General features: G+C 42.5%; 2 protein-coding genes across 3 annotated transcripts; one reads left to right on the plus strand and one right to left on the minus strand.

The window, feature by feature from the left end:
* Window positions 1-1755: 1755 nt before the first annotated feature.
* Window positions 1756-18714, minus strand: UTP15 (UTP15, small subunit processome component). 2 transcript variants are annotated; one of them, XM_018558227.1, is made up of 12 exons: window positions 18582-18714; window positions 16914-17006; window positions 15440-15624; window positions 13307-13485; window positions 10628-10753; window positions 9027-9162; window positions 7395-7479; window positions 6665-6817; window positions 5762-5863; window positions 3817-3950; window positions 2181-2239; window positions 1756-2087 (listed from the first exon to the last, which is right to left on the minus strand). In XM_018558227.1, exons 1-12 carry the CDS (start codon window positions 18669-18671, stop codon window positions 1858-1860), a joined length of 1572 nt encoding a protein of 523 aa, XP_018413729.1. In that variant the 5' UTR covers window positions 18672-18714; the 3' UTR covers window positions 1756-1857. The 2 variants fall into 2 exon arrangements, with proteins under 2 accessions (XP_018413729.1, XP_018413730.1); XM_018558228.1 differs by having other exon boundaries at window positions 16914-16948; window positions 18581-18714.
* A 2256-nt stretch (window positions 18715-20970) lies between these two features.
* ANKRA2 (ankyrin repeat family A member 2) lies at window positions 20971-35339 on the plus strand. The gene is made up of 9 exons (XM_018558234.1): window positions 20971-21017; window positions 23396-23749; window positions 24786-24944; window positions 26708-26773; window positions 27103-27200; window positions 29081-29206; window positions 31745-31811; window positions 33326-33406; window positions 35187-35339. The coding sequence occupies exons 2-9, from the start codon at window positions 23464-23466 to the stop codon at window positions 35240-35242; spliced, it is 939 nt and encodes a 312-aa protein (XP_018413736.1). The 5' UTR covers window positions 20971-21017; window positions 23396-23463; the 3' UTR covers window positions 35243-35339.
* The last annotated feature ends 15949 nt before the right edge of the window (window positions 35340-51288 follow it).

A 51288-nucleotide genomic window follows, 5' to 3' on the forward strand; every position in this document is an offset into this window, starting at 1 on the left:
TCTAAAGCACACACTGGTCCACAGGCATGTCCAAGTGCCTGCTTATGTATTTTTCACTGTTCCCATGGATCACCAAATCCTGGAGCACAAGCAGCAAATTTAGTTGTCATATTATGGCCTGCCTTACACACCTTTCAATGGGCCAATACTTTCAATGTATGGCCTCAGTAACAGAAAAATGGCAGAACACATAGTAAACGTTCTCCTCTGACCCAAAACAGAACACCAAAAAAGGTTTGGCCATGGTTCTCCTATAAAAGTAAGTGCAGACTATCGTTAGCAGTGTAAAACGTACTAGGAAGGATGCACCAATACCTGTTTTTCGGTATCGAGTACCGATAGTTCATCTGCCAGTACTCGTCGATACTGAACACCGATACCGGTACATCTGGGAGCATGGAGCTGGCTTTCCAGCCAATCAGGAAGCCGGGTCATTACTCGCTACCTGACTTACTGATTGGTCAGGAAACCAACTCCATGCTGCTTGGCCGGCTCAATGTTGACATCAGGAAGCCGGGTCATTACCCCACCACCCGGCTTCCCGATTTGTCGGCAAGCCAGCTCCATGCTGCTAGGCTGTGAAGCCATGTTCCCGCGTGGCATTGCCGATCAGAGGAAATCTCCCTCTGACCGAAGTTCCAGTATCGGAGCAATACTTGGTATTGGCACCACTACTAGTACCGGTATCGGTGCATTCCTACTTACTAGAATGTGACTTTCACCTTCTTATTCACTGTTCCATACTACCTTGATGGTAAATCATTTATAGTGTAGTCTAGAAATCTGTATAAGAGTACAGTCAGCTGAACCATTGTAATCAAACCAGCTGGATGATACCAGATGGACAACCTATAGTGGTATGTAGCAAGGGCTTGAAAAATGTTTAGTAAAAAATTCTGGTGATTTTTTTCTTTTTTTAAATTTCCCGCTGGTTCCGCCCCCCTGCGACGCGGCCGCTCGCAAGGGACGGAACCCGGAAGACGGTTCCTGGCACTGGCCAGAGAACACAGCGTGGTTCATAGGGAGAAAGTAATTGAAGCGCTGTGTAATCCCGAGTGTGGCTTGGGGTTACCGCTTTTGGTACTGAAAATTAACCCCGAGCCACACTCAGGAATACCGCCAAGAAGGTTAAACGTAATCTGTGAGCAGTGGTGACTATTTTTAGACATTTACATGCGTTTCTATTGGCTGCAGAAAGCTCTACTGTAATTGCTTGGGGCACTCGAGTGTGACACAAGATCACCAGTCTTCTGGCACTACTAAAGAAAACCAATCACAAAGCAAAAAGGGCTCTAATGAAAGCTGCCATTTTCTGCCTGTGCTACATATTGCTCTTAGGGAAACCTGACCATATCATTGGAAATATTCAGGTTCATTCGGTGAGCAGAAAACAATCAGTGCATGGCAGCAGCCATTTGGCTGTGTTTCCCACACAGGTATTTTGTATTATAGGTCAACAAAAATTATTTTGTATCTTTTAATGAAGGAAACTCCACCAGGAAGTTAAATAAAACAGCCAAACATCCAATCTGCTGCTGTAAGAGGTTTACATGGACGTTCAATGGGCTCGCCTCCATCAGCTCTGTCGCAGTGACCCGGCCAGGATCGGTTTGGTACAACTGCCATCACAGATAAGATTTACCTGCCACCAATCGCAATAAATCATCTGACACAAAGTAAGATTTTACAGAAGTTTCACACTTTCTTTAAAATGTTATGAACAGCGTTCCAGTCCTGTTCAACCAGACACACGAATTGGATTGGACAGCATTTTTACAAATGGTATGGATTCACATTTCCCCCATATAAAATGTTTTAAAAAGTGGTATAAAAAAGGTCCAACTGCAGCTGTCAAGATCAGGAGGAAGATTTTATGCCTATTGATGTCTTCTGTTCGGGGATGAAAGATTTGCTCTCCCCAGAACTGGTTTCCTTTTTACTTGTCATAGTTGCAAAGAGAGTGTCCATCATCCCAAGCACCTCCAGAAGTTCTTCTTGGTAAAGGATTTCCTTTTCTAGGAGGTCTTGGAGTCTCAGGAATAGTTTATCGATTACAGATGACTGGTTGACAACAGATGAATAAATATCTAAAAAGGAAAAATAAAATCACAATAACCTCATTAGAATCCAGACATCAGTGACCAGCAAAGCCGGCGGTATGAGAGACAAATCATGCTTACCAATCACTTGTTCTGTTACATTTATCAGTATTGGCGCGAAGCGGGGCTCTACCACATGTCTGTGGAAGAAAATGACCGTTATTATTATTGTTACTTTAAATGTATTCCGCCATATTCCCACACTGCATTAAGCCCTGCCTGCCTGAATTCTGTATGTTATGGTTCTTCAGCATGATGTCTGGTGCCCGGGATATGTTAACCAGTTGACATCCGCGGTGTTAAACCCCCTTCCCATCCAGGCCATTTTTCAGTATTCAGCGCTGCGGTACTTTGACTGACATTTATTCCGTCATGCAACGCTGTAGTGAAATGAATTTTATACCCTTTTTTGGGGACAGATAGAGCTTTCTTTTGGTGGTATTTATTCACCACTGGGGGTTTTATTTTTTTACTATATTAAGGAAAAATTACCGAAATTTAAAAAAAAAAACAGTTTCCCCTATATTAAATGATAAAACATTTATTATTACCCAATTTTTTGGTAAAATATAAAAGATGGGGTCACGTCGGGTAAAAAGACACTAAACATGTCAAGCCTTAAAATTGCGTGCGCGCGCGAAACCTCAAAAAACGATAATACCCAAAATTGGCCATAGGCGACGCTTTAAAAGCTGTTACCGCTCATCAGTTTAGTGTTATCAGTGATTGATGGCCCTAAAATGATTGCTCTCACTGCGACGTTCGCGGCGATATGTAACATGTGTAGCGCAATTGTAATTTTTGCACGCTGGGGCACTGGACGCGTATTTACGTTTATAGGCACGTAAACGTGGGGGAGTTAAACATTTTGGGGGTTTTTCGCCCCCTTTTTTTATATGTGACTTTTATTTTATTTTACTTTTTACGGATCCCAGGATTCAAGATGGGGCAGCGGATCCCGGGATTCAAGATGAGGGGTCGGGGGGGTTTTAACCGGCTGCGGCGGACGCGAACGAGCACATAGACGATCGGCTGGCTATGGAGCCGCTGATCGCCTATATGTGAAAACACCCGGTAACAGGTGTGTGCAATGGTCGGGTCTTTTCTGCCCGTGCGTGCCCGCCAGGGGGCGCGCGCGAGCAGAAAAAAAATGCCGTCTGGCGACGGCAACCCGCCAATGCAGCAGTGCCGTACATCCGTTTTTTTACTACGGGCGCACTGCAAGAGGTTAATAAAGGTCTCCCCCATTAAGAGTCCCAGCCAACATCGTCTGCTACTCGTAGCTTTCAATCCCAGCTTTGACTGACAGCTCGGGCATCCATTGATGGATACCAAGGCAAACTCAGGTATTTAGAATACAGATACATTAAAGAACTCCAGGCAAAAGTGTTCTTAACCCTCGCAGTTGGCCTACCCCCGCACTGCAAGGGTTAAGTGCACATTTTGTCTATGTGCTAAAAATAATTTATATATTCATCCCACTCTCCTGCTTTTTCAGATGGTGCTGTATAAAGTTTGTCAGAACAAGCACGAAGGCAAACAGCTTCTACTGTGCTCTTAGCATAAAACACTCATAATGCTCTGTAAATCTCATTTGTGCACGCTGAAGACCTATGGTTAGGATGTTGTCATTTTACCAGCATATACTGTATATTGTTGCTATGACACTAGTGGCCAAGTTACATTAATCTGATACAAGATGCAGCTAGATACTTACTTTATGAGGAAGGTCAGTATGCAGCTCAGCTGTTTCTCATCTCTCCCTGCCAGAGCATTTCTAAGGGTTCCTCTTCGGTTAATTTCATTCATTACCGCTACGGTCACCTCTGGGCTTCCATTTCGAACCTTAGTCTATAACAAGAGAGAGATTAACATAATATAAGGGCCTAAACACATATCAGTTGAAATGCATTGTGGTAACAATGCAATACCACAACGCATTACACACACGTGCCATTCATTTTCAAAGGCACCCCAAGGCAATGCACTTCGGATGCTCAAACATTGCAATGCATTACTATCAATGGTAACGAACTATGTGTTGTGGTGTTGCTTGTTGCATACACCTATTTGCTGCACGAATAGCCTATTATAACATGCCTTCGCTAATGCACTGCAAGGGACAGCTTTGGTGTGAACGAGCCCTCAGAAAAAAAGCACAGAGGACATCGCCGTATTAAACTTAAAATATAATTTCTGCAAAGATTAAAAATATTTTTCCACTCGCACTACTCACCCTTATTTTGTCAGGACCCACTTGCTGTCTGCTCTGAAATCACAGCCATGGAAGAGAATGGCAATGGCATATTGGCTACTTCATACAGACATAATTGTGCTCTATAAGCACTGCTGTTTGAGGTTGTTGCCTTACAAAACTTGGTTGTGAGGTCTGTCATCACATTAGTGTGTTTTACAAATGTGCTTTCTATTTTCCTTACCGAGGGACCCTAAAGCAAGCAAAGCCTCATTTGCTTTAATGCCAATAGGCGGAAATACAGGTCACATCATGTGACAAGGCTTTCCTGCTATCATACGTGCTCTCTGCAGTGTTACACACTCCAAAGGACATGAAAGGCGCAACGCCACACTCGGCATTTTATGAATGAAGCATAAAATGCTGGGCCAGTGGTAAGCAATTATTGCAGTGTCCTGAGTAGGAAACCATCTACTCAAGTTTTAAACTGGCCCCAAGTTCTCCAGTAGCAGAAGCACAGGAGTTTATTCAATTAAAGCAGGTACCTAGTGGTTGTCCTGCACCAATATGCCATGCAGTGATCATTTTATGGCCAACAAAAAGTACAAGAAAACTTTCAGTTGTACAAATATTAAACCCTTGCTTCTCAACTGGTGGGTCGTGACCCAAAAGTGGGTTGCGACCCGGTGTTCAGTGGGTCGCCGCATGGCTTCCACTTGTCTAGGTGAGAGGCTCCTCAGCCTTCCACTAGCGTAGCACTGTCAGTTCTCACACCGAGCAGCCATTCAAAATATACTGCCCGGTGCCGAGTGTCGGCTTGAGGTGGGGTGGACTGCGGTTATGGCCGTGAGGGAGCTCCATCCATGAGTGCATTGCTTAAGGCTCCCATGTGTATCCTGTAGAGGCGCCTGGACCAGAATGATGTCGCAATCTGGCTCCTGGCACCTCTACAGGCTGTGTAAGGGAGCTGTACAAGTGGATGCACATATGGATGGAGCTCAATTACAGCACGGCAGCCCACACTGGACCCCATGCTGATGATCTACTCCAGTTCTTGTAAAGTAGGGAGACTGGGTGGATTAAAAAAAATTAATGAAATAAAAAATTGTTTTGGAGTGTGTATGTGTGTGCGAGAATGTCCGAGGGTGTGATATTGTGTCTGTGGCTGTGTGTCTGTCAGTGTTTTTGAGGGCCCATTCACACTAGTACAGTGCGTTAATCACACAGTCCAGTGCATTGCCATACGTTTGAATGGCACCCCAAATGCATCTCCCACCTACAGTTCTATCGCCCACATTCGGAACACGCGGTGCCGCAATGCCATGTGTTCCATAAGTGCAACTTGGGTCGCGACTTAATGACCAAGGACAAATGTGGGTCCTGAGGTTACACCAGTTGGGTACCACTGTATTAAACCATTCATATTTTCTCAATGCTTCCTAATAAAAACTACAACTTTGCCTCTTACCTCTAAAACTGCATCGAGTGCTGCAGACGCCTGGAATCCTCTGAGTAGCCGGTCATATTTCTTTATGCGCTGCCTTACTGGCTTACTGACAACAACATCATCCTGCAGAGACCAACATTTTAGAGTCACCATACATCATGGGCTTAGTCAGAGATTGTGCCCAGAGGCTATTTTATTCATTGCTGGCTCTCTCAAGTCACAGTTCTCTAGCAATCCCTACAAAGCGGCTGTGAAAAGTGCCCTATTGGCTGATCTCGGTTAAGAGAAAAAACAAAAGGAGATGCATTTATCAATTTGGTCGTATCAGCAGCGTGCTTTTAAACTCTCACATCGTTGATTTCTAGTGCGTATGGTGACAGATTTTTATCCTGGTTTATGTTTCATTCCTAAATACCTAAATATGGCAAAACATGTGCAGCGAGTCGCAAACGTTGAATATGTCACAAGAACACTTAAAATCTCATAACATAGATACAACTTTGAGGTTCGTTAGCATGACATTTTGGTCTTTGCAAGTAAAACTTTGGCAAAAAACATGTTCATAAATTCCCCCCAAAATATTTCCAGCCAATTTGGGAATGATGGTATTGTATTATCCAGGCAGACTAAACACACAGATTTCTGAAGGTGCAGAGTTCTCACAGCTGCTAGTTACAAACTGTCAATAGCAATCAGTCTTTTCTTGTGCAGGTACATTTTTGTGTTGTTCCTGTTTTGCAAATATCTCAACCACATCAACCCCTTCCCCTGCTAGTTATAAGCAGCTGCAAATTTGTTTTTCTAGTATACAAGTAATTCTCTTTACAGCTTTGGCATGCACACATAGGCCAGACTTAACCGTTCAAGCAGCCTAAATAAACAGATCCCCAAGCATGTGAACCCTAGTAGGGTGTTTCTTTGTACCTGTTTGGGCATATAGTCCTTCCCCCTCACAAACACTCTGTATCTCGGATGTTTCCTGGCTGGAGGCTCATTTGCTTTCTTCTCTTCTGGTTTCCGATGTTTGATATTAAGCACTCCGTTGGTCATTCCAACCACAACCATCTCATCGTCAGGCTACAAGCCAAAAACATGAAAACATTCATTTTCTATTCAATCTACTGTCTGATCATTATGTGCTCGGATCTCAGAACATTCTCAGTAGTATTCTTAGACAGCTGGAAAAGTTTATTATTAGACCATACACGTTCATCACAGTAAGGATTTGAAACGGAAGTTATGATGATTTTTCCTACCCCTTTACCCCCTTACACATTAAAGACATATCAGGATGTATCAAAGTCCCAAATTCAGGACAGTACAAGGCAGCGACCTGTAGAAGGTGATGGAAGAGGATTTGTTGCATCTGTAGCTACAAAAGGGGCAGATTGTGCATCTATTCGTCTGCTACTATATTTTGTCTCAGGTAACAGAGGCACTACAGAATTGTACCTCATTCATGCTTGCTCAGTAAGGCAGAAAAATGAAATAGTAATAATGCCGAGAAAGGTACGCTCATGCAAAGCAGACAATTTTTGAGCCATCACTTCAATAGATTTGGTTGCTACGAGTTACTGCCCACTGATTGAACCTATAGTGATTTATCTAACAAACAAGCTACTGAAAACGAGTTTCCAGGTTTCAAAGTACTCACCGCCAATGCCAGAGTCAAGATTGAGGCGTCGTAGTCAAAGCTGTGAACCACTTTATAATTCATTGTGCTGTAAATCTTGACATGTCTGTTTAAAAGATACTTTATACATTAATATACACAAGAAAAAAAAAAAAATTGTTAACCTTCAAACACTGAGAACACAGAGAACTATGGGGTTAAGGCTTTTCCCCATAGTTCTCCTTAGGGTAACGGGAGGACACAAACTAGCGTCCTAACGTCACCCTAGGCTCAGCTGCTGCTCGCGACAATTGTGCCGGGATCCGCCCAGCTGCGTGACTGACAGCTGGCTCTGCCTATCTAGAGGCAGAGCCAGCTGTACCCGCCCCCTCCGCCAGTCATCGATGGCGGATCGGAGAGGGGGGAATCCAGCCCCTCCCCTGTCATGGCAGAGAGCCGTGACAGGATCGAGAGGTGAGCAAACGCCGGTATGTGTTCGCTCACCTCCTGATCTACTGAGCCGACCTGCGACAGTCTCATTGTCACAGGTCGGCTAGAACTATGAGGTGAGTGAAAAGCACTCACCTCATAGTTCTCCTTTAAGGCCTCATTCATACTGGGTGTACAGGTCCGTGTGACGTGCACGCCCGTAAACAGCTGATCCCAGGAGGGACAGATGCTGCGTGTGATTGTGCACAGCAGCCTGTTCTTCCTTATGGGAGGACGAGGCTGTACGCAGTCATCCTTTCAGGTACAGATGTGCAGTTCGGGTGTCCGTATGACACCGTACAGTCGCGTTCTCCCATAGGGAAGAACAGGCTGCTGTGCACATTCACACAACAGCACCTGTCCGTCCCAGGTTCCGCTGTTTACAGGCGTGCACGCCTCATGGACATGTATGCCCAGTGTGAATGAGACCTTTAAGAAGCCCTGGCACTGAAAACCCAGCCGCCACTAGTACAGAGTCTGTTGTACAACACTGTCTGGGCATCACATATCAAAGTGCTAGCACCATGAACGGTTTATTATGCCATGAATCAAGCAAAGCTTCCAATCCACTCAGTTGCTGTTTGTTTTTTTATCAGAATGAAAAAGGGATACTAAAGTGACCAACATTTCTGTCTGTAAGGTATATGGGCACTATTAATTTAAATATCAATGAGTAGACCAATGACCTGTCTGGAATGTACAGAGCAGTCCACTGCAGCTTTGGAAGAGAAGCCATGCCTACCCACATAAGACCAAAATTAGACCAAACGTGTAGTAAAAAGTCAGAGCTGATAACATTTTAAATGATATCAAATTACATTTTACCTACATTTATTGATAAGAAGAGCATCTATTACAAATGGAAGTGCAATGTTTTAATGTATATATTAGGCAAGATCAGCATCAGCTGATGGATATGCCAAGCAAGTGTTATAACATAGTATAAAACCTGAGTGATCCAATCAGAAGCCAGGAATTTGAATGCATATACAGTTCTTTTTGGCCACGTTAACATGCCATAAAGTTGAAAAAAGTGTGGCATTATCTACTTGGGCAATTCATGACCACTGTCTGGTGAGAGTAACTCAAGACAAACTATTCAAAATCGCTACTTAAAAAAAGAACTTTACACACAAAAAAAAAAAAAGAAAATTCCCACTAAATATGGATTTCCCAAAGACACACCTGTCTAATGATGCAGACAGCAGCCTCTGCCCGGAACTGCTAAGACACAGAGAGGTGACTGTTTTGTGATGGTTTCTCAAGGACACCAATAACTGTCCGCCCTTTAGCATGTCCCACACTTTCACATAACGACCACCTAAAAGAGGACAGGACAGAATTAAGAAAACTGAAAGATGCTGTGCTAGGATTTCCAGCAATTTTTGTACAGGCAAACAACATAATCTACAAATTTTTCTGTTCCATACAAAAGATGACACTTTAAAAACCTTTAAAGCCACAGAAATATATTCTATCATTTAAAAATAAAAACAAAATACCAATATTAGAATTTATTTTATTGATCCCCTGTTTTCCTTACACTGCTGGTCAGGATTTGACTGATCTGAACCCCAAAGTGTTTCCAGGGTTCATGTTCTGCAGAGGACATTGGGTAATGGATATTTCCTGATCTCTTCCTTCTCGCCACTTCTGCACCCTGTAAAAGTGACCAGGCAGCTTTGCAGATGCCTAAATTACTTAATAAAAAGCCCCAAGCCAGCAGAGTGACATAGAAACAAGTTCACGGCAGGTATTGCAGCCATGAAGAGGTTTACAACCCGTCTCTTCCATGCACCAGTAAAGTGTTAAAGCATAACACCACTAAATGTTTTTCTTTACATTTTTAATAAAGGCCCAGGGGTGGCAGCGCCCATTTTTTTTAAATATTTATGTGTGGTAACACTAAAAGAAGTAAATAACAGCTCCAAATGGGTTCAAAAACAGAAAAAATAAAAAAGTATCTAAGTATCCCTTTAAGTACCAAAAATGCATTTAATTATCGTGTCCCAAGTGGAGAAGTCTCATCTCAATTTCTGTTTCAGAATCACACAGAAAATAAGGAGGCTTCCTCCATCCTGTGACCCAAACACCAGTTTTGGCTGGCATAGGACTTTTAAGTGGACTCATACACAGGTATAGGTATTTGGTATATCTAAAGCCAATTTAAAAAATTTGGATTAGCGGTGATATTTCGGGAGTGAATCGCCCTAATGTGGTTACAGACATAAAAATTTGACAGGGGTTCTAACCCAATACCAAAAGTCCTGTAGCACTACCTTACCGGAATTCCCATAGGCAAAAGTGGGTGCTCGCAGTGACTGCGGATGGCGACACATCAAGCAAAGTTTGTAAAGAAATGTCACCAGCACTCCAGCATGACAAAACACGTCAATTTCAGTGAATCTTCATTTTTTATTTTTCAGAAGTCACTCAAAGTACATTTCTTTACAAACTAACCCAATACCAGTCTATCCTAATCTAAAAGAAAAAAAGGGAAAAATAAAAAAAGCGAGGAAGGAGGAGGCTAAACGCCAACATGCTTTTTATGTTTTGGATATTGTGTGGGTGGGCTAATAACCATCAACGGTAAAAATATACACTGTGTGCATGACCCTGTTTAAGCAAAACTCCTCAAAATGGGTTGAACAAGCAGTTATGATGGCTAGAATAATGAGTGCACATCCGCATGCTTTAAAAGGCAGAGGCATACACTTTGCTAACAATCTTGTGTTAGTTTTATTTGTGAGTCTATTTCATAAGCTGTAGCGATTCCTGCACCATACCTGCAGAGACAAGAAGCCCCTCAGATGGGAAGAGGAGAACACTCTCCACTGGATGCTCATGTTCCATGGTCATCGTGCTCCTTTTTGTGCGAGCATCAAATAATTTCACTACATGATCGTAGGAACCTGTAATCATAACATGCTGCATCACAAACACATCCTCTAGCCATGAAATAAGATAGGAAACACACAGAAAACACATACATGGGTTGCACATTTAATGGACACATAAAAATAGCTGCATTAGCCTGAGCGGATCCCCATGCAGAATGCAGGTGTAACTATATATCAAAAGAGAATAGAAAAAAGGTGATAACCCGGGGGACCATCAGTATATCATGTGTCCATGCCCCCCCCCTCCAGAGAACACACACATTGATACACAATGATAAAAAAGTCTGTAACCAGTGCATAGGTCCCATAGAAAAGGCACCAATAAAAAAGTGCCAACCACAAAGAGGTTACCTCTTTGTGGTTGGCACTTTTTTCTTGCTGCGGAGCGCCTTTTCTATGGTATATATCAAACGGGTCATGCTGTACTTTTTAAAGGGAATCTATCACGTACCTAAATTGCTGTCTCGAATGCTTCTGAATGAAGCCTCTCTCATGAGCAGCATGCCAGTTATAGTATAGTCACTCACAATGAAGATGCAGAACTAAAATGTAGCCTGTGAGTCAGACAGCAGCCTACCCAAGAGGATTCTGGGACAGGTATTCAGCTTCAGGGCAGTCTGTTAAGAATACATTCTAAGGCTGGGCACACACCTTACAACCATCGCAAGACTTTTGTCTTGCGATGGTTGTAAGGTACTTAAAAAAACGTACGATCTGCCTATGTTGCATAGGCAGATCGTACTTGCGATGATCGCAAGCCACGCCCCCTGAGGGGCGGGCTTCCGATGACCGCAATGCCGAACGGGCAGTGTGCGCTTGCGCACACAGGCCCATACGGCTGTTATCATACGATGCTCGGCGGGTTTTCAAACATGTCCGTAAGTTTAAAGTCGTGCGACCTTACAGTAGTAGAGGTCGCACAGCTTCCACACACCTTACGATAATCGTACGATCGGGTCCCCACACACCTTACGATAATCGTACGATAATCGCGGGAAATCCCGCGATCGTACGATGATCGTAAGGTGATCGTAAGGTGTGTGGAAGCCGTGCGACCTCTACTACTGTAGACCCTAAGGGTCCCCACACACCTTACGATCGTACGATAATCGCGGGAAATCCCGCGATCGTACGGTGTGTGGAAGCCGTGCGACCTCTACTACTGTAGACCCTAAGGGTCCCCACACACCTTACGATCGTACGATAATCGCGGGAAATCCCGCGATCGTAAGGTGTGTGGAAGCCGTGCGACCTCTACTACTGTAGACCCTAAGGGTCCCCACACACCTTACGATCGTACGATAATCGCGGGAAATCCCGCGATCGTACGGTGTGTGGAAGCCGTGCGACCTCTACTACTGTAAGGTCGCACGACTTTAAACTTACGGACATGTTCGAAAACCCGCCGAGCATCGTACGATGTTCGGCAGGTTTGTGGCATGTCCGTACGATAACAGCCGCACGGGCCGGTGTGCGCAAGCGCACACTGCCCGTTCGGCATTGCGGTCATCGGAAGCCCGCCCTCAGGGGGCGTGGCTTGCGATCATCGCAAGCACAATCTGCCAATGCAACATAGGCAGATCGTACGTTTTTTAAGTACCTTACAACCATCGCAAGACAGAAGTCTTGCGATGGTTGTAAGGTGTGTGCCCAGCCTTAGAGAGACCTTTCCAAAAAGCATCAGTTGGTACCTCACATGTGAACATGAGCAGGTTTGTTTGTGCATAGACTTAGAGAAGGTAAAAACACCATTTATGTGGACATCCTAGCCTGCTGACAACTGCCCCCTGACAGGAAGAGTAAATCTCCACACACAAACAAAATTATGATAGGTTCTTTGTTTAGCTTATTCTCCATATATTTTAAGAAGGTCACAAAGCACAGTGGTCATTCCCTTTAGTTACTTATAGGGGTTTATCTAGCTATCGGACATGAAGCTATTGCCTATATAGTCTGAAGGCCTATAGGCTCTCTCTAACAATACACTTAAGATGGGTATACGGGGTAAGAACTTCGTAAAAAAAAAAAATTGTTTTCTAATCCTTATTGGGGTCAAAGCAATGACAGTTTGACTGTAGTGATGCAAAAAGTAAATAAATAAATGGAGCAGGAGGGATTTAACTGTGTATGTGGTTTTTGTTCAGAAAACTCCATTCGTTCTCAAATTAAATATTAAAATCAAACCAAATTTGTCAAGCCAATGAAGCAGTCAATGTGAAATCCTTCACATCACTTTTGTGGGCCCTTTAAGTTCCAGTGAAACCAGCAACCAGTTTACTAAAAAATAATATTTCAATTTTAGTAAAGATTGGGCAGTTATAAATGGAGTACAGGGCGTTAAAGCTTACAATTTAAGACAAGCTATACCTGATAATGATGATCTCTGCCTTTGCAGGGAATGTCCCACTTACAACACAGACAGATGGGAAGTATGCAGTGCTTGAATCCCAAATAGGGAGGCATGCAGGACTTGTATACCAAATAGTCAAGCACACTCCGTTAAATATGTATCATCCAGAGATAAGTGAACCTCTTATTTGCTAGAAAGAGAGGAAAGATACTTACCTGTGACAAACAAATCACCACTGAGTTTGCTAGCACAGCCGCAGCGCACGTAGTCTTTGTGCTCTTTGTAGGAAGAGATTTCAGTGCCATTTGGGATGTCCCAGATCTTGGCTGAATAGTCATCAGAGCCAGATACAATCCGATACTTATCCGACATGAAATCCACAACATGCACCGCTCTATACAAGAAAAACATGTATTCTTATAGTGAAAGAATATAGATAAACACACTACATTCTGGGGGGAAAAAATCCCACAGTTCTGCCAAATCAAAAAAGCTTTTTCTGTAGCCACTCATGACAAATAACCAAGAGAAGGATTTCAATTGTGGTTTCACCCTTTCCCATCCGCAAGTCCTAAATTAAAGTGACATTAAACTCAGGAGTTAAATCTTTAAAAAAAAAAAAAAAAAAAATCTATTCAAGTACCTTAATTAATACACAAAAGATACATTTTTATCACTCAGCTGTACAACACACACAGGGACCATGGGGAACAAAAGAAGCCATCCTCCAGAAGGAAGGACAGTGTCGGCACCAATTCAGAGATGATTTGATTTGAGGATCTACAGCCAAGTGATACACAAATAAAAAATAAAAAAAAAAAAAAAATCAATGTTTGTTTATAGTTATAGTATTCAAGTCTTATTTTTTTATTTTTTACATATATCTACTACTAGCAAGCTGTAGATGTATGCAAAAACCTAAAAAAAAAAAGGAAAGCTACCGAATAGGTAAAAACTTATCTGCCGCTTGCTCCCTGCTGCAGAATCATTCCAGTTTCTCCGAACAGCCATGCGGGCGCATGTGCGATGGAAATCACTGGCGAGGAGAGGTGGAGAGCTACAGTTAAAGTGAACGTGCGCAGCCGTGACTGGACAAAAAGATACAGCAGTTTGTGCTGGATCAGAGACCGGCACCAGTGCTGGAGGGATTGTTGAAAACTACTGGACGGAAGGAGATAAATGGGATCAAGAGGCATCATTAAGTCGTTACAGCAGCATGGGGGGGGGGGGGGGTATTGCAAGTTTAATGTCACTTTAAAAAAGGTACTTAAATGCATTTTTAAGATTCAACCCCTGAGTTTAGTGTCACTTTAACATCCTCCACTTTGTGCAGCTGCTAGCTGTCAAACCCATACAAGGTCGGGTACCCACTAACGATTGGGAACCAATCAGAATAGTCCCCGATCACGTGGACTCATAGGAAAGACATGAAGGCTGGAGGTTTTACTGACAAAATAAGCCTTCAGTCTGAAGATGGCACTGCAGCCTTAAAGTGGTAGTGTGCATCTGTGCAATAGTAGAATTGGTCCTAGGCATCTCTTCATCAATGCCCTCTTGTCATGAAGGGGTTAAAGAAACCTCAAACTCAAGCTAATGGTGCCTGTATGTTCCAATGCGCCTAATAGTTCCATAAGGTCATGTGTTGCTTGTTGATACATCCCTTGTATATATTGTCCATTATCTGAGGATTTAAATACAATCGCATAAGAAAATGAACAGTATTCTTGCTTGCACGTCGTTGTCAGCAGAGCTTCGCCCGATTCATAAGCCAAGGGAAAATTCCCATGCAAAATGAACAGCCTATTTGCCGATAGTAAATTAACCCCATCTGTCAAATTTGTCCCCCGACCGTCTACCCCCACTTAAAAAAACATGTCAGCAATGTACACCGAGTGAACATGAAGCAGGCATATGCAGCTGATGTATATGAACACAAACTTTTACATTTTCTGTCAGCTTTCCTCCTCATAGCTGCATGAAAATGTCTGCCTCTGTGCTGTGCAATGTTACAAAGCAGCCGATTACAATCTGACCCGTGTCAGGTCTGAAGAATAAAAATTCAAAATGTTCTCCGCAGGAACATCAGGTGTGAAGAAGTGAAGAAAGCCTGCAATGTGAGTCATGAAAACGTGCACATGTATTCATCATCACTGCACCTCTTCATTACCACAATGAATGCTAATCACCTACAAAAATGGAAATTGGACTGTAAGCTGTCTCCACAAACATGACAATACACATGTTAGAATGCATGATAAGTGTGGTCTAAACTTACAACTATTACATTTTACGTAACATAATAGCATAGGCTGCAAGGTTGTGAATAAGAACACCAAGTGAACTCTTACTTGCTGTGTCCGGCAAACTGTCTGAGTGCAGCCTTTCCACTGATATCGAAAAGCTGGACAACACTGTCTTCACAGCCTGCGGCAAATAATTTGCCATCCCCTCTGTAGGTCCCGCAATAAGCTGTGTCTTTGAAGCGGGAGAAGGTTTTTATAGGCTCTTGAGAGTACTGGCCATAAATGTGGATCTGGAGGAGAAAAAGTGTTTCTGAATTGTTAATATCTTAAGTTGGACTGTTTTAACTATACAATACCACAGCTACTCCATCATATATACCAATACATACAGCAGAATTATTCCTTTAAGAGTATAGGGAATAACTATGACCACACATTACTGTTATAAACTACAATATGTGATCATCAGCCATGTTATCTGTGCACATATTTTTATGTTTTTATTAGGGATGCACCGATATATCAGCTGCCAAAACATATCGGCCGAAAATGGCACTTTTGGCATAATGCCAAAAGTAACATTTTCTGGCCGATGCAGTGGTGCATCCGTGCTTTCTCTCCTCCCCACTGGGCGCTGCTCGTTATCCCAACAGGGAGGAAAAACTGTCACAGGTGGCCGAGCACTGGGGAGTAGAGCGCTGTGAGCGGCCGGCGTCTCTCCTCTCTGCACCGCCTCCTGTCACAGATCAGAGGAGAGCAGTGTGGGCGGAGAGAGCCATCGCTGTCACAGGAGGCCGGCGGGGGAGGAGTCAGCTGTCAGATCTTGCTCTCCTCCCCGTACCTCCCCACCCAACCTCCTGTGACAGCTGTCAGGATGGAGAGCGAGTACAAACACTCAGCGATCAGTGAGTGTTTGTAAATACTTGAGGACATAGCATGATAACTATATCCTCAATTATGAATGAATGGGAAGTGATCTACATCACTTCCTGTTCATTCATGATTGTGGATATAGTAAAACACACAATGTCCTCATGTTATGAATGAACCGGAACACTCAGTATAGAGGATTCCTGTTCATTTATGACAGGGGATGCAGAAACAGATCTCAATCTCTTTCTATTTTAAAAGGGAAAATGTCAGGGACCTGTTTAGACCCCTAATATTCTCCGAAGCCCCTAAAAGTAAATGTAAAAAAGTAAATGTAAAAAAAATACATTAAGAGAAAAATTAAAAAAAAGGTTTATAAAAAATAAAATAAAAAGTTGAAAAAAAAGTTAAAAAACAAAAAAACTTTTCTTTTTCGGCCTTTTTTTTATTTTGGTTTCATTATTGAAGTTTTCATTTCGGTGCACCTCTAGTTTTTATAAAACCTATAGTGAGAGAACATGGAGGCTGCCATAGCTGCCCTCTCCTAGTTGTTTGGCTGTCAAGCTGCTCCAATGGATTCATAAACTTCATTATTACTGACCTATCACCACGTTAGAAATTGTCACTTGAAAAGAAGATGGAGGTGAAATAATGCTAAGCTATACGTGTGATCTGGGCTATATCCATTCATCAATGGTCATTAACGTACCCTTGTAGATGCTGTGACAGCATATTGTATAGGATGGACTGGTGAGAAGTCGACTTTTGTTACTGCACCAAATTCTTTGATCTGTATAGGAGTCTAAAAAGGAGGAAATAATAAACAAAAGAAAAAAATTGAGCACAATTGTTAATCATCCAAGAAAATTAGTTTTAATACAAGTTAAAGAAGAACTCCTGGCAGAAACAAAATACCAGATGTTTTTTTCAGCCATGGTAGTGCATCCTCTTGCAAAGAAACAAAGTAAAAGGCCAAGTTTACTTTTTGGACTATGTTTCATATCTCATCCATAATTAGGTATTTGTTTTAAAAAGGGAGCTGAAAAATTGATTTGTCCATATAGAAAAAACAAAAATAAAATGTCAATGTTTTTCAAGCAGGAATACATAAAGATTGTGAATGACTTGTAAGTAAATTTACAGCCAGTAGGTGGAGCTCCAGGCTCTGGTTCACAGGCCATATGAAATGTCAATCACAGTGTGCGCCTGTTTGTATATGTTTTTTTATATATGCATAAATATGGACAAATTTGTACCCTTCCATAATGGTCATCCATCAATCATTGTTAAATACATATTTAATACAAATCAGACCTTACTTTTAATGTTTGATTCAACAGAACATTGAAATTAAAGCAAATGAAAAATGGCATGGACACAAATGATGGGACCCATGACCTAATATTTTGTTGTACAGCCATTAGACCTCATTCCCACTGTAACGCGTATATGAGTGTATTATACCATAAGCAGCCTATGCAAATAAATGGCTCCATACACATAGCTGCATAAGGAGCCGTATATTTGCATAGCGTGAATATGCGCAAAAACAGAATGGAACCGAGATGCGTCCGGGCAGCGTATTTCACGTGCGTACAGTTCATTAACATTTTTTATTATGAATGATGCATTCTGGGATTGCAAATAGTACGTGTATATACGCAATATACAATTTTGCTCTTGGATTGTGTGTGAATGAGGCCTAAGAGTCAATCCTTGCAAACAAGCATTTTCTGCAGCTCTCAATAAGTGCTCTGCACCCACCAACGGGTATTTTGGCTCACTCTTCTTAAACAAATTGCTACAGTTTCAGCTCTTTCCATATATGTTCAATAGGATTTTAGATCAGGGCTCATGCAAGTCCTCTTCAGAATAGTGCAATGTTATGTTCTTAGTCATTCTTTGGTGCTTTTAGCTGTGCATTTTTGGTGATTATCCTGTTGGAGGATCTAGGACTGACAGTGTTACATTTTGTTCCAGAATTCCTTGTTACTTCTGAGATTTCATTGTGCCCGGCACAGATTTAGGGCACCCCATGGCAGATGCCCCCAAAACATCCATATTTCACAGTAGGTACAGTGCTCTTTTCTTTAAAAACATAATATTTTCATCAGAACATAGAGCTGATGTGCCTTGCCAAAAGCTCCAGTTTTGCCTGATCTGTCCTAAGGGCATTCTGACTAGTCCATATTCATTTTAGCAAATTCCAGTCCGTCTCTTTTCAGAAAGCGAAGGAAGGTACGATCAGACACTGTTGTACCCTGACCCTGTGCTCTCTGCCCAGTTCGAATCTGTTTGGAAGTTTTCCTTGGCTCTTTGGACTATCATTCTGTTTAATCTGGAGTACATTTTCCTATGCATTTACAATATGAATTACCTTATAGCGCCTCCAGTACAGTGTGTCATGTGTTATCTTTTCCCCAAGCTTAGGGTATGCTGGGATGACAACAGGCTTGTAATTCGACATCTCCTCGTCTCCACGGTATTAGCATATAAGGAATGCGGGTACTTCAGGATAGAAGCCTGGCTGAAACAAAGATAACAGAAAAAATATGAATACATTGAATGTTAAGACATAGATGTGAGAGTACATAACCATATATCACCCATAGACTGGAAAGTGGACCATGCATTAAAAAAAAATGTCAAATTAAATTTTTCTATACAAGTGGCAAGAGTATTGAATGCAAAACACAGAGACTAACGAGAAGAGGAAAGAACAGGCTAAGGACCTCATCAGTAGACTGCTGCAGAATGCCAATGGCAGGCTGTAGCAGGCTCTAGATCAGGCTGCAAGGGTGGCAATACACTGCTCCATTTTTCTCATTCAACCCATGGGCTGAACAAAACAAGGAATGCTCGCTGTTTGCAGTGTATCCTGACAGCGGCCGCCAGCACCTGTCACAATACCCGGTCGTGCGAAGATTATGCGACCAGTTCCTTTGATCAGCTGATCAAGGGATGCCGGCCCAAAGGGTTCCAACAGCAGCACACACTGTCTAATTTCGGCCGGAAACGATGGAAATTTGCACAGTGTATGGGCACCTTAAGAGCCTGTGTCAGTAGGTTTCCGTCCTGTGTCGATTGCATTAGTTTGAGGTGCTTTTGAGATCATTTAGAATTCATTGACAAATGCATTTAACCTAAACAGATGAGCTCTCTCTGACTTGCTTGAAGCAGGTTTTGCATTCCCATAGACTTGTATAAGAAAGCAAACAAAAGTCTGCTGAAACAGTCCCTAATGCTTACCTGTGTAGCCTGCAATGAGGAAAAAATACTTGGATGTGCTATTTGGCAGTGGTGACTGAATCACAAGACTGGCTGAACCAAAGTTTTAGAAGTCTTCTGGCAGGTAAGACGAATAGGTATTTGAACTCTGCATTTAGACATTTTCCCCTAGAGTTCATCCTAGAGATACGGGTCCTGTACGGGACAAAGAGCAACTGATTTTTGTGTGGGATCAGTCACAGATTTTCCTGTATACTAAAAAAACCTTCAGGTCATTAGCACTTTCCATGAGAAAAAAAAAGGAAACAATCCCACAAGCACAGTGCCCTAGTGTCCTGACCAGGATTTGAACCAGGGACCCCAGTGCTGCAAGGCAGAAGTGCTGCCCACACAGTGGCTAAGTGGTAGTAGGGTTGGTACTCTCAGAAAGACATCAGGTACCACCCATACTCAAATCCTGTGTAATACAAGATTCATAGATTTCTTACATTTTTAAGCCATTTCAAATGCTGAGTAAATCCCTTACAATGAATGCTGCTCCTCAATGTTTATAAGTTTTAGCTTCCTGTAGAATCAGCTGGTCCTCTAAGCACTGGACCTGATATCCTATTTTAGGGTGGCTCCTTTTCCTTGCAATGGTCCTATGGAGTCACTTTTGCTAGTAAGCTGTGTGTGTCTCTCCACAAACACAGCAAGCCAAGACATGTCCCCTCCTCCAGGCTAGTAGATGGCCGGCCACTGAAGAGTGCTCTTTCCCTTGTGATCTTATACTGCACAGGAAGTCCAGGGAAGAGGAGCAGAGAGGATTGGAATCAGGTGTTTGGAAACATAAGAGCTTGGGTATAAATGTAAATAAATACTTTGCTGGGCAATGTATATTTCTGTGATTTGGATTCATGAATTGAAAAAAGTTTGAGAGTTTAATACTACTTGAAATGCGGCACAGTGTGTGAGGGCACGCTATGCAGTAGTAGCAAAAATTGAAGTTTATAGCTCCCAAACCGTAACATCGATGACGTATTGTCCAAGTTTAAGGTACATTGTTATGCGATATTTACTTTAATCCCTTTAAATAAAGTAGACGCTTTTATGAATTGATGACACTGTGTAAGTGTGTGGTTCGTCAGTGTTTCTTCTGTGGATGTGATCTGTCAGGACTGGGCAGATGTGACAAGAAGAACTTATCACCAGGCAGCGATCGAGATCATCATCCTCATCCCTTCCCACCGTTCCGTCCACTGTCTGTCCAGCACAGCCTCCCCACATACCGCACTCACCGGACTCCACGTTCGCCTCTTTCTCTCACCGCCGGGCAGTCACGCCGCCGGAATGAGCACTGCGAGCCGCCATCTTGCCTCCTGACGCATTTCCGGTAAACGTCGCGTCCATTTCACGTCATGAAAGAGCCAGCATCGATTGGACCAAGTCTCTCGGCTGAAGTCTCGTCACAACTCCTGCTGGCCTAGTGGGCGACCTGTGTGCCAGGAATTCCTCGTATAGAAATAAAGACAAAGCTTCTCTCCCGGTGAATGACGTCACGGCGGAAGTGACGTCAGACAATAATATAACAAAAGGAACCTCTGAGGTGAGTGACAGGAGAGAACCGAACAGGCAGACGGTGTCTGGGAATATAGAATGACTAGCGATAGGCTGGTCCATGGCGGGGATATCTATAATATCGGCTGTATGTGAATGAATATCGTATGTGTTTTCGCAAGTTACAAGGTTCGTGTGTAGTGAAGGGGGGTGTTAAGGGTTAAACTATGATGCCATGTTGTAAAAATAAAAGGTGGAGTGCCCTCTCCTTCCGCTACATATGTCCCAACACAGACCTGAGACTCTCTGGGAACAAAAGTGTTTATTTAGATATATTCCCTAATAGCCACAAGTATATAAGTCTGCTTCAAGTAGACTAAATGCCTTTGCAAAAAGAGCAGTGACATAATCAGCAAGCTCCAACCACTACAGGCTGCCTGCAGAAAACTACAGGAGGGGGGCGGAGACAAGACCAGTCACTCTGCACAAGGAGAGAGAACAGCAGTAACTGGTCTTTATTACAGGAAGGGGTGAAGACGAGACTAGTCACTCTGCACAAGGAGAGAGAACAGCAGTGACCGGTCTTTATTACAAGAGGGGGTGGAGACAAGACCAGTCACCCTGCACAAGGAGAGAGCACAGCAGTGACCGGTCTATATTACAGGAAGCTCCTGCACAGAGCTGAAGTGTCACACTGGATTACTGCACAGATCTGGAAGAAATACACAAAGCTCACCAAGATTCAGGGAAGAATACACAGGACTCTTGTATGTAGACAATATCTGCCTATCCCAGCCTCGGCCTCCTCCTGGCTGACTTCTCTTCTGTGAGTCACCTTATACTGTGCCTGTGTGACTCCACCATGGAGGTACGGTCTTGGTACGGCTACCTACTTTTTGGCTTGCAAGTAGACAACCTGAACTCAGGTCAGCATTGGTGTCTATGTAGTGGATGAGGGGGGGCTTTTTACACTAAAAGTATAGTGCAATATTTGTATAAAAGAATAAATAAAATACGCTTCCCCAGGTCCCCTCTGTCCATTCTGTAATACAAAAGCATCTGCACCCTGCACTAAGCAAGCAGAGATTGTGTTTCCATAGAAACCTTAGTGCAGAGGTGTCCTCCTTAATCTGCAGCCCATACACTGTCATTGATTTTCCCTGTAACTGTCCTCATAACATAGGAACATAGTGTGTTTACTATATCCACAATCATGAATGAACAGGAGGGGGTGTAGATCACTTCCCATTCATTCATAATTAAGGATATAGTTACCACGCTATGTCCTCAAGTATTTACAAACACTCAGCGATCACTGATTGCTTGTACCCGCTCTCCATCCTGACACGCTGTCATAGGAGGCTGAGCGAGCAGTACAGGGAGAAGAGCTCCGCCTCCTGTGACAACGCTGGCTGTCTCCGCCCACACCGCTCTCCTCTGATCTGTGACAGGAGGCTGAGCGGTGCAGGGAGGAGAGACGCCGGCCGCTCACAGTGCTCTCCTCCCGCAGCGCTCGGCCACCTGTGACATTTTCTCTCCTCCCCGCTGGGACACAAAGCAGCGCTCAGCGGGGATGAGGGAAAGCAGGGATGCGCCGATGTATCGGCAGAAAAATGTCACATTCGGCATTTAGCCAAAAGTTCCATATTCGGTCGATATGTTAGTTTCGGTGGCCGATATATCGGTGCATCCCTAGAAATAACACTGAGAGCATTTCTTTTTGCCCCATTCTCAAACACTTACCATATTTGATGCGTCTTTGCTGCGATCATCTTCTTCCTTCCACTCGTTTCTGACAGTCCCTCCAGCGCTGGTGCCGGTCTCTGATCCACCGCAGGCTCCTCGTGTCTATCTGACGTGTGGGCACCCGGCTGCATCCATTGAGCTTCAGTGTCTGTTTTCTCCCCTTCCCTCTACTGCGCATTCGCCCGCACACTTCTTCGCAGCCGTGCATGAGCCGGGAGTGATTCAGCCGGGAGCGAGCGGCGCTGGAACAGGTAAGTAATTAGGTATTTGCCTAATTTCTTATTTTTTGTTTTTATCATGGGGCATGTATCTACTGCTTGCTAGCAGTAGATATATGCCACAAAATAAGAGACTTTAATTGTACTTGTAAATATGTAAAGCTTTGTGTGTATATCCATAACCAGGAAAGAGGAAGATTGCTGATGTCACATGACCAGTAAATAGGTATCTTTGTCCTGCCTTATCAGTTTATTATTGAGCTATGAGGGCCGGGTCAGTTTTACACCAGGACAAAGCTCCAGCAGAGTTTCCACATGTTACATTGACTTCACTAAGCTGAGCTCACAATTTAGAATAGACTTTTAGAAGTAATGTGTCATGCAAGGTCTGTTTTGAAGTATTAATAATATACCAAAAAACACTTTATAAATATCACTTGTACATTTGTCAAATCTTTTACAGAATTGGAACTTTACAGTCCTATGATGCAGATTTAAGAGTTTTAGTAGCGCAAGTACCACAGATCCACCATGTCTACAATAAACAGTCTGGAGGGCCCCTCAGAGCTGCCAGGAGAGGACTGTGTTAGCTTTTGTCTTTCTGGCATGCCTGACATTAAAGTAGAACATGTAATGGACTCCAACACAGAAGAAGGCCAGACTCAGAATGTGGCAATGGGAATGAAGTTCATTCTGCCAAACAGATTTGACATGAACGTCTGCTCTCGCTTTGTGAAGTCTTTAAATGAAGAAGACAGTAAAAACATTCAGGATCAAGTCAATTCAGATTTGGAAGTAGCTTCTGTCTTATTTAAAGGTTGGATTTGTATACTTTGTTTATATGATATGTCTGTCTATGTATCTGTCTGTCTGTCTACCTGTCTGTCATCCTCCTCTTTCAAATATCTAACAAGTATGGGGCATTGGCTGGCAGGATTGTAAACAGTGTGTATGTGTCCCCCCAGATATCCCATATACACATGGTGAGGGCTTCAAGGTTTGTGCCTGTTTTGGAGTAAACAAACTTTGTTTTCCAAGATTTTAATAAGTTCTGTCCTGGGGGCCAGAGGATTTGTAGATCTTTGGGTGGTATAATACCTCCATCCTTAGGTCCACATCTTACCTGGTGGCCAGACCTCATTAATTACCCTCAGCTGTCCACAGGTCTTTTTATATGTGAGGTAACTGATGCTCAGGGCTCTCCCTATCTCTCTCTCACTCTTTCTGCTGTGACAGCCTGCTGCTGGGTGAAAAGGCTGACTGCTGACAGAACACTAAAAAAGGTACCAGAGCTGTTGGTTTGTTTTGGGGAACCCATTAGGGTGGGACCCTGTTAGTCAAGAACTGACTTGAGCTCTTGGCTCAGATGAGCAGATATTTTATGCGATGGATATGCTGTACAAAGCCCTCCTGCAGTTAAACTTATTCGCTGAATAAAACTACAGGACCAACCTGCTTGGACTGTTCCTGGGTGTCCCTGTCTCATGCATTGTTTACCACTGCCAATAGCAGTTGAGCCTTTCCTCCTTAGACAATATGGCTGTTAGAGTCATAAGAAATATGTACATTTTCTTTTCTGAGTGGAAATCTGCTTTTGAGTGCTGCCCCTATAGTGTTCACAATCCATTCATAGAGCCTATTGATACAAACAACTCTGATGCAATAATGGCGCAGCCCATGCAATAGATTGCAGCAGCGGCTGTCTAAATGTCTGATCCCTGATTGACCATTTACAGACTGGAAACATTCTCAGTTCCCTTTTAACGTATTTTGTTTGATTGTCCCCTAAATAAGTTTGTGAAGTGTGTCTGCAATTAATGTATTTAATGTGTGAAATCTATTTTTCTTTCCAGCTGAATGTAATATACACACCTCACCGTCTCCGGGTATACAAGTCAGACATGTGTACACCCCATCAACAACCAAGCACTTTTCTCCCATTAAGCAGTCTACTACATTGACAAACAAACACAGAGGCAATGAGGTATCGACTACCCCGCTGCTGATCAATTGTAAGCTGTTTTTTCAAGGTTCTTCTCATTTAAATGTATGTTTTACTGTTTAGGCATGGAGATTTGATTAGGAGTTATTCCTAGCTGAATGTTTTGTAAATGTGACTCAAATATCAATATGTCTAGTCTTCTACATACAGTTCTTATGTCATTATGTAAATCATCTGGTACTCAACTGAGCAATCCTGGATTGGTGTGGGAGTAAACTGCACTGATGGACCTGATGCTCCCGCACAATACCAGTTTAGCTGACTTCTGGGATCTGCAGATGGTCTGTGTACCTTCCTGAAGCTGGTTATATGTGTCAGAGGTCAGTTCTATATGGATGCAGGTACTGACTGCTGGAAGATGTAGATTCATATTGATATTAGGGATGCACTGATACCGATACTAGTATCCGTATCGATGCCAAGTATTTGCCCAAATGTTCCGATGCCTAGCCGGATACTTCCGGTATCAGGAAGCATGGAGTCGGCTTCCCGGCCAATCGGGAAGCCGGGCAGCGTGTAATGATCGGAAGCTGGCCAATCAGGAAGCCAGGTGCCCTGTAATGACGCGACGCCCGGCTTTCTGATTGGTCGGGAAGCCGGCTTCATGCTCCCTCGTCACCTCATGACAAGGGAGCATGGAGCCGGCTTCCCGGCCAATCAGAAAGCCGGGCGTCGCGTCATTACACAGCGCCCGGCTTCCTGATTGGCCAGAAAGCCGCCTCCATGCTTTCTGGTCACCTAGTGACGGCTTCCCTGCTAATCGGGAAGCCGGGTGGCAAGTCTTTACACGTTGCCTGGCTTCCCGGCTAATCGGGAAGACAGGTGGCGAGTCATTACACACCGCTTGGTTTCCTGAATGGGACTTCCGGTACTCGGTTTTCGGTATCAGCGAGTACCGGAAAAAAAAATATCGGTACTCGAAACCGAAATACCGGTATCGGTGCATCCCTACCTGGAAGTGTTACTGACCATGAAAAAAAGCCTTGTCCTTTAGGAATGGTCAGCCAGTCTTGTGTTCTTTGCTGGTAGCCATAGCTGGTAGCTGAAGTTGGCTATCGTTTCCTTTTAATGAGTCCTTTTAATGCCAGGGATTCCCATAATCTTCTGTTAGAGGATAGCTAATAGAAGAAGCAAGAAGAAAGCTCAATTCCTTAACGACTAAACTAGAAATGTTCAGACGCTGAGGGAGATGCAGCTGAAAGCATATGATCCACCCCACTTACTTTGTAGAATTGTAATACCAGTAATGAAAAGCAATTTGTAGCTTGCGATTTATTAGCTAGAGTCCTCTGGCAATTAGTTGCTAAAACAAGCTGAGCTAGTGCTACAGCATTGGGTGGGTTTTAGTAGCTCTTATTCAGTGATTTGCAGCTAAGACGATGAAGAATCCCCAGTGGTTGACAGAAACCGGGATACAACAAAGACTTAAAATGCTCAATGCAAACAAATGTCATTGGTGATATTGTCTTTGAAAATGCTGCTAAAAGTCATTTGCTGAGTAAAAACTCAAGTCTCTGAAACATTGAGCAGATATCAATGGAAAATAACTGATTTTCGTAGCCAGCAATAAAAGGGGTTGGGGTGGGGGAAGATCATCTGCCATCAACCTATATGTGCTGTAAGATACATCAACCCTTGCTGGGATTCGTTTACAAATACTCTGGCATTTACTCCTCCTTTTGTTGTTAGTAAATGGATTTGCAGTATTTTGGTTTATGTAATAATGAGTGTGATACATACATGAGTATGTTTGTGTTCATGTTCATTTTATAGCCCTGTCTGTCCATCAGCTGGCTGCTCAAGGGGAGATGGTGTATTTGGCAAGCCGACTTGAACAAGGTAATGCATCAACTTGTAGAGAGTTTAGAATTATTTCTTTATTCAGGGTTCCCTGCTGCTGTATGAAGTTAGACAACTCTGCAGTGTGGCAACATATTGAGCTCTAATCATCCAGATATTTGGAGCTTTGCTGTTGGGAACTCTTGTTTTATGTACTTTAGGGAAATACAATAGACTTGATGATACGATGCAATATGTAGCTCAGCTGGAGCTGAATCAAGGCCCTGTTACAATGCAGAAGTTAGAGCAAAGTGATGTATGCGTGCTGACAGGATGTGTGTGTTTCCTTGTCATAAGGTTCATTTAAATTATAATACTTTTCCCAACAGAAAATGTGATTAATGTGACAGATGAAGAAGGCTTTACTCCACTGATGTGGGCTGCAGCACACGGGCAAATTGCAGTAGTGGAGTTCCTCCTACAAAATGTAAGCTATAAATTCAATGTAGTTATTGTGTGTATTGTCCCATAATGTACCTTCTTCTCAAAAATCATTTTCAGGCAAGCCCATAGCCAACCAGCTGTTTTGACCTTGCTGCCAAATAGTCCTTAGGATATTGCCTCTTATACATGAGCTTTGTTTTTGGTAGCTTTTGAGGCCCATTGATCCCCAGTGGATTCCCTGAGCAAGGCTGTGACTGCACTTAAAAGAGAACTAAGGGGTAACCTTTTTATCCCATAGTTCTCTTTAGGGTTATGGGAGGATATACACTAACCTCCTCCCATGACCCAAAGGTAAGTATATAGTGGGCTATTGCTCGCTATAAACTGAGGCAGCCGGGATGGATCATGAAAATACTGTTGAGATCCACCCAGCTGGCTGATAGGCAGAGCCCGCTGTCAATCTAGAGGCAGAGCCAGTTGCGCCCGCCCTCTCCCCAGTCTGTTCCTCCAGTCCAGTGGATGATCGGAGAGGGGAGGAGGGGGCAATCCCTGCAGGGAGCGGTGACTAACAGTCATTGCTCTCTGCAGGGAAATGATCAGGAAATGAGAGAGTGACGATATGTGTTCGCTCACTTCCCGATCTATAGAGTCGGCGTGTATCAGTTTCAGTGTCACAGGTCAGCTCTAACTATGAGGATGAGTGGAAATCACTCGCCTCATAGTTCTCCTTTAAGTGTTGGCTTGATAAAGGCTTGCTGTGGTGGGCTGAATAAAGCTGAGCAGTTTCCCACCATTAGCGCAAATCATTAGCAAAATAGATTTATACTCTGTACGTCAATTAATGGCGATCCTGTGCCCTTTATAGCCTCATTTTTTTGTTCTTAGCTTATGGGGGGTAAAACCTGGTTTGGCCCTCGGGTGTTGTAGACCTTCACTAATGTTCAAAGTACTTTTATGTACTTGAAGAGGCCATTTTGCACACTATTGTGGTTGTTTGAGCAGTTATGGATTTCTTGTCAGTTGGAACAAGTCTGGACATTCTCCTCTGACCCCTCTTAATATCAGGGTGTTTTATTTAAAAAAAAAAAAAGTGCCTCTCTGGATTTTTTTCATCATTCCCTGAGGGACTGCAGTGTGTGAATATCCCATGAGGTCAGCGGTGTCTGATATACTGCAACCACCACTTCTAGCATCAACAGAGTCACTTAGATCACACATCTTCCCCACTCATAATATTTTGCTAAGCATTCAATTAACCTCTTGACCATATCTATATGCTTTATGTATTGAGTTGAAACTAGGGATGCACCGATACCAATACTAGTATCGGTATTGGTGCCGTTGACGAGTATTTGGGCAAGTACACGTACTCGCCCAAATGTTCCGATGCCTAGCCTGATACTTGCTGTATCAGGAACCTGGGCAGCGTGTCATTACACGCTGCCCGGCTTCCTGATTGCATGTTTTCTCGTCGCATAGTGACAAGAAGCATGGGGACGGCTTCCCTGCTAATCGAGAAGCCGGGTGGCGAGTCTTTACACGCTGCCCGGCTTACCGGCTAATCAGGAAGCTAGGTAACAAGTCATTACATGCCGCCTGGCTTCCTTAATGAGACTTCCGGTATCAGTATTCGGTATTGGCAAGTACCCCAAAAAATATTGGTATTTGTACTCGATACCGAAATACCGGTATCGATGCATCCCTATTTGAAACCATATGATTTGCTGCCTGGCTGTTTGCATTACAAGCAGTCTTACCTAGTAATATAGCTACGTAGTGTACTGTATCCCCAGCACTTTTGAGACCCATGGGAGATATAGTAATTGTATATAAGTGTCTTGTTGTTGTTATTTGCTATTGTTCTAAGCTAAACAACTGTGAGCCTATGAAAATATATTTCTTTATGGTTCTTGTTTACATTAGGGGTCCGATCCTCAAATTCTTGGAAAAGGACGTGAAAGTGCCTTGTCACTTGCTTGTAGCAAAGGTTACACGGATATAGTAAAAATGCTGGTGGAGTGCGGAGTAGATGTCAATGAGTATGACTGGGTAAGATGCAATGCTCTTGTGTGTTCTCTGTTATTATCCTTTATCACTGCAGGTTGTCACATACTAAAGGAAATTTGTTTTTCTATCGATGATGTATATGATCATTCCCCAGAATTCTATATTTCCCTCCTTCACTTCTTACCAGTAGTTTTCCACCCATGTATGAAACACATGAAGGGCTTTAGAATTATTTAATTTTCAAATCAATTAAAGTACGTGTATTAATGTATCCAGTAGGGGCAGCCAATTGTACGTTCTGGTTGTATGAAGTATACCTCATCATTGACAACTGGCATTCCCATCATTATGTTCACCTCTGTTTTATCTCCTCCCAGTTCACTTCTTTTTTTTTTATATATAATGCTCTGGGAGTTCTTAAGGTTTCTAATGTCAGTGTCCAATGTGTGAGCCTCAGGCATTGATAGTGATAAGATGAAGTAAACCTTGATGTGTTTTATTAGAAATAGATGTAACCCAGACGTAAGCTCCATCTCGCAGTTTGTGGCCATATAAATATCACAGTCCAGCTCCTCCGCCCCTCCCTTTCCGCTCCTTACATAACCTTTTAGGTAGCTTCGGGGGAGGAGCAAAGGGGAATACTTTACAGTGTCACTTGAGTGACAGCTCTGAGTTTTCTGGGGCTGCTGATATTGCATCTAAGATGGCGGGGCCCAGCAGCATCTCTGAGCTTTTAGATGTCTACATAAGGGATACTTTTGCAAGTGAGTAACATGCAAAAGATACATTAAATGCACACATCTTAAGGAAAGATTGTTGTTGAAATGAATGGACCTGGGACAGGGTCTCTTTACATTCTCCCAACAAGTTCCCCATGTCAGGAGGGGGTTTATTTAAGTACTGTCAGTTTCTACTGTAGCAGAATTCAACTTTGATCTCCTTAGAACACTGCGCAGTCCAGCTGCAGGCCCTGCCTGATCTGTATCCATTCTGGTGACAGATCATGTGATCACCTTGATTATCGCGATATTCATGGTGATCAGAAAAACACCCAGCGTGTCCAGCAACAAACTTTCGAGCAGCCTGTAACATCATAGCAGCTTCTCTGTGCTCACAGCGGCTTCAGTTATGAAGAGAGAAGTAGATGACAGGCAGAGCTGTGTGTAGGATTTACCCCCTGATTACTATGATCCCACAATGCATCAAGTTCTGTGAATAGAAGAGAGACCTATTAAATGACAGAATCTCCTCCAGTCACAGAACTCGATTTATTATAGTAAGAGAAGCTCTGTGAATAGGGGAGAGGGCAGAGGGGGGCAGCCTCTCACAGCGCAGCAGAGCGTTATATCCGGCTGCTGTGAGGGGGCCAATGAGAGGGCGATTGTTGCCAGAAGCAGCTGCTGCAATTAAGGGGATACACACCGATACATATCTTATGTGTTTGGTGCTGTATCCCCAAAAATATTTTTCATAAACTTTAGCTTGTAACCTTCGACCTGCAATTTACCTTAACCCCTTCGTGACTGACGACGTACAGTGTACGTCGCCAGCATCGGGGCTGTTTAAACAGACTCCCGGCGACTTTTGCCGCCGGGACTCTGTTTAAACTTGTAGAGCCGACTGTCGGCTTTACAACAGAAGCGATCCTGGCGACTTACCTGTCGCCAGATCGCTTCTGCGTCCCGAAGAAGGGGCCGCCCAAAAAGGGCCTCAGTCATGAAGGGGTTAATGATCTCTTTGCCCCTTCTGCTCTTTAATTTCCTCCTTTTTCCCCTATCTCCTTATTCTTCTTCACCATTTCTCTTCCATCTCCATTTTCTATTTCCCTTACCCCATATACCACCTCAGCTACCTCAACCATCTCACATTATGGCCACATTGCTTCCCTCCATCAATGCCATTCAACCACCAAATTGGTGTGAAAATCATCATCATATACAAATATATTTTATATTTGTATATTTTATATATATATTTGTATATATATATATAAAAGGTATTGTTGAGTAACAGGAAATACATTTAGACTGTTTGTTTGTTTTTGTTTTTTCCCTCCATTGCCCAAATTGCCTCGAGAAGAGATTTAATCCTTAAATCCAGAAGGAGGACACTTGCAATGCATATTTAAGACAGCAGCACCTAAGCAGTATTTAAGCAAACAGTGAATTGCAAGGATCTGCAGCAGCCAATCAGATTTCCATATTTGTCAGTTTTGAGCCGTCTGTTTGCTGATTGGTTGAGATCATTAACAGATTTTTTTTCCAGTCTTCTTGTCCTTTTGTAAATACAAGCTGTAGAGATGATTTGCACAGAATAAGACATATTTTCTACAGCCATGCTGCTCTTAGTTAGAAACCTATTTAAGTATTCTCAGTATAAACATAACAGCTAGTAGGTTGGTCTGGGATTGGTGTTTTTTCAGGCCCAAAATAAACAAATGGGCATTTAGAATCCCATGTTGCACACATCATTATTCATGTTGTCTTTGTAAATGAAATAGGCAACTCCTATAGTCCCAGTCAGCTTACTTGAAGCCCCTGCTTAAATCTAACCATATTTTTTGTGCTGTTGTATCTCTAGAATGGAGGCACACCACTGCTGTATGCGGTGCATGGGAATCACGTGAAATGTGTCAAGATCTTGTTAGGTGAGTTGAGGAACCAAATCTTACAGCTATTGAACTACTTAAGCTCTACTTAAATCCTGTGCTGGTTTAACCCCCATTCACACCTGAGCGTAGCAGGAACACGCGTCACAGTGATTGCGAGCATTTGTTTCCTGCATATCACACAGGTCCCTATTGCTTACAGTGGGTTCCTAGACGTGCTCTAAATGTGGGAAAGTAGTACATGTCTCAAATTCTGCAACACGCGTTCCATTATTTCTTCCTGCGAGAATGCTTGGAAAAAAATGTGTTTGCTCGGCCGCGTTTGGGTGCTATTAACTAGTATGGCAATGCAAACATATTCCACGTTTGTGCGTGTTTTGTGAACACACGTCAAAGCGCACACTTTTGTGCACGTCTGACACTTGTTCAGGAAACACCTAGGTATGGCCCAGGGCCATTTCCACCAAAAATGATGTGTTAACTGTGTGTGATTTCTGGAAATTGGAATCACTTCAGTTGACAATCACCAAGCTAAATAATGGTTACGTGTCCCCTCGATAAAGCCCTCTATTCTATGTCACAGAATGACACCTATGTGGTGGCCCTGTGAGTGGTGGTAGAGACCCAAACTACTGAGGGTAGGGCCCATCTCTGGAGTCCCAGGTAAAAAAATTTAGAGGATGAGACAATTCACTTATTGCCTACTTAAAATCAAAGTACTAGTTTTGGCCTTTATTAATAGCTATCCTTTATGGGGGACACAGTGTTTACATCCTTGAGATTAATGCATTCCCCTAAAAGACCCTGCTGACCACCAGGGATTAAGGATGGGCTTTGGCGTGTTCGCAGCTCCATGTGCCGAGCCTGCCAGGAAGCTGACACCGCACAGCGCCAATCACAAGTACCGCAACATTTTCCCGGTCCGCAGCTGCAGAGATCGGGAAATGTCTCAGTGCCTGTGATTGCTTCCTGGCGGGCTCGGCACGTGGAGCTCCAAACACACCCGAGCCCATCCTTACAAGGGATATCCCTCACTTTGGAGGAATTTCCTCTTACTTTTGTGCCTATTGGACAGGAAGTGGAAGGGAATCTCCCTCCCCAGTGGCACACAGATGGGGAAAAAAGCTGTGAGGTTATAGCCTTCCCTTACTCTATCCAAAACTGGGGAAAAAAGCCTTCAGTTGGCTTTAGTTCTACTTTTAAAGATGAATCATCTCTGTAAACCAATGTACCACAAATACCACCATTCACAAATGACTGCAAGCTTTCATGCAATGTGTTTAGATAAAAATAAATGTTTATATTTGCCAGGGTAAGAGCCAGCATTTCACACCAATTTCTAGGTGAAGGCATCTTACAAAGAGGGTCTATGGTTACCTGAAGTTTTGTGCACATTAATGCGAATGTCCCGTTTCTGGTATCTGGAATGTTGTGTAATAATGAATGATTCAGATTGTACAAACACACAAAATAAATACCTTGCTAGAAAAGCATGTTTGACTAAGAGCGGTTCTTTGTAATGGGGTAATGTATCGATGACTTTTGTTTGGCAGAAAATGGAGCGGATCCAACCATCGAGACAGACTCTGGATACAACTCCATGGACCTGTCTGTAGCTCTTGGCCACAGGAGTGGTAAGTTGTGTACTTACAGCAAACAACGCCCCAGGTTTATGCCCAACTCCATTCAAAATGTGTACTTAATAGTGATTGTATTTCCTACCACATGCGGCAAGGCATCAGGCAATATGTTGACAATATCTAAACATGTAAATATTGCGAAAATATAATGGTGTCACATTCTGAGTCAATAAAAACCATGTTATAAATATCCCAAGAGGGCATGCCTATAAAAATGTAGTAAATTTGAAAACATTTGTTAACATTATTTTGTACTGGGCTACGATTCTTCTGAATCTTGTTTTCCTACGAAGCATTCGCGTCATCTATGCACTAAAAAGGTAGCCACGTCATTGACTAAAAGAGACAAGGTACGGCTGAAATCAGCTGTGCCAGCGACCAGGGGTATGGTGACGAATCTCCTCCTGTCATGTGACCCGTGTCTCCTCCCTAGTGATTGACTTGATAGGCTTGGTCACTGTCACAGGGGAGCAGGTCACATGGTCCCCCATACTTGGAAGTGCTGGGTATTCTCGATGGCTGGAGAGGAGCAAGTAGCTGTACGGAAGTGGAGGTAAAATAGGTATAAGATGATCGGGGGATGCCCTTTGCAGGGACTCACTAACTTAGACAAAGTGACAGACAATATTGCTTAAGGAGGCACTATCTATTCACAAGGAACTGCTGTCATAAACTGTCACAAATCACTGCTACAATATCGCCTGGGAGAGAGCTTCTATCAGATTTGTAGTGCTCTCTATAGGCCTGGGGGGGAGAGGGGGAATTTTCCCTTACTTTCCCACAGACTAGTGCCTCCCAGACAGCAAATTGGGGAAATATCCCCAACAAGAATAAGAATCTCATAGGAGAAGCACTGTACGGAACTGTACCCAGAAGTGGCATTGTAGTTTTAGTGTGTCCGACATCCTGGTGGCTACTTATAAACCTTGGATATCTGGTAGCAAGATTACCGTACACATTTTTGTTTATTCTGCATTATTTCAAATGCTTTGGTGGAGGATGACATAATCATTGAACAAACCACTTGCATTTGGTGGGGATGAGTAGGAACTGGAGTCCCTGCGAGATGTAAAGCTCATTTCTCTAAGCTTTAACAGACTAGTCATTTGCAGCTCTCCGTTGCTGGCATTTTGGCAAATGACTATCATTATTTTATTCAAGTTTGTCATCTAAAGTGTATTTCTGCTTTTGCAGCCTAATTGTGATAACACCTACTTTATATTTGTTACATGTTCCCATTCACATAGTATAACTTAACATATAAATAAATAAAAATTCTGCTTCTATTTTACGTGATTTTTACTTGCTTAAAAAGCCTACATAGCTTCACCCCATGTAATATAAAGGTGGGGGCTGTGGCAAGTTATGTTTACTTTAATTGACCGTGTCTGTACTGTACTGGCAGATTTCATTATTAGTTGTTCACCAAATTTGGTGAACATGGTGAAAAAAGGATTGTAGAACACAACCATCTGGCTGGGAATTTTAAAGCAGAACTGCAGCCAAAAATGTTTTTTGTTTTGTGTGGGGAAGGCGTATAACCGTTGCAAGGTCCTAATTGCTGATTCTCCCTTCTTCTGTGTGTAGTCATCAAGACAGGAAGTGAGCAAAATCTATCCCCAGCATGGGACGCAGACAATACCTTTTGCTATTTTTTTCTTTGGCCCCATTAAGGAGATCCCCTCCCTTCCTGTTTGATAACAGCAATAAAAACTTGACAGAGGTTGTATAAAACAATACCTAATTCATCCTTCTGTCTTTTTTATTCTTTCAGTTCAGCAGGTTATTGAGAATCACCTCCTGCAGCTTCTCCAAAGTATTAAGGAATAATGGACTGTTGTATCTAAAGGCGTTCAGCGTTTGTATCCCTTAGTACTGTTTTATTTGTTTAACTTTATTTAAATGTGACATTTCATGAAGTATTGTTTATAGTGTTTCCTCTTATCAGTTGTAATAATGACGTCACATATCAACAGGCAATAAGGGTCATTTACGAGGCTGTTAATATGCTGTTACTCTGTGCATTTCATGTTTTCCATTCTAATTCCTTCAGCATATTGGTATTTCAGCCAACACAAGTGTAATCCTACAGTTAATGAGAGCTCGGGTATTGATTGGATGGCTGGGCCTGAAAGTGTTAAACTGTATATCTAACCCTTAAAAAGCACTGTAGGAGCAGTGCTGATGGGCTAGCTTTCCATACTCAATCGGCGAGAGTGGGCATCCACATGGAGCTAAGAATAAGGCAGTGGGGTCTGCACTATGCAGGCTGATTGAATAATAGCCAGACACAGACCCCCACTTCTATTTGCAAGCACTGCGTGGTCCTTACATTAGTATGAGACATGCTAGAGGATATAAACACTGCACCAGTACTGTATGTTGATACGCAAACAAGGTACTGAATTCCATTTTACATTTTTGAATTGTCGGGCTGAAGTGCTAATTTACAGTGCAGTTATCTTTTAAAGCAGTATTAGTCCTCCAAACTAAAATGTACATTTTGTCCCCCCAGGTGGTGTATATGCCATAATATGCTGGTATGCACAACATAATAGCAGACTTACCTTGCATGCGATCCATTCCAGCACTCATTGTCCAAGCTCCCCTCCGTCGCTAGCACTGTCATCTTCACTCTCATTCTTTTTTTCTGGGTTCAGCATCTTCGGCCTGTTGATTGACCAGGATGATGTAACTTCCAAGCAGGAGTTACAGGATCTTGCTAAGATTGTGCACTGAGCTGCATATGTGCGGCTTAGTGCACGCAAACGCTGACAGACAGGGAGACCGCAATTATGACAGAAGAGACATGGAGAGTTTATTCTGTCATAAAGACCCTAACCTGTCAGTGTTTTGGGGGTCTTTTCCACCTTTTACCTACCCTTTAAATTTGTAGTAGCTACCAACTGAAGCTTTGACCTTTTGACCTTTCATTGACCTTTGTATATTATGATAAAACAAAAAAGCAGAAAAATGATCATTAGACCCAGGCTCCTAACTAGAAATCACAGGGCCCCATAGCAAAATTTTGTATGAGGCCCTGTGATTTCTAGTGATACCCCTTGCAGAGCCCACCTGAGGGTGAACTTGCAGAGCCCACCATAGACTCTCTATGGTGGGCTCTGCAGGGTCACCCTCAGGTGGGCTGGTTGCACTCCTTACCTGTCCGCCTCCTCTTTCTCCACGGTCGCTGATGGGCCCACCTCTGGTGCCGGGCCCGCCTCATTCTTTGTCACCGAGCCTCCTCCCCTGCTGCCGACCACGGGCCCCGCCTCCTCCATTGCCGCTGCTGGCTCTCATTGACTCTGTGGAGAGGAACGCGCTGCTGCACAGATTACTATCAGTGATCTAAACAGCGGCGTGTTCGTTTTCAGCCACCAGTGAAAGCCACCAGCAGAGGATTCCATAGCCACCCGCACGGCATTTGGCCCTTGCCCCACTGTGCCCCGGGCCCCATAGTGGCCGCCTGGGTCGCTATGGTGATTGTTACGCCACTGATTAGACCCAAAGATATAGATAGTTAATGTTATATACAAAGCTTGGCTTTTCCTGAGTTAGGATTGACCTTGCGCCCTCACCTAGAGGATTTCGCTATTGGTTAGTAAGTCATTCATCAAATATCACCCACAGATGAAAAGTGGAGGGTTCCACACTAGCTGTCTATTAAACCACTTGATAAACATCCAATAGCCCATAAAAACAGCTAAGTCTCGGGGTTTACACTGTACGCAAAATATTGTATAGTTCCGGGGCAGCCACTGCACTCTATTTGTAAGGTAAATGCCCGGGTGCTCATCCACAAAATTATCTATACAAATCCATAGTAGGTATAGAGGCACTCACAGATTTTGCAGCAGAGATAAGTCAAAGCATCAGCATTTTATTGTCAATGTTTCAACGGAGCTCATGTTTATGAAGGTGGACTGAGCTCTGTGGAAGCGCCGACAATAAAATGCTGATGCTTTGACTTATCTCCGCTGCAACATCTGTGAAAGTCTCTATACCTACTGTGGATTTGTATAGATAATTCATGTACAAATATGTTAATAATGTACAAAGGTATGTGTGGAACCGATACGTTGCTGAAATAAAAAATAAAAAAACACTCTGGGACTGAAGAGGATTTAAGGAGAAAAAGGCCCAAGGACTCAAAAGTGATGAAGTATTTTTAATGGACAGCTAATGCAGTTTTATCTGTTAGTGATATGATGCTTTTCTGTAGTTCAACCTTAATGGAGTGACAGGAGAATTTTTTGAATTACCCATGTGCATTGTCCAATATCCATGGTTCTGTTGAAGAGCTCTCCTTTATGGGTGACCTTTCTTTTCCCCTTCATGTGGAGAGGTTACTTATCACCAATAAGAGGTCCTAAGCGGGGGGGTTGGGAGTTGAAATTTTCAACTAACTTCCACTGCCTATATTTTTCGATGTACTCATCGTTTGATGTTATTTTTTACTGAAAGTAACCTCAAATTGTGATTTTTTTTGTATCTGGTTTGAAATCGCATTGTTTTACCTTGAATTTCATTTTCAGAAACTTTTTTGGGGAGAATCCTAGTTGTTTAGGTAAACAACAGTGCAGTTTCCTATGCTAAAAGACACAAATACAGATAGGTTGGTAATGAGGCATTCCACCTAATGGAAGTTGACATTGCCAGATTAAGGCTCTGTTCACACCTAGGCGTATCGAATATGCGCGTTTGTCGCGCGTTTCGTGCCGTGAGTTTTTACACAAACGCGCGTTTCTGAGGGCTACTTGGCTGTATCCCAATGGAAACGCGCGACAAAAACGCCGCAAAGAAGCTTATGTACCTTTTTCAGGCGTGGGCCGTTTTGTAGTGCGTTCAGACGGTCTGAAATACGCCAAGGTGTAAACCGTACCCATGGAAAACAATGGGATTTTCATGTTTGAGCGTTTTGTAGAGCGTTTGTAGAGCGTTGAATGCGCTACACAACGTACAGGTGTGAACCAGGCCTAAGTCACCAAATGGCTTCTCCCACAAGTATTACACACTCATCTCATTGTCCCACATCTTTCACTTTTATTTTATTATATTAAAAGAATGCAGCATGACAACTGAGACTGGTCTTGCTACATCATGGGAAGTAAGGGAAGTGGTAGAACCAAGAAACTCTGTCTGGTGTCTCCAAGACTCATAGGGAACTACTCTTTGTGATATAGGTTGTAAACATCTGATGTATTTGTTTTGCGTGGATTGACCCTTCATCTCCATAAAGTGTAAGGATATGCTTTGCAGCCTAATGTCCACCAGTTGGGAGCAGTTCTACATAATGGGAACCTTGCACATGTATCGTTATACACACATTGAAGGGAAGTAATCAAAACTGGAGCAGCAACTAATCAGCTTTTCTCTTTCATTTTCAAATCCTAACTGAACAAACTGAAGAGAGAAGCTGACTGGTTGCCATGCACAGCTACTCCAGATTGTGTCTGCTCCAGTTTTAATAAATCCCCTCCATTTTGAATCTGTAAACTATAGGGGGAATTTATCAGAACTGTAGCAGACACAATCTGGCGTAGCTGTGCATGGCAACCAGTCAGCTTCTCTCTTCAGTTTGTTCAGTTAGAATTTGAAAATGAGAGAGAGAGAGAAGCTGATTGGTTGTCATGCGCAGCTGCTCCAGATTTTGTCTGCTTCAGTTTTGATAAATTCCCTTCAGTGCATTTAAATAAGGTGAGGCCAGAGTGTGCAGCAGATGAGTGCTGGCAGTTCTATGAAGAACAGTCCTTGGAAATTACTTATTCTTGTCTGCAAAGCTTAAAAAAATAATAATGCTCGTTTTATTGTAAACATGTTTTTCTCACAAAAATGTTACTTGTTCACACACATGGGGGTGTATTTATGAACAATATGCAGAGTCATTTGTGCTGCCAAACTCTATGACCGTTCGTTCTGAGCGAACAGAGGCAAAAAACAAATGTTCTTGGCATATTTTCTTTTCTAGGTCTAATGTAATAGAACAATACCACATTATGACCACTAGATGGAGCTTTCTAAATATGTATTTCCTTTGCTTCTCAGATCCATCTTGTGACCAGAATGTTTATTTTTTTACCTGATATCACATTGGACCAGAAGAGAAGATATGCTAAGAATGTTCGGTTTGCCCCCATTTGCACAGTATGAACGTTCACGCAGTTTCGCAGGACGAATGGCTCTGTGAATTGTTTATAAATACATCCCATGAAGTTGACTTATTTTCCCTCTGGATTTTTACCAGCAATTAATTTAGCCCTTGTGTCATGCCCTTAAAAAATGTTGAAGGTTCTTTTATACGTCTTAAAGCTTAAACTCCATGCAAACAGTCAAACACACAAACTAAATACATACACAAGAGTTGTTTTACCAGCTAAAGGATTTGTATTTCTACCCATCCAATCCTGAGATTTACAGAGCTCTGCTGCAGTTCAGTAACATTTACAGGTCTTCTCCTTCCCCCAGCCTGTGACTGGACAGTGAAAGAAGAAGCAGCAGAGTAATGAGCTGTCATTCTGCTTTCCCCTCCTGTCAGCACTGCAGCACAATTGAATGGCTCCTTGTGCTGCTTCTCCCACTCTAAGCTCTGCTGTACAAAGGGTGGCAAGAGGCTGATTACAAGCCCAGTTCAGGTACTTGCCCTGTTTGCATTTTAAATTATTACATTTAAAGATGTATTAATCAATACAGAGCTGCATTCATGTTTGTCTTTTGGAACTGACTGTAGCCCAGCTTTAAGTTTCCCCTGAACTCCTAATTTAAGCTTTGTATGAACAGTGAAGGGTTAATTGCCCAAGGTGAGGTGCCACTTTAGAGATACCAACTTATTAACCCCAATTTTATCTACAGTGGTCAAGCTTATCCTTAAATAAGTTTCCACCTTTCTCTCTCTCTCTCTCAGCCTCGCCCCCTTCACACAAAGCAAAAAATGGTAATGGTGACCGCTGATCAGACCCAGGAGTATTGCTTGCCACTGGGGCCTAATAGAAATATGGGAGCTACCACTGCTTACACTCCTTGAAGGTGCAGGCTCCAGAGCCGTCATCCTTGTTTTCTCTTGTCTCACCTTCAGCCAGTGAAGCATTGGGACAATTGCTTCTTCTGGGTCTGTGAATCGCCTAGTAGTGACCACGAATAAGGACACCTCCAGAATTTCAATAACAATTCAGCAATGGCAGCTCCAGTATTTCTGTTCTGATAAGTTCCCTCTAAGCAGAGAAAACATTTCTGGGTGAACTTTCCTTGGGGTATTCTTCTTTTATGTCACTTGTTGCATTTGGTGTAAATATTTCATTTATTATATTATTTATTTGGATTTTGCACAAGGGTTACTTGAATATGTTAGAATTCTAGAAATGCACTTTTTTGAAGCCTGGATGTGTTACTATAGTAAGTGAATAGTTCATATTTAGTAAGCCATTTCAGTATGGGAAATATTTCTGTGCAATGTATATCTTTTGTAATCTCCCATGGTTTTTCTTTGGGCTTTATTCACATGAGCATCAGCTTGTATTGGAGCAGTGTGTACAGCAGGATTTTGTGAAGCCCACTATATGCTGACAGTGCAGAGCCGTGCTGCAGCCGGGAAGGATCCCCACAATAGTGTCCAGATCCACCGTGCTGCCTGATTGACAGCTGGCTTTGCCTCTCTAGAGCCGGAAGCAGCTGTGTCGCCCCCTCCGTGGTCTGTCCCCTGCGCGGAGTGGTGACTGACGGTAACTACTCTGCAGGGAGAAGATCATGCTATGTGATCGCTCACTTCTCGATCTATAGAGCCGACATGTGACAGCTTCAGGGCCACACATCGGATCTAACTGTAGAGATGAATGCATTTCAATCTCCCCGTAGTTCTCTGTAAAATAAAACTTCAGTACTAATTTGGGAATGTTAAACAGATCTTAAAAAGAGTGCTGAATGTCACTTTAATGAGGACCTTGCAGTAAAATGAAAGGCCCGGCCACGTGGTGGCCCCCTCACCACCTTCTGCCAAAATGCTGTTTTACAGAAATTTTAAAAAATCCAGACTTCCTGTGGGCTTACCTAGACGAGGTCTTCTTGCAGATCCTGGGAAAGCTGAGGATCCCAAATCCTTCCAGTACAGTAGTAGTTATGAGAATTGGGATCCTGATCTTTCCCAAGATCCCTCTGTGAAGCCCAGTGACATAATCGACATGAAGTGGCCACAGCTTCAGAGAAAGGCGCGTATTTTTAATGCATTTTCTTTCAATGTATTTTTTTTTAAGTTCCGCAATGCAGTGTTTTGTTAATGGGGAAGGAGGATGCAACAGCCATATGGATCTACAGGGGGTAACTGTGGGGCGTAGCGTTCTGTTTAGGCTTTTCTTCTCTTTTTTTTTCGCCCTATCTCTGTAAGTTGAACTCGATGGACATGTGTCTTTTTTTCAACCTAACTATGTAACCATATGTGTGGAGCTTTAATTTTAGTGCCTGGTCTGCTTTAAACAAGCTGCTAGCAGCCTTCAACAGGCTTTTAACAAGCTTCAAGTTGTGCTGAAGCTTTCAGAAGCCTGCTAGCAGTTTTTTTGATAGTGACACTTAGCAATCACATTAAGATCTGTGTGTAACATTCTCCAACTAGACCTTCAATATTTGCACCAAGGCATAGAAATAAAAGCACGGCTCCTCCACGGCTTTAGCAGGGAAAGGCCGCTGGGTGCTCACTGGCAGGAGTGTGTCCTCACTTCAACCAAACAGGTATACAGTAAAGATATAATCCGGCCGCACTCCATTCCACGCTGAATCAGTTTATTGAGAGTTTGTCACTGAGTCCTGCCCAGGGTCCGCCCTGAGGGTGTCACTGATGAACTTTCAATAAACTGATTTAGCATGGAATGGAGTGCGGCCAGATTTTTACTTTAAATATTTGCACTTTTAGACAAAGATTCCACCCTGCCCCTCCACAGATGCATCTTTACTGAGTTTCAGGGCCCCATGACCTCATGTGTTTGTTTACATCACGTGGAGGGTGACGGTGGAATCTGCTGAGTCAGGGAAGGGGAGCAAAAAGAATAAGTGCACTTATTGCTTATTGTTACTTTTAAAGGCTTCAACAAAGCTCAGCAAATGCCTTGTAAAAGCTTTCTGTACACACTCCTCTGATACAAGCTGAAGCCAGGGCCTAACCGTTCATTTTCATTGTTGGTTGAAGTGTATATATAAGGTGTATGTGTATAGATATATATATATATATATATATTACAACAAAATGGGTATTTTATTGTGATTCTTTCTGCCTCCGCTCTGGCTGGTGGACTGTCCCTCAGCATCCTCACATTTAATGCAGGTCTATGGGCCCTGCATTAGATAAAATGACATCAGTGGGACTCCAACTAGGGCTGCAACAACTAATCGACATAATCGATTATAATCGATTATTGAAAAAGTTGTCAACTGGTAGAAGAAGTAAGGAGGAGCAGGTGTTGGGGGATGACAGCCGCCGATAGACAGGCCCGATCTCGGAAACAAATTGCTGGAAGACTGCTCAGATAAGCCTGCACTTTCCCACACATGGTGCTCTATAATGTATTGCTGGGATAGTGGGATTTGTAGTCTTCTATAGCTGATGGAACATTGCGCTGTACTGTATATTATACAGAGCAGTATACCATCAGCTATAGAGGAATACAAATCCCAGCAATACATCATACACCCTATGTATAATGTATTGCTGGGATTTGTTGCATTCCTCTATAGTTGGTGGTATTCTGCATTGCGCTGTATAGAGGACTACAAAACCCAGCAATAGTACATTATACAGCGCAATGCAGAATAATGTACTATTGCTGGGATTTGTATTCCTCTATAGCTGGTGGTATTCTGCATTGTGCTGTATAATGTACTATTGCTGGGATTTGTAGTCATCTATAGTCGATGCCATTCTTCATCATTGCTGTATAATTTTACACTTTCCATTTCACTATATTGCACACCACTCTTTTGTTTCTTTTCTTTTTTACCTCCACCGCTCCAAGCTTGCTCCTGTGATGGACTGCAATCTCAATACAAACAACAAACTAGTAGTCCCATCACTGGAGCCATTTTTAAAAATGAATTTTATTTTTTATCCGATTAACCGATTAATCGAACTTAATAATCGGCTAACTAATCGATTTTGAAAATAATCGTTAGCTGCAGCTCTACCTCCAACCATCGGAAAAGAGGGGGAAGAGGTTCGTCATGGAGCCAGTGGGAACGGGGAAGTCTTTTACAAAGGTCCCCTAGGTATAAACGAGCAGTTTACCCTTGCAGTGCAGGGTGAGCCCCACTGCAGTGGTGGTGTTTCTTGTTTGCCCAGATGCTTTACATGTTCACTTATAGAAATTAATTGTGCATGTACCAAAAAGCTGCCTTCTAAAATCAGATCACATGGTCTGCCATTTTTGATTCCTTTTTCAAAAGATGTAATTTAGTAGGAGGAAGTTGCAGGGGCTCTAAATTATGTAACAATGTGCCATTTTTATAGGTGGGCAAAACAAACGGGACTTAAAGAGGAACTTTACCCATGTCTTTTAAAATAACAACAAACACACCTTTTAGAAATGTTTAGTAATGACAATCTACAAACACATACTTCTAGATAATTGCTGGCTTTTCTTTCCCAGTCTTCTGACAGTGGCCATGTTAACTAAGGGCAGATTACTAGGTCTCCATTTACTTCCTAGAACTCTGGCACATGTGACTAGGACATTTGACCATGTACATCATCTCAGGGAAGGAAAATGCCGATCTCATGAGATTACAGATGAGATTTCCCAGCAATGCTCTGCTGATGTAACCTTCCCAGGATGCAATGCTTTGGCACTTACATAATTTGTGGCCACAACTGGACCAGGAAGTGGATGAACTTGATATGTAAGTAAATGAAAAACAAGCTTTTTTTAACTAATGAATGTAAGATCATTTTAAATCAGCATCCAGAGCTGCATGCTGATATGATTTTTAGTAAAAGGGGGGTAAGGAAAAAATGTGCAATAAATATTGAGATGAAAAAGAAACTGCATCGCAATGATAATTCTCTTAGCTCAACAATTGACTGGATGGAGAAGGTTTAGATGGAGTTACCCAACATAGAACTTCTACAAAGACACTTTATCATAAGTACTTATAACTCAAGGGTTATGATTTTGCTTTACAGCTGCCTGATCACTTCCACGGGCCCTGAAAAATATTGACACCCCCCGCCCCCTTCCCAGCCATTTATCTCTGATCCTTCCTGTGAAGTATGAAGGTTTTTGTCACTTCCAGTTGCAGAGCTCTCATTCCCCACCCACAGTAAAATCTGTGCTTGTTTCGCTTTATTTGAGTGCAAAATAGACCCCTAACATCTCCTTGAAGAGAACCTGTTATCTCTAATGTGCTATCACATTGGGGGGCTTGTCAGCACCTGTCACTGCTTTTTGGAAGTTATAAATGTCACACTGGAGTTATTGTTTAATATGCAGCGGCTTTCACTGCCCATTTTATATATATTTATTTTTACTTGTTAAAGAGACGCTGTGATGATTTAAGGGAGGGGCAGCAGAGAAGTGTTTATTCCCTTGAAGCTTAACAGAGAGGATCATTGAGGCAGAAAAGAGCAGAATGGCCATATGTGAAAAAGTGGTAAGAGAGTCTCTTAAAGTGACACCAAATTTAGGAGTTAAATCTTACAAATGCATTCAAGCACCTGAACTATTAACAAAAATGTATATTATTTGTGTATCACTCGGCTGTAGATCCTCCAATCATCTCTGAATTGGTGCTGACACTGTCCTTCCTTGTAAAGTGGCCACTGCTCCAAGCTCGCTCCTATGATGGACTACAATCTCATGTTTTGTTTTGTAATCTGTACTGAGATTGTAGTCTATCACAGGAGCGAGCTTGAAGGAAGGACAGTGTCAGAACCAATTCAGAGATGATTTGAGGTTCTACAGCCGAGTGATACACAAATGAGATACATTTTTATTAATACAGACAATCCTCATTTTCCGACTTACCTGCTTTGCAACCACTCGCACTTACGACGGACCACCGATCGACCTCCGACCTTGCGCGTCATTGCGACGTGTCGCCGGCGGAAGGGATGTCCTCCGTTCTTCACTGCGGGTCCCGGTAAGTATTTTATTGCCCGATGTACAGTATACTGTTCGGTACTGTACATCTGCAACACTATACAGTACTGTACTAATGCAGTACAGTACTGTATATAGATCCTCACTTAACGACCAATTGTTTAACGACCTGGTCGTAGGAACGGAACTCGGTCGTTAAGTGAGGAATACCCGTAGTTAAGGTACTTGGACACATTTTTATGATTTAACTCCTGAGTTAGTGTCACTTTAAATCATACATTTTCATCATCTATAATTCTGCATCTATTATGTTCTAATGGGCAATCACTTGGCAATCTGGAAGACAAAAGATACATTGCAAGTGTTTACAAAGTAAATTCAGAAGGGTGACTGATGCATTGGACAAAATACACCCTCATCGGGTATGTTGGTAGCACTCGTAAGAACACTTGATTTTATTCCTTCTGTCTGTCGTCAGTCAGTGAAGCATTGATAAGTACTTACAACAACAGCAACACAACAAAGGCAAAGCAAACCGCAGTGAAGTCAGACTCTTACACACAGGGTATTTTACAGGTGTATTGATATTACTTTGGAGGTGCAACAAACCTTAACTGAAATCCCATTCACACGCTTCTAAACCATTTTAATTCTCAAGTATAATGAATTGTTTATCCTGATCAGTGCTAATCATTTCCTGATGATTTTGTTGCTAATAAACTTAACGGATTGAATAACGTCTGTTAGTTTTTAGTATTATATTCTCATGCATATAAGAAGTATAATCCTAGCTCCAGTGTCATAATACCTTTGTGATGTGTATCATCAATAGTTCATTTTCTGTACTGATATGAATCAGTGGGGTTTTAGGAGACCAGCAAATTGAGGGAACTTGATGGCTTAAATGGGATATTTTATTCATGATACAAAATATTTAGAATCACCACAGAAACAGGGACACCACACCCCTATATTTCAACTATACACCAAACAAAATTAGATGGGGCGTTTAAGATGTCATCTAAAGATTTCAGTGATCCAGGCCTCCTTATCCGCTAATTTCTCAGTTGGAAAACCTTTATACCAATCTAGATGGGAAGAGAACATCGGCACGGCTCTCTCTGATGAACACTGGTCTGCACTATGGCGAAACATTGCATCAAGCTCTAGGAACGTTCTAGCAGTGGAGAATTCCTACAAGCTCCTGTTCCGATGGTACAATACCCCTGCTTCTCTCTGTAAAATGATTCCTTCTTATTCTCCTCTTTGCTTTAGGGGTTGTTCTGCTATAGGTACCATGAATCATATCTGGTGGGAGTGCCCTAAGGTAAAGAGACTTTGCATCCGGTTGTATGCATTGGTGCACAATTTCTTAGGGTGTAACCTGATCAAGAATAGTGGTGGGCCAAACACCACCTTGTTCGGGTCGAATTCGAACTTTCGAACATGGAAAAAGTGTGAATTCAAATTCGAACTCAATGCAAGTTTATAGGGACTAGAACTTTGAAAATTGATTGACCCCATTTTGAAACCTTATATGCAAGTTAATGGCCAAAAAAAAGTGTATGGGTATCCGTGAACTGCCCTCGGGGACATGTATCAATGGAAAAAAACACTTTTAAAAAATACCGTTTTTAAAGGAGCAGTGATTTTAACATCACTTAAAGTGAAACAATAAAAATGAAAAATTCCTTTGAATATCATGCCTGTGGGGGGTCCCCTTAAACTGCCTGTAAAGTGGTGCACAATGTATAGAACCTGCTGCAGCTAAAATGACATTTCTAAAGAAAAAAAAAAAGACATTTAAAAAAGAAAAAAAAAAGCACACGCTTCCCCCTCCCAATGTTAGGAGGGACCATAGTTTTTTTTTAAAAAACAAAAGCGTGGGGTTCCCCCCAAAAGTCATACCAGACCCTTAAGGTCTGGTAGGAATTTTAGGAGGGACCCCATGTAAAAAAAAACTGTGTGGGGTTCCCCCTTAAAGTCATACCAGCGCCCCCGCCCCCTCCCTGCGATACATGGGCCACATGTCCTTGGCCCTGGGAGGGTGCTTTTCCAATGCATTGCATTGTATACCTTCTTCACTGGCCTTATCCCACTGGAGCAACTGCATGGTTTGGGTGACAATTCTTCCTATGGCTAGTATAAAGATAACCAAGAGAAACAAATAAGCTTGCATATCAGACCTTCTTCTAAAAATGTGAGGTTCCTGGCTGTCATTTTAGTCAGGAGGAGTTCTTAGTCATTAAGCATGAATAGAGCAAGAGAAGTAAGAACACCCAATCTGCATACTTGTTCTGGGTTAGTGATTAGGAAAGTATTGAAGACTCTGGATCAACATTTTCTGGGAAAGTGTACTTTATATACGTCATGTGCATTGACTGTTTTGTTTTTGGATTACATAATAAAAGGCCAGTCATTGCTTACATAGTCAGGAAGGAAAGCACCTTTGTGTGGGAGCAAAGAGAGTTTGGGAGGTTTAGCAAAAGACTTCAATTGGCTTATTGCTACATCCTTTACCTTCTTATTGACTCTCTATCGCCTTGTACAAAGGCTGATACATTGTTAACTCTTAAAGTGACACTAAACTCAGGAGTTAAGGCCTTGTTCACACCAAGCGCGGAGCAGATCCGGACCAGAGCAGGTGCAGACCGGATCAAAACTGCGTCCAATGTATTCCTATGATATTTTGATCTCCAGTTCACATTGCAGCGTGCGGATCCAGATCGGATGAAAAAAATGCGGCAAGCCCTATTTTACCTGCTCTGGATCTGGTCTGGAACCATCAAAAACGCATCTAAAATGCAAAAATGCATCAAAAACGCATGCAAGTGCCTGAAATGTTAAACTTAAAAAAAACGTCCCTAAACGCATCCAAAACGCATCTAAAATGTGGCACAACCCACTACACTGCATGTGCAGAAACCTGACCGGATCTGGTCTGCATTTGGTGTGAACAAGGCCTTAATCTCAAAAATGCGTTCAATTATCTAAACCATTAACATAAATGAACCTTATTTGTGTATCACTCAGCTGTAGATCCTCAAATCATCTGGAGGGTGGCTACTTTTGTTCCCCATAGTCCCTGTGTGTGTTGTAAAGTAGCCACAGCTCCAAGCTCGCTCCCGTGATGGATTACAATATTACGTTCAGTTTTCAAATTTGTTTGGAGATTGTAGTCATCACGGGAGTGCCCCCCCCCCCCTCACATGAATAAGTAAGGGTTAATTGTTACCCCTATTCATTCACTAAGTTAACACAAATAGTAAATAAAAACGCTAGGCAGTGTTTGAAAATCCTTTATTAAAAACAAAAATGTCACGATGTCAATCCAGCATCAATTATGTCGTCCAGCAATGTAAATCATCCCAATCCTGGAAACCCGATGCCTGCTAACCCAATGGAAAAAAAATACAAAGCCTGCTCTTGGCTATTTTATATTGAAATAGCCAATAGCAGGCTGGCTATTGCACAGCCTACTGCCTTCTGTCAATCAGCAGAGGAACGGCCCTGAGAGAGAACTTTGTCTCGGAGGTCCACACCTCTGCGGAATGACAGTAGAAAGTGTGCGGCAGCAATAGCCAGCCTGCTATTGGCTATTTAAAATTTCAATAGCAGGCTGGCTTGGCTCCGCCCACTGATGTTCATTCCTTTAATCCAGAAGAACTTGACACTATTCCTTTTCCTAAAGCATACTAGTGGTACCGCCATGGTGTGCTCAGTGGCTCCCTCGTTTGCCAAACGTTTTTTGCTTTCTCATAGAAAAACTAATTTATCCATCATCTCTGTATTGTGACTTTTTTTTTATTCATAGTTGCGTTACATTGGTGATATTTTTGAGATGTGGAAGGGCATTTTTTTTTTTTTTGAAGATTTTCACCTTCCCTGGTTTCAGAGAAAACACGTGAGAGAGACACTTGGTTGTTTGTGTTATCCCAGCATGTCTCCAGGAGTTTGCAGACCGATATAAAGAGGAAGCTTGTGTGACTCATGAGCTACAGTATATCCTGAGTGGTTCAGTAAGCATGCCCAATATCCTTGCATCCATCCTTTGTTATCTGCGTATGCTGTTTAACTTGCCTTCATCTTTAAAATGCTTAAAGCTCAATCAAAGCTTCTCATAGTTTACTTGTTATGCAGTCAGCATGTATAACAAGTAAAGTATATGACACACTTTTTTTAGCACTATTGATTGGAGCACTATGTAGAGGGAGTGTTGGACAACTGGAGACCCAGGCAGAGCAGTGTGTGTGAGAGCAGTGGTCTTGTAGAAATGCCACTGCACTCCTGACCGGTGCACCCCTTATTGAGCGGGTGCTGAAGTGGCTGCGGATGGCACCGCTTGAATCCAAGAAATAAAATATGTCACCAGCACACCAAGGATCTGTCTTTATTGACACCCAAGCATTTTGTTCATGCAAGTAGCAACATTTCGGAGCTTTTTAAGGTCTCTTCATCAGTTATAATAGAGCAGTGGTCTGGCTGGCCAATGTGCTGCCGACACAAGCACAATGCAAAGACACATAGTAAGAATATAAAACAAAAAGAATGCCATCTTTTGGCAATTGTGGAAATTATTGATAGTTGACCATTTTCATAGTCTTACATCCTGATACAGGAGTTGTGCCTAAATATGACTATCCACTCCAACAGGCACCAGAGATAGACCCAGTGCTTTCAGTAATCAGCAATCAGTTAGAGAATGGGTCTGGCACTCCCCTCTTTTCCTCTGCAATACAAGTCTGTGTAAGGACACTTGTGATGGGGTTGTGGGTTACTTAGTGTGAGTGGACGAAGAAGCATTTTCACCGAGAACAAAATTTCCAAGCACAAATTACAAACCATAACATACTGGAGTACAAAACTCTAAAAGGGATAAAAGGTGTGAGGCTTCACATGGGCTTTGTCCACTTTTCTGTCATCTCTACTCAAAATCCAATTGTTTATAAAGTCATTTAACATTATTTGAAACCGTAATTTATGTGCTGCATGCATTGACCATGTTCTATTTCATTAGGATATCAGCATCAGTAATTGTTATGGCAGTGGCCCCTTGTCCCTGTTTGCCAGCCCTTCCCTGGTCACGCATGCTTGACTATAACTGCAGATATCGTTATTTCATAAGATCCTATCATTTCCCAATGCTTTTTGCTAAGGGGTGCTACTCCAGACTCATAAATTGTCTCTCCGCTGTGGTTTTAAAATTATGATTTATCCCCTATTTAAACTTCATTGTCCAATTCAAGTTTCCTGCCAACTGCAAAGATGCTTTTTTTTTCCCTAGAAGAGGATGTATATGTCTTATTTGCATAACTTTGTCATGCTAAATTACAATCTGAAAATAGCATAACTTCAAAAGGCAGAGTTTACTGGAATTGAATGAATAGCCTGGTTGTTGAGGCAGCCAATTAAACAGAATTCTGAATGTGTTTTTTTTATCCTCTAGATCAGATACTGGGAGTGAATAAAAAAAGAAAAGGTGGAGCTTGGCCGCATTGTATAAGGGAGGGCTGATAAAACACAGCTTTCAGGTTCAGTTCACATTAATATTACTGACATGACAACTCTCAGCATATGCTGCAAAGAATAGAGGCAGAAGTGCTTTGTCTGTAAGTACGGTAAATATTGCTATGTACTTTAGTAAAGTGACTGTAAATTGAGCGATACGCTTGTGTAACAGCTAAATTGTCTTTTATAATATTTGTAAGCTTATTCAACAGTATTCACTTCAAATAGACTTTTAATAAACATTAAATATATATACAGAATGTATGTGTGTGTGTGTATATGTATATATATATATGT

This window comes from Nanorana parkeri, unplaced genomic scaffold, assembly GCF_000935625.1.
Source record: "Nanorana parkeri isolate BGI_ZX_2015 unplaced genomic scaffold, ASM93562v1 scaffold327, whole genome shotgun sequence".
In the NCBI taxonomy this organism is placed as follows: domain Eukaryota; kingdom Metazoa; phylum Chordata; class Amphibia; order Anura; family Dicroglossidae; genus Nanorana; species Nanorana parkeri.

Excerpts from the sequence above, each read along its gene's own strand:
- ANKRA2 (XM_018558234.1), top strand. The coding sequence starts at position 23,464 with ATGTCTACAATAAACAGTCTGGAGGGCCCCTCAGAGCTGCCAGGAGAG. Across the intron at positions 26,774-27,102 it reads GGCAAGCCGACTTGAACAAG|AAAATGTGATTAATGTGACA; the intron begins GTAATGCATCAA and ends TTTTCCCAACAG. Across the intron at positions 31,812-33,325 it reads ATGTGTCAAGATCTTGTTAG|AAAATGGAGCGGATCCAACC; the intron begins GTGAGTTGAGGA and ends TTTGTTTGGCAG.
- UTP15 (XM_018558227.1), bottom strand. The coding sequence starts at position 18,671 with ATGTCGAATTACAAGCCTGTTGTCATCCCAGCATACCCTAAGCTTGGG. Across the intron at positions 15,625-16,913 it reads CTGTCACAGCATCTACAAGG|ATCCACATTTATGGCCAGTA; the intron begins GTACGTTAATGA and ends TTTCTCCTCCAG. Across the intron at positions 3,951-5,761 it reads CACTCGATGCAGTTTTAGAG|ACTAAGGTTCGAAATGGAAG; the intron begins GTAAGAGGCAAA and ends CTCTTGTTATAG.